This window comes from Delphinapterus leucas, chromosome 6, assembly GCF_059928025.1.
Source record: "Delphinapterus leucas isolate spDelLeu-1000000601 "Yukka" chromosome 6, BTC_Dleu_Yukka2, whole genome shotgun sequence".
In the NCBI taxonomy this organism is placed as follows: domain Eukaryota; kingdom Metazoa; phylum Chordata; class Mammalia; order Artiodactyla; family Monodontidae; genus Delphinapterus; species Delphinapterus leucas.
The window spans coordinates 99887198-99959286 of record NC_143134.1 but is presented as its reverse complement, the minus strand read 5'-3'; the positions used below and the strand labels follow the sequence as shown (position 1 = coordinate 99959286).

The following is a 72089-nucleotide window of genomic DNA, read 5'->3' as shown; positions in this document are numbered from 1 at the left end:
CAGCTGGGACAGGCTCGTTAGGCGTGGTGGCCTGGGGTTTTCCCCAGCTGGGCCCGGGGCCCTGTGGTCCTGTGTCAGCCGCAGGGCTGACCTTCACGTCTCCCACCTGCCTTTGGATCTGACTTCTCCCAGGAGCCCAGGTTTATAAACAAAAAACAAACAGAGCAAATAAAAACATTACCTCATTGGTGCTTGTGTCAGCGGCTCCAGATGTCTTGGGGGGAGGGGGAGGGGCAGGGGCAGCCGGAGCACAGCCCAGCCTGAAGTGGGGCTGCAGCTGGGTGCGCCGGGGGTGAGGACAATTCCTCAGGTTTGGGCGTCTGCAGCCAGTGGGGCTGCCTTCACTGGCATCCCTACCCCCGACCTTCCCCTACCAGCTGGCCGTGATGGACGTCTACCACCTCCTGGGCATCCAACTGGCACCTCTGAGTCCCCAGAGTAGGCACGGGGCAACTGCTCAGTTTGATAAACGGATCTGTTGGATTAGGTACCGTATATCCATCATCTCATTTAATCCCATAAATTGGGAGATCAGGGTTACCAGCCCCACTTCGTGGACGAGACGCCGAAGCCCAAAAAGTTAAGTAATGTGCTCAGAGTCAGGAGCAAAAAAGTGGAAGAAGCTGGACTTGTGCCCAGGTTATTTGACCCTAGCTTCTGAGCTTGTCCCACAGTCCACCCCATCGGGAAGGTGTGACGGCCTAAGAGCTGATAATGAACTTCTCAATCTCCCTTCTCTCTGCCAGGGACGTTTGTAAGGATACAAGGGGAGACAGTTAAGAAAGAAAGTCATCTTGTATTTTCCAAACCCATATTCCCTCTGTTGTTGAGCTACAGCAGAAAGAGCAATCACCTGAGAGTCAGGGAACCCGGGTTCAAGGCCCGGAATCCCTGGCTACTAATGTGTTCCACGTACTCAGCAAGGCACCTCCCCACTCTGGGCTGCAGCTCCTCCGATTAGGAGTGTGTTTGAGATGAGCCCTGACCCCAGGCAACCCAGGTGGCTGTAATTTCCTGTCCCATATTAGGTGTTCCACATTTTAGAGGAATCTTCAACACTTTTACCTCTTCTGAACTATCCACAGACATAAAACTTCCATCAACACCATGGGCACAGAAGAGAACAAAACCCAGAGCAAAGGGAGGTTTAGCTAAGCAGCCTCCTTGCCCTGCCCATCCACATGAATTTTTCTCCCCTCCCAACGATGTTGCAAAGACGCAGAAACTCCAACGAGAACTGTGCTCCATTCTCCTATTTTTCTCATGTGTTTCAGGATTTGGCTCTCTCTAACATTTCATTCTCCAGACGTGATTCAGAGCAGAAGTTTCATTACCTCTTGACTTTTTCCACCCAGTTTGAAAGTTCTGCATGTGGGCCTATCCTGAGGCTCTCTTGCTGTTTATTCAGTTACTAATTACTGCTGGTAGAGGAACAAGTGTAGCCTCAAGGTTGTTGCCAAGACCAATAGTATCCAATTCTACTGGAGGTAAAAGAGGAGGTGGGACAGAGGCCAATGTCTGGCTGAGGCCGACAGAACACGGCCATGTTGTGACAGGAAGGGAAGAGAAGGTGGTGCTACGTGGGTGGACGGGCCAGGGGCTGGGGGGAATGGGGTGCCTGCAGAGGACAAGTCGAGGCGGACCTAGAAGAGAATTTAGACGTAAAGTCATAAGAATCACTTCTCCTCCCCTCCCTCCTGTTTGCTGACATCACATGTCCTGGCTTAACCCCAAATTATAACATGTCTGAAATTGAGGCAGGGGAAGGGGGGCCACAGGTGCTGTCACTGCTGATCAGGCCAAATGAATGGAAGACCTCCATTACCACAAAAATCCAATTCAATAATTTGATTTGCATTCACAGAATAAACCCCTTCTCTGGCTAGGACAGCATTGAGAATGAAGACGTTAATGATTCATGGTCCCTGGTCTCACAGGACTGACCAGTCAGAGGAGAAGATGGGGAAACAGGCAGGGGCTGAGTGTGAGACGGAGGATGGCAAAGTGTTGTGTAAGCTCTAGGTGACATAGAGGGGAAGGGACCCACTTCTGGCTGGGAGTGTTGGGAAAGGCTTCCCAGTAGAGGCAGCATTTGAGATGGGGCTTGAAGGATGAGTGGGGACTGATGGAGAAGGGAAGGCACTGAAGGGCTTTCCAGACTCTGTGCTGCACATCACTGAGCCTGAGCACCTCCTAAACCACGTGTCCTAGAAGCCCCCCTTGCCTTGCCCTAGTCCCGGTGCTGTGCAAAAGCGTGGAAGCACAGCGCAGCTCAGCTGCACTGAGACGCAGCAAGCAGCTGCAGGTGAAGGATGAGTGACTAGGACACTCTAGGCTGGTGAGAAGGCAGTGCCCAGGTCCGGAAGGGTCTCATTGTCCGGCTAAGGACATGGGACTTCATACTCTAGACCCGCACTGTCTAATATGGTAGTTACCAGCTACATGAGCCTATGTAAATTAATTTAAATAAAATAAAAAATTCAGTCCCTCAGTGGCAAAAGCAATATTTCAAGTGTTCAATAGCCCAGTATGTCTAGGGGCTATTGTATTGGGCAGTGCAGATATAGACCATTTCCACTGTCAGATTCCTGCTCTGGACAATGAGAACCATTGAAGGTTTGTAACCTGAGAAGTAAAAGGGTCAGACTTGTGTTTCAAGCGACACCTGAGGGTCTGGCTGCAGGGGGAAGAGATCACAGACAAGTCATTTGGGAACGTTTTCTGTTAGCTCAGGTGAGCTTTGATGACGATGGAGGAGAGAAGGGGGTTGGCGAGGAGTGTCACACTTCTATTACTCCAGGTGAGTCTTGATGAATACGCAGAAGAGAAGGGGAATAAGTGCTGTCTTCAGATCAGGGACCAACTCTTTTCCAGGGCTGCTGCCTTCCGTGGCTGATGGGCTCAAGGTCTCCTCCCTCACTCATTAGGGCCCAGGGTCTTCCCCATGTGTCCAGTCCTCCTGGCCTACAGAATCCTGAAGCTCAGCCATGTCAGCAGAGACTCAGATCCAGACTGTCTGGAATCAAATTCTGCTGTGATACTTGTTAGCTGTATGGTTTTATGAAAGTTTTAAAACTTCTCTCTGCCTCTGTTTTTTCATGTGCAAAGTGGGGATGATAACGATACCTGTATTGTAGTATTATCGAGGATCAAATGAGATCATATTTGTAATGCATTTACGGTAGAACCTGGCACATAGTAAACCTCAAAATAGGTATAACTTCATGTCATGACCAAGAAGCAGTGGAGTCCTGGGGTTTAGAGCATGGACTCTGAATCATTTTTTGAGTATTTGAAACCCAGCTCAGTCACTTTGTAGCTGGAGGTCTTGGAAAATTTATTTCAAGTTCTCTGTGCTTCCATTCTCTCATCTCTGAAATGGGAGGAGTGCTAGTACCTGCTTCATGAGACTGTTGTGAGAATTCACTGAAATCGTGTATGTAACGGACTTCAAACCCGGCACATATGAAGTGTCCACAGTGTGACCTCTCTTAGGTGCTGTTAATGTTTTCTTGTCAGTACTGTTGTTACTATACTAAGAGAAGCAAAGAAATGCTCTGATTCTCTCTTAGTGGAATGTTCTACTATCCCTGCCCTCAAGTGTTGACCCCCTCAAAAGGCAGGGGCAGTAAGAACACTGACCAGGAGATCTTGCTTCTATTTGTTCTCCAAGAACCCCTGCAATGGATGCCTTTGTCCTTCCTCTTCGTGTTTCCAGCAGCCTATCCCACCTCATATTCCAAGTTGTTCAGAGTAACACACTAGAAGTCGTTCTTGACAAGTAAGGGAGCTTTGGGGATTTTGAAATCTTTTTTGTTCTCTTCTCAACAAGACTCTTGACTCACGATAGCCAAGTGGAAGATGCCAGAAGCTGGACGTGTTCTCTTTGCATTATTGCTCAAGAAATGTTTTGATTCTTTCCCAGAGAGAATTTAATTCTTTCCCAAAGACCAACACAGCAAGAAGGAAGCGTGCAGGCGGCCTGGGTCTTGCGCCCCACCACGGACCAGAAGTGCACATCCACTAGGCCCGTACCCCCGCCTCAGAGAGCACTCCCTGCTTATCTGTATAATGAATGCTTGACAGCCAGACCCCGTATGCATCCAGGGAACCTTAGGACAAAGCACACACTAATAGGTCTATCTCTCTATTCATCAAAGGAACCCATAATAGTAGGGCCCTATATGTGGGACCGGGTGAAAAGGAAGGGAAATGTTGATTTAGACCTACTATATGTAAGGCAGTGTGCTAGGCATTTTATTCTCTGGTTTCTCCTAGATATCTCTTGTTTTAATGACTTCTTTTTCCAAAATGATGTATGTTTCCATGATATAAACCAATATTTTGCGGACGCTCAGGGAAAAAGAGAGGGTTGCAGTCACCACGGTAATTAAGAGCATAGAACCTGGAGTCAAATCCGCACTCCATCACGAATGAGCTGTATGATCTTGAATAAATTACTTAACCTCTCTGAGCCTCAGTTTTCTCAGTACTAAAATGGAAGTAATATATATGCCCATGTCACAGGGCTGTGGTAAGGATGAAATGAGGTGATTTAGGTAAAAACATGCCATGTGGGGCCCAGCACACAGTAAGTTGGCTTTCCTTACCAGTATTACTTCCCCTGCGCCCCAGCATTGTCCTCTGAGAAACCTCAGTCCTGTCACTCCTCCCTTCACCCTCCACCCACTTCTCATCCCTGACTCCTGGGCCCTGGAGAGAGGATGGAAATGGGGAAGGTGAGCTGAGTCTGTCGTCACGTCTATAACCGGAAACCACACATTAGGAGAGCTCATTTCATTTGTTTTTAAACAGAAAGGAGTCTTGAAAAAGGGAGTTTGAGTGGCCTTCACTTACTGACTGATGGACTTTGCTTGTCATCCAGAAACACCCTCATTTTCCTCATATTCAGAATCTTCCCTTTAGTGAGCAGGGGGCACTTTCCAAGTGTAGCCCTCCCTGACTCAATGCCTGAGCCACCACTCCCTAGAGGGGAAGGAAAATGCCTCTTCCCTTGTCTAATCCTCCCTGTCCTTTGGCTTCTCACTTTGAAGTTAGATTATTGCTTAGAATTTTTTAAAAGTATTTGCATTTTTTGTATTATCTCTATCTGTCTCTATAGTCTTAAGATTTTTCTCTTCAATACCCAACTCTTTCGGTCATTGCCCCTCAAAACTTCTTTGTCACGGTGGTGTTGTCTTCCCACTGCATCCATTTGATCCATTATCAAAAGGGGTTCTCTACCCACTGAGCCCCACTGAGCTAGTTACCCTTTGTGTCCCTCCACCATTGTTATTTCTAAGGATTCCTTCTGCATAACCTTTGTATTCACACTTGAAAAGAACTTTGTTTGAGATTTATCACAGAAAGGAAAGTCCCAAGAAGGTAGACCAGTGATTGTTTCAACCCATCTCATCAATCGTCATTCATTCATTATTCATTTGTTCACTAACCAGCACTAGTCTGATGTCTACATAGTAGCAGGCTCTCTGCAGGGCAGTGCTAGGTTGATGGAAATGGATCAGACCAGCTCCTGCCCTCAGGGAGCTCATAGAATGGGAGAGAGCACCCCTGTAAGAGCAGCTGTAGTGCCAAGAGCTACCCAGAACAAGTAGGGAAGGGAGCACAGAGGGAGGAGAAACAGAGTCTGCCTGAGAGAGGCAGAGAAAACGTCAAAGAGGTATAAGGTTAAGACCTCCCCCACTCTGTCCCCATCTCAAAACTCCCCTCATCCCTTCTGGTAGCTTCACTTATACCTTATTCTTCTCTTCCTCCTCAGCCAGTTCCCCAGTGCGTCTTTGGCCTTCCCTAGAGCAACAAGATCTCCTAAGAATCCACCCACACTCCTTCACCTCCTCACTCCCCTTTTTATTTTTCAATTTGTGGAATTAGAATTTCTCATCCAGGGACTTCCCTGGTGGTCCAGTGGTTAAGAATCCGCCTTCCAATGCAGGGGACGTGGGTTCGATCCCTGGTCTGGGAACTAAGATCGCACGTGCTGCGGGGCAACTAAGCCTGCTCGCTGCAACTACTGAGCTTGTGCACCACAACTAGAGAGCCTGCGTGCCACAACTATAGAGCCCATGTTCTCTGGAGCCTGTGCGCCACCACTACTGAGCCCGCGTGCTCTGGAGTCGGCGCACCACAACTAGAGAGAATAGAGAGAAGCCCACACACTGCAACAAAGAGCCCGTGCACCGCAATGAAAGATCCCATGTGCCACAACTAAGACCCGATGCAGCCAAGAAAAAAAACAGAATATCTCATCCATCTCCTAAAACTACCTCTTTGGTTGTTACCTAATTAGAATATCTGTGCTATGTAGAATCAACACATGTGTTTTACAAACAGAAATAGGAAACAAAGATAATCACCATCAAATTGTCAAAAGATCATGGTTGAAGTCTTGAACCCAGCTTTAGCTCCATAGCCTTGGGCAAGAGATTTAACTTCTCTAAACTTTAATTTATTCCTCTGTAAAATAGGGGCAATCCTGTCAAGTTCACCAAAATGAACAATCATGTCAAGTTTACTGGAATATCAGGTTCACCTATATCATACCCATGGGATGATATAGGAGAGAAATTTCTCTGCAAGTGTTTGTCATTATGGAGGTTTTTTTTGTTTGTTTGTTTTGTTTTTTTTGCGGCACGCGGGCCTCTCACTGTTGTTGTGGCCTCTCCCATTGTGGAGCACAGGCTCCGGACGCGCAGGCTCAGCGGCCATGGCTCACGGGCCCAGCCGCTCCGCGGCATGTGGGATCCTCCCGGACTGGTGAACGAACCCGTGTCCCCTGCATCGGCAGGCGGACTCTCAACCACTGCGCCACCAGGGAATCCCCAATGGAGGTTATTATTTTACAACTATTTTAAAAGGAATCTACTCTGAATAGTTTTTGATATCCTAGACTTATCATAGTAGCCCTTGATGTTATAATCCCATAGAACCCTGTAAAAGGAAACATGTCCAATGCATGTTACCTGATTTCTGTTTGTGGTCTTATAGACCAGTGGGCTTACAATCCTCTCTCATATCCAAGCTCTGGAAATGGCCTCAGTGAGAAGCAGGATGTCTTCCTTTTTGGAAGGGAAGATAATAGATCTCGGATCATTGAATCTCCCCCTCTTTATTTAGTGCTTCCAAACTTTTTTTATACCCTGTTGTGGTTCCTTCACCTGTCAGTCCTGGCTAACCTAGAAGGCTAAGGATTTTACTCATGGAGGACAGATGAGGCTCACAGGAATTGAGTTATATGCCCCAACATGGCCCCCCCAAATAGCACCAGGGTGTTATGAAGACAGTGGCACACCAGTGTTGGGAAGCCCATTTCTCAGACCCTGCTCTTACCAGTGGAGCCTGCCAAGTGCAAACAATGATCAGCCATGACTTTGCTTCTTCTGGGAAGCACTTGCCTTAAATTAAAACAGTCCTGAGCCAAATTGAAGACATTGGTTCTAGTTCCAGCTCTGTCAGTATCTCCGTGTGTAGCCTTTGGCGAGTCACTTTCACTCTTTGGGCCTTCAAGTCACTTACTGAAGTTTGGGATGTTATATTGCGTTTCTTCCCTGTACCCTTGAAAATAATCCTAAAGCACTTTTTGCCCTCCCACTCCTCCCAGCTTTGAATGTGTTATATGGCTGAGCTAGACTGCCAAAGCTGGAGTCTGATTCCCCAAGCAAAGCTGATGTGAGTTTGTGACTCTTGTTCATGGTAATGGGGGAGCATAATGAAATTTATGTTGGTACACAGACTAGATCTGCATGTTAACTGGCTTTCAGAGACAGTGTAGATGGTAAATTATTGCTCAGCCAGTCTAGGAGGTTTCCATTTCACTCTCACCAGAGCAAGACCTGGGACACTTAGAAGGCCATGTAAAGAGTTTAGTGGATTAGTACTCTAGGGAAGCAGTATAAAAAGGGCATGGAGGTTAGACTTTGGAGTCAGATAAAACTGAATTTACCTTTGTTCTTATTAACTGTATGACCTTGGGAATATAGTTTAAACTCTCTCTCAGTTTCCCATGTAGAGTGTTGTGACAATTAATCAATGGTGGATGTGATTTAGGGCACCACTTATTAAATTAAAGCATAAGGATAGCTTAAAAATGAAATGTAGCTTCTGATAGTAATTTCCTTCCAGAGCACAGTACAGAAAGGGGGAAAAAGAATAACTTTACAGTGAAGCAACCTGACGGATACTACATCAGCAACGTGGTCAAGGTCAACATCAAAATCGATAAATAATGTTGATAGTATGTATACTTGATATGATGTGATAATATGATGTGGCACTTTACACCTGTGACATCTTCCTCTTAAAAACCCATGAGCCCAGTCTAATCATGAGAAAAACATTAAATTCCAATATGGAGGCATTCTGCAAAACACCTGACAGGTGCTCCTGAAAACCATCAAGGTCCTCAAAACCATCAAGGTCATCAAAAACAAAGAAAGCCTAGAACTGTCACAGCCAAGATGAGCCTAAGGAAGGGTAGGGGAATGAGTGAAAGGAGGGGGCAGATTAAGAGGGTAAAAACTCCCAGCTACAAAATAAATGAGTCGCAGGGATAAAACGTACAGAGTGGGGAATATAGACAATAATATTGTAACAACTTTGTGTGGCGACGGATAGTAACTAGACTTATTGTGGTGACCATTTTGTAATGTATGGAAGTATAGAATCACTATGTTGTACACCAGGAACTAACATAGTGTTGTAGGTCAATTATACTTCAATAAAAAAATAGGGACATGTAACCACAGTATACTAATAGGTTCTGCAGTGAACAATATTTGCATTGATATAATGAAGCAAACACTGGTTATTGATGTAATTAAAAGTATGATAAAATTTTGGGGAGAGGATGAAAGAGGAGAGGTAGAGGTATTAAACCTTTTATATTTTATAACATTTATAAATTTTTAAATTGCTTTTTCCTTTTTTTTATCATATCTATATGAGATGATAGATGTTAACTAAACCCACTGTGGTAATCATTTCATAATATATGTAAATCAAACCTTAATTCTGTACACCTTAAACTTATACAGTGATATATGTCATTTATTCCTCAGTAAAACTGTAAAAAAAAAATGTTTTAAAATGTCAAGTTGAAACTAAATCATTTAAAAGAAAAAAAAAAAAAAGAGGAGCCTAAGGAGACATGTTGACTAAATGCAATGTGTCCTGGATGGGGTCTTGGAACAATAACAACAGAAAAAATCAGGTAAAAAACAAGGAAATCTGAACAAAACATGGACTTTAGTTAATAAGAATAGGTCAGAATTGGTTCATTAATTGTAGCAAAAGTACCATACTGTTAATAGGAGGGAAAACTGGTGCAGCGTATATGGAAACTGTGTAATATCTTCTTAATTTTTCTGTAAATCTGAAAAATAAAATATATTTTTAAAACTGGATTATAATAGCCCTCTTCTGTGGATGCATTGATTTAACACACTTGTGTGAAGTGTATGTTCAGTGCTGGGCCTTGTGCTGGGTTACAGATATGAACAAGGCAAGGTTTTGGCCTCCCAAAGAGCATGAAGCCTGTGGGAAGTCAGTTAGGTACTCAGACATCCTGTTCCCTCTTTTACATGTTACAGCAGAGACGGGAACACTGGCCACGTGGAAGGAACTAGGCCGTGCCTCCACTGGAACACTCTGTACTTCGCCTTGGAGAACTAGTTGGAGTACACCAGGGAGAGAAGGGGCTGGCAGCCTTTTGGGCCACGGGAGCTGTGTGTGTGAAAGAACTGAGAAGTGGGAAGGCAGTGGGGAGAGGAGTGTGGTAGGAGTGGAGTATTGGGAGAGACATGAGGCCAGAAAACTCAGATCTTATTTCATAAGTATTTTTGAGCACATACTATATACCTAGTAATGTGCTAGGAGCTGCGTAAATGTGAGAAGGACAGGTGTGGGCGTGGTCCCTGCCCTCAAGAAGTGGGAATAAGGACAAAACTCAAGTCATCCCAGATGATGGTATACTTAAAAATGTATCACTGACATGAAAGTATCAAAATGGACTGAATAGTGAATACGTGTCCGTGTGTATATGCAGAGGGTGGCGGGGAGCTGCTTAAATTAGATGCTGTATTATGTCCTAGGGCTGCTGTAACAAAATAGCACAGAGTTGGCGACTTCAAAACAACAGAAATTTATTCTCTTACAGTTATGGAGGCCAGGCGCCTGAAATCCAGGCATCAGCAGGGCTGTGCTCCCTCTGAAGGCTCTAGGGGAGACTCCTTCCCTTGCCTTGTCCAGCTGGTGGCTGTCAGCATTGCTTGGCTTGGGCGGCCCACTCTAATCCCTGCATCCACCTGCCCATCACCCTCATCTTCCTGTGTGTCTCTATGCTTTTGCTCCTCTTATAAGGCCACCTGTCATTGGATTTAAGATTCACCCTAAATCCAGGATGATCTCATCTCAAGAGGTTGAACTTGATTATACCTGCAAAGACCCTTTTTTCCAAATAAGGTCACCTTCACAGTTTCCAGGTGTTGGGACGTGAACATATCTTTTTGGCGGGGGGGGGGGGGTCACTATTCAACCCATTTATGTGGCCAAGGAAGGACTTTCTGAGATGGGGACATTTATGTGGAAAAGTCTGACTTGCAAAGAACAGGGAAGAGTGTTCTAGGCCACGAGAACAACACGCCCAGAAACCTTGAAGCAGGAAAGAGCTGTGTGCATCTGAGGAGCTGAAAGGACACAGGTGGAGCTGGAAAACAGTAGGAAAGGGGGAGGGGAGCCAAGAGCACCGTGGAGGGCCTGGTAGGAGGGTCCTGGATCACAGATGGTCGGTCCCTCGCTGGAAAGGATCTCAGAATGACTTGGGCTGGCCTCCAATCTCATTCCCAACCCAGAGCTCCTCTTTTCACCCACCCACTGCTCTGGACGGCTTAGCTCAGTGCATTATAATAGCTCCTGGGCCTTGGTCAGGTGACATTCTACACTGCAGGAAGAAGCCCTTTGTTTGCGTCCATTTCAATGTCATTCAGCCAGAGTGGCGGCAGCTTTACAGTACCACAGCGAGCCTGGGTCTCACTGCCAACTTCCAGTTTCGATGCAACAAGCCCCATCAGGCCCCACTGTGATCTGCTAACTTCTTCTTTGAATAAGCCCTACCCAGTTTTGTTTCAAGCCACTCAGGCATCTGTTCTGTTGGGGCCTGAACTCTGGCCTGCAGTCTGGGAGCTGAGGTTGATTCCCATCTCAGACTCTCACGCAGCCTTGGGAAAGTCAGTTAGCCGCTCACAGCTCAGTTTCTTTTTTTTTTTTTTTTTTTTTGCGGTACGTGGGCCTCTCACTGTTGTGGCCTCTCCCGTTGCGGAGCACAGGCTCCGGACGCGCAGGCTCAGTGGCCATGGCTCACGGGCCCAGCCGCTCTGCGGCATGTGGGATCCTCCCGGACCGGGGCACGAACCCGTGTCCCCTGCATCGGCAGGCGGACTCTCAACCGCTGTGCCACCAGGGAAGCCCCACAGCTCAGTTTCTTCATCTGTAAAATGAAAATGAAAAACCCAGTTTCACAGCAAGATCGTGAGGCTCAAATAAAATGAGGTGTTCGAAACGTTTTGTGAATTCAAGTGTTTTACGTGCCCAAGGAGATGTGAGCCATAGCATCAAAGCCCTGGAGTCTCTCATCATCTTCTCGGAGTCGGGGGATGCTCAGGACCCACCTCATCCCATCATATACCCGTATACTCTGCACTGATGGCTGCATGTCACTCCCCGAGGGGTTAACATACATCATCTCCCATCGAGAGACCGTCATGGAGCAAGCTCCCCAAATGGAGAAACAAAACTCAAACTCATGTCCCTGTAAAAAGCAGCCTGCCTTTGAAACTTGACCTTGTTGAAAACCTACAGAACTGAACGCAGAGGAAGAGGAGAAGGGAGTCTAAAAAAAAGTGAATTAAGCAACATTTTGTCCAGCCCAGTTTGGTTTAAAGGACATTCATCAAGACCAACATACCTGCCCAGGCCACCCCTGGGAGCCCTGTGAGTGGCCACGTGGACTTGACCTCCTGGTCGTCTGCAGTCCACTCATTTGCAAAATGGTTTCAAAGAAGGTAACAGTTTGTGGTAATGGGAACCATATGGGCTGGTGGCTGCTGTGAGTAAAAATAGCTGGCATGGCCCGTGTGGCCAGACACAACGTCAAACTAAGAGCAGGAAGACAAAAGCTGTGTGAAGGAAGGCAAAAAGTTGTTTCAGAAGGCTAGAGACAGGAGCCCGCCTGACGGGGGAGGACGTTCAGGGACTGGGACGTGAAGCCAAGGGACTCGTCAAATGCAGAGACATTTGCATGAAACACCAGCCCTCCCCAGCCTGGTTGTCCACACTCTCATGCCCCAGTTGAGAGGGGACAGAGAATGTTCCGTCTGGGAACAGAGCCAAGGCTCAGCATGCGGACAGATCGCTGTAGGATGTGTACTGGGGCACGAATCCTCTCTTACCCAACCATCCCGATAGATGCCAGAGCCTGAAGGAACCATGCAAGGAGGTAAGGCCAGAAATTAAAAAAAAAAAAAGCATAAATTTTAGGATCTTTTTCACATGTATCCTGCTTTGTAGTGTAATAGAAAGAATATGGATTTGAAAATTGTGGGCCCGATTTAATCTGATCATAAACACACCCATTGTATAAACATAAGCAAATTATTTAATCTCTCAGAGCTTCAATTAAATAGTCTGTAAAACGGAGATAATGTAACCAATGATTGTTTTCAAGACTACATGTGCTGATGCTCCTTATTCTTAGTAGCATGCCCTGTTCATTCATTCATTCAACAAATATTTATTAAGTACCTGCTAGCGGCTAGGCATGTACAGAGGAATAAGGAATAAATCAGTGAATAAAACAATAAAAACTACCTGCTATCACAGAGTTTACATTCTAGCATGTTGCAAGGAAAAAAGTGCTATGCATGCAAACAAACTGGGGAAAGTGATCGGGAGGGCAGAGATCGAGGAGCAGTTTTTTTTTTTTTGCGGTACGCGGTCCTCTCACTGTTGTGGCCTCTCCCGCTGCGGAGCACAGGCTCCGGATGCACAGGCTCAGCGGCCATGGCTCACAGACCCGGCCGCTCCGCGGCATGTGGGATCTTCCCGGACCGGGGCACGAACCCGTGTCCCCTGCATCGGCAGGCGGACTCTCAACCACTGCGCCACCAGGGAAACCCAAGGAGCAGTTTTAATGGGACAGTCAGGGAAGGCCTTGCTGAGAAGGTGACATTTGAACAAAGATTGAAGGAGACAAGAGAGTGAGACATGGAGCTATTTGGGAGGCTGGTACTGAACGCAGAAGAAGCCACTGGAGTGAAAGTCTGGGCTGCTCTGCGGCAGCAGTGACTAGTGTTGCTAGAGTGAAAGCGGCCGGAAGTCAGAGAGCGATGGGGGCCTGGCTATACTGGTCCGGGGGGTCAGGGTAAGAAAGAACTTGGCTTGACTCTGTTGCAGTGGAATGTCCTAGAAAGGTTTTCAATAGAGGAATGACAGGATCAGATTTTTTTTTTTTTTTAATAGGATGTCACTGGCTGCTGTTTTGAGAAGAGTTTCTCTATGAGAAAGTACAGAAGCAGGGAGACTAGTCAGGAGGCTGTTTCAGGAATCCAGGTGAGAGCCAATGATTTCTTAGATTAAGATGATGACGTTGGAGGTGGTGAGAAGTGGTGAGTTCCTCCAGGATTTGCTGCTAGTTTGAATGTGGGGTTGAGAGAGAGCAGTCAAGAAGGGTTCCGAGGCTTTGAGCCTAACTGGAAGAAGCTGCAGTTCACAGAGACGGAGATGATTGTAGGTGGAGCAGGCTGGAGAGGGCAGACTGGGTGTTCAGTGCTGTACATGTTAAGTTTGAGATGCTTGTTAGACATTCAAGTGGAAGCACAGAGTATCCAGGTAGATGAGAGTCATAAACATATAGGTGATACTAAAGACCATGAAACACTAGATCATCGTGGGAGTGAGTGAAGATAGAGAAGAAAAGGCAGTGATGTTTCCCCATTGGGCATCAAAGAGTTACAGAGATTAAGTAGTCTTCTATGCAGCATCATCTTCCAAATGCGCGAGCTACAAGAGCAAATATACAGCGTACCTACGTGGGCATGAAACCTTCTACGATAGATAGTGCTATTATTACTTCATGTATAAGAAAAGTAAGAACCCAGAGAAGTAAATTGATTTGCTCAATGTCAAATAGTTAATGAAAAACAGAACAGGAATTCAAACCCAGGTGCCCTGACCCCAGTCCTAATGCTGTTTCCACTCCAGCCATCTGCCTAGTGCTGTGCTTACTTCTAAGGTAGACATGCATCCTTTGTCCTCAATATATTTGTCATGCTTCTCCAAGTTTGAAATCAAAACCAGGTCATTCTAACAGTTAAGTACTCTTGTTTTCCAAGCTAGAGGTCTTGCCAGCCTTAGAAAATAAAAACATTATGAGAAACTGCCTTTGGCAAAGACCGAAAAAAAAAAAAAAAAGGAACAAGAGGAAGAGAGAGAATGACAAAAAATCTTGCCTTCCATTTTTCCCATAGGTACTCAGTGTCTCCTGGACTCTAAATCATCTTCTCTATCTCTGGAGGAGGTAGATATAAGGCAGATACAAACTCCCCTGTCTTCTATATCAGGCACGAGGGAGGGATAGAAAAATAAAGTGATCTATGTGGGGTCACCGAGCAATTCGTGAATGTGACTTGGAAGAGGTCCTAGTTATTTTGCACCACTCCTTTTCCCTATAGCCTATCTAACACTACTTTATACCACGTATGCAGAAACTGGTGAAAATAAAATAATATCTGGTAATTTGTGAAGCACTTTTTATCCACTACTGATGCCACTGTTTGAGGTAGCTACTGTGTATGTATGTTAACATCCATTTTAAAGATGAATAAACATGGCTTGGAGAGATTAAATAATTAAAAGAAACGCTGTAATTTTATAAAACATGATTATTACTAGAAAACAAATATAAATTTATATGAAAAAGTGCACTAACTTGGCATCCACGGGACCTACAACGAACGAGTCCAGTTCTGTTTTGCATCACCAATTTCTGCAGTGTGATCCAGAGTCTTATCTGCATCTGCCTTCTCCCTTTCCTATTTGGCTAACTTCACACCTTTCTGAGAAGCACTCAATGTTGTTCCTCTCAAAGGAATGGCCTGGGTCTTCTTCATCCTAGTATCCCCAGTGCCTTTTCGGTTTCCTGTCACTGTGCAGGGAATGGCAAATATTGGCTGAGCTGCACTAAGCTGAAGTTGGTGAACTGAAGAAGACGAGAAACAAGGTTGGGGTTAAGACCACAGCGAGCCTTGAATGCCAAGCTAAGCTATGTGCACATCCATCTATTATTAGCAAGTAGCCAGGGCCACTGCCTTGTCTAGCCCCCAGGTTCTGCAGCTCCATGCTGGACTGTCTTACGAAAAGAAGGAGCTTGCCGAGTCAGTAAAATGGGAGTGGTCATGTCTTCCTCACTAATATCAGAAAAACCCATGCCAACAGTTTTCAGATTTGAAAACTTGACTTTATTTTTTCTTCCCACTCACACCTCAGGACTCGTCATGACTTCAGCCAAAGAAAACCAATTCAGACAGGGCCATTTCAGGCTTGTTCTGAGTCTAAAGTAGGGAGACAGCAAGTAGGAAGTGACATCTGATGTTCTGAGGTTTCCTGATCAAATTTAAGACCCGGTAATTTAGTGTGGATTATTTGAGTCAGATGAACTAGGGAGAAGCATTAAATTCCATTCAACTCATCTCATATTTATTAGCTGTGCTAGAACCAGAAGGATGAGGGAAAGACATTAGCTCCTGCTCTGATGCAGCCATCTGTCTGTCTAAAGGGAAAGGAAGTAAGAGAAATATACAGATAAGTGCACAATAAGGCAGAACATGATTCTAAGAAGTGGTGGTAACGTGCTATATGGTCTTATAGATTTTGGCGGGAGGAGATATATATATATTTCTCTAGACTTCCAAAGAAGTTCCCAGCACAGAGTTTAAGGATACAAGGGAGAGGAAGAGGAATAAGGTTCTAATGACAAGTTGGAGTACAATCACAAAGAGCCTTGAATGCCAAGCTAAATTGCATGTATTTCCATCTGTAGTTAACAGGCAGCCGGGTCACTGCCACATCTAGACATCAAATTATTCCAACCCTTGTTTCATCTTCCAAGTGTGATGCCAAGAGCTCTGGAGTCAGCGATTGTCCTTCTATATCTTCCATATTGTACCCAGCCTATTGCTAGACACAGAATTCAACATTAGACTCTGGAGAACTGAGACTCCCTCTCGAGCCACACTGGAGAGTTACCTCCTTACTTTAGAAATAAAATTCATAAATTCTTCCTAAATCTGTTTTCAGGCTTTTTTTTGTATTTCATAGACCAGGGACATTTTTAAAAGAGGGGAACAATCATAACGTTATTAACTTTTTACTCTTCTAAGTAATACAATTAAAAATAATTAAAAAACAAAAATAACAGTGTCCATCAATTTTCATAAACATTTCAAAAAAGGATGAGAGGGCTTTCCTGGTGGCGCAGTGGTTGGGAGTCCGCCTGCCGATGCAGGGGACACGAGTTCATGCCCCGGTCCGGGAAGATCCCACATGCCGCGGAGCAGCTAGGCCCGTGAGCCATGGCCGCTGAGCCTGCGCGTCCAGAGCCTGTGCTCCGCAACGGGAGAGGCCACAGCAGTGAGAGGCCCGCGTACCACACACACACAAAAAAGGATGAGAACTTTAACATTCACCCCCCTCAAAAAAAGAAAGATGTAATCTCATAAAAAACCATCTCTTCCAGGAAAAGACAGTTAACACTCTAACACTGTCGTTTTAAAGGAAGTTTCTGTAATCTTAGAATAAAAATAGAATATAAAATTATACTTTATTATTTATGCTGTAGACAGTATTTTTCTTGGTAGAAGTTGTCAATCAAGATAGTATAGATATGCAATATTGTTACAATACGAAGTGAACTTGAGTCTCCAAGTAGTTTTGTAATTTCATTATTAATACTGTCATCAAAAACAAAATTTTGAAGAGATTTATTGATGGAAATGGAAAGTATACACTCTTACTACCTCACTCAATTCACAGTATCCTGGGCACACTCAGAGAAGTGGGTGAGCAACTCAACTTCACCAAACCCCTAGCTTCTTCCTCCTTCTTCCCTCAGAGCAGGGAAAAACACTCATCAAGGTAGCCCAAGGGTCTGGCTGGTGAAGGTGGCAGGAAAAGACCTACCAGTGTTTTTTTCTGCATGGCTCCCTACGTCAAGGATCACTCCATCTCCCTGGTAGCCCACCATGGAGCAGTTGGGAATTTGTCTGAGTGGGATGTCATGGACTTGACTGCAACATGGTCCAGTACCTTTCCACGCACGTTCATTTATGAACCACTAATTTGGTCTAATCCTCTCATGTCTCAGATGAGGAAACAGACCCAGAGGCCTGAAGATCAACCTTTCCTGAAACAAAGTAGATTAAGGACACCCCAGCCCAGAATTATGGAAATCAGCCCCATGTGTCCCTGGCTGACAGTATAGTTTTTAACTTTTGACCCTAATTCAGATACTCTCTTGTACCTGAGGTCCCATGCCCATGGTGGGACACCATTTTGGTAAGTGAATTACCATCTCCCTCTCTCTCATCTGTTTAATGCCCCAGTGATTTGGGGTCTGAGTTCTTCCTCAGTCTTGAAATTTATCACACACACACACATACACACACATATAAAGGAAAGGCATAATTACAGAAAAAATCATCCTTTCCTGAAACCCACCTGAAGACTGAAGACCTGACCCTAAACCCAACTCCAAGGGACCTGGGATCCCACTGACTATTCATAGATGTCTCTGGATTTGCCTGGATACTAAGAGTAAGCATCATTTTTCAATAGTAATTTCAGGCTAAGCTCTGTATCCAACATTCTACACACATACTCTCATTCACTGCTCCCAAAACCCTACGAGGTTGAAGGAGTGGGCCCATTTTATGAGGACACTGAAGCCTAGCCAGCCTCCATGACTTTCCCAGAGTAACACAACTGGTAAGTGGGAGAATGCAAGGGCAAGGCCTTCTGCCAGGTCCCAGCACTTCCTAGGCTAATATTCTGTGTTATCTAGGACCTGGAATAGGGTAAGCTCACAGGGAGTGTTGTCCAGATGAAGCAATGCATAAGTAACTTCCTCTTCCACCTGAAGATGCTGTCCCCCACCACCAGGCCACCTCCCGAGGGATTCATAAAATGTCCCATTAAGTCATCTCTGAGGTAATTTATAAAATGTCCTATTAAATGTGAGCCACAACTATAATTATAATCTTCACACAGACCATGGATGTGCTAGTTTGTTACACTTTTAACTTAAATACTTGGTAAGTTAGATTGAGGCCTGAGGAAGTCCCTGGATCTCTCCCTCACAGCTGGGGGCCAGGCTGGGCTCCCCTCTCCTATTCTAGCACAGTTGACTGTTTGAAGGGAAATGCTGGCCCTCGCATGGACCCCTGCTGCACTTCATCTCACTGGATTTGGCTCATCGTTCCAGCCAACTGAGATCATTTAGAAGTTCGATTTTGTCATCAATCATTTCTTCTATCCCTCCCAGCTGTGTGTCAGCCACAGATGTGATAAGCGGACTTTATATGTCTTTGTCCAAATCACTGGTACCAAATATTAAACAGGGCTAAGGACAGTTCTCTGGGGCATAACTCTGCCCTGACTCCAGGGCATTTGCATGGGCCTGTACTCCTGCATTTGTCCCATGTTATTATCAATTTTTTAATGCCATGTATAAGCGCTTCAAGAGCCAAGCCTTGACATTATAGTGCTCTTAATCCTCATTGGGCACAATGCTGATTGCTAAAGAAAAACTCTAGCACCAACAAGGGCACTAGACAGAGCCACTGATTTGGTGTCAGAAGACTCAGATTCAAGTCACAGGTAACCCCCTTCCAATGGCTGTGTCTAGCTGTTTATCCTCCCAGGGCCTCAGTTTCTCTATCTGTAAGATAGAGAAAGATAAGATATCTGTAAGATAATTGTCCCTGCAGACTACCTCATTCAATTGTGGAGCTCCATAAAGTAATGCCTGGTTTTGCTTTTCACTCACTGCTAGTCATGCTTTTACACACACACGTCTTCAAACTGAAATTCATTTCCCCTCTCTTTCCTATCAATACCATCCTTACCCTGCTCTCCTCCTGCTACTTCTCTGGGAATCCTTCATGCCCCCTAAATAAGCATCACGTCCTCCTTTGAGCTCCCACAGCACTCTGCAGGTCTTTGCTGGGGCACTTAACTCCATGTGTCCCCAGCGGTCTGGTTACTTGCCCATGTTCCCCTCCAGACAATGGTCTTGGAGGTCAAGAGCTACCTCTCAAGTATCTGTCCCTGGCACCAGCCTAAGGACCTGGGGCTCAGAGGACACTAAATGACAGATTTATGGAACAAACGTGGATTGCAAGCTGCAGAGTCAGCCCCTTTCTTGACTTAGTGTTGGCCATAGGGAATGGTGTGGCTACATGGGTCTGTACTTGGGCCACTGGCAGGTGTCACCATGAGCACAGCAGTACTGGGGCTGGATGTCCTTGGTTTATCCTTGGGGAGAAACAAAGGTGGGTCTAATGGACAAAGCCAGCCCCAAAGCTCTGTGAGAACAGGTATCATGTCTGTTTTGTTTATCACTGTTGCAGGGTGGGTTCCCCAGCAAGGAGACTCTGAGAGGGAAGTTTGCATCCAAGAAGTTTACTGGGGAGGCCATTGGGATGGGAGAGTAGGGGAAACAGGATGGGGCAGACAGAAGTTGAACTGCAATGCAGTGGCCACAAAGGACTCAGCTGGCCCTGTGGAGAACTCTGGAGTTGGGGATGGACCCTCAGAGTTGTCCCAGATTGAGACAAGTGGGTTGGACCTCAATGGACACCCTCCCATTGACCTGTCTTGGATGAAGGCTGCCTTGAGGAAGGAGGTGAAACCTTGGGCTCGGTGGTTCACTTCAGCGGAGGGCATTCCCAAAGAGAGAGTCAGTTGAGAGCTGCCAACACTTGGAACTGCTGGAAACATGAACACCTCGATGCTGGAACAGGAGTGTCAACATCGCTGTGCCCAGTAGCATCTCGCTTGTTGAAGACCTTCAGTGAACACTTGTTGAGTGAATGAAGGAATCTATGACCAATCACAAATGGAATCCTGTAGGTTCTCTGTGGACTAAGGTCCATTTAGTCCATGCACCTTTGGATGTGCCACCTCTGGCCAAGGCTGTGCAGGTGCTTGGTTCAGGAATGAGTAAGACGTGTTCCCTTCTTTCGAGAAGGGAGGCAGACATGTAAGCAGACAGTCCTATCCCCAGGGGAGGACTATAGGTGGAGAAAGCTCAGAGGGCTGTTGTAGCAAAGAAAAGATGAACAGCTTCTTGAATAAGTTGACATTGAAACTGAGGCCTGAAGGACAAGAAACAGGCAAGTTCTAGGCAAACGTGAAGTGTAGACAAACGATGCAATGCTGGTGTGAGAGACCATGGCATGGACCCTGTGGTAGAGGCAGTCCGGGCCAGGTTCTCAGGGCCTTGCGTGCCAGACTACAGAGCCTGGACCAGATCCTAAAAGCAGTGAGGGAACAAGGACGGGTTTTCGAGAGAGGGCTAATAGCCCAAGTTTTCCTTCCCGAAAGAACATGGGCTTCAGTTCCTTATGTCATTTTCCATCTTAGCTTCGATGGGAACCACCACCTAAGCGCACACCATACCTGTGGCCTCCACGCAGAGCACGGCATGAACTGACCCTGATGCTGGGTCCTGCGACAGGTTGAGGGAGCCGCTGACCCTCAGGAGGGAGGGCGTGTTCTGGCCTTGACACGCAGGCCAGGACTCCTGAGGGTGTGACCCCAATGAAAGGAAGCCCCGTCAACGTGGTGGAGAAGTCAGGGCGACCCTTCCCATGCCAAGAGGCAGTATCAGACAGTGGGAAGAGCACTGCCGGAGGAGTCCATTCTCAGACGCTTACTGAATCCGTGGTACAGGCAAGTCAGTAACCCTTATCCATGAAATGAGAAAAAGAATTCAACCACACACCTGATAAGTATGCTCAGATTAACCCAATAATGAGATATCATTTTATGTGTATCAGACTGACAGAGATCTTTTAAAAGAATGATTAGCACTGACGAAGGTGGATAACATAGGCTGGCCAATTCACTGTAGGTAAGTGTAGTGAATTGGAATAAACAATTCCAGGGAGCAATCTGACAACTAACATCGTCTTTGAAATGCACATAACTTTTGACCCAGAGATTCCACTTTTAGGAATTTATCCTAAGGAAATAATTAGAAATAAAAGGGGGAAATGTACGTTAGAGGGTATTCAGCAAAACATGTTCCTGAGAGCAAAAATTCCCGTCCATGGAAATAACCTAAATGTCCATCAACACCTATCAGCTGACAGTTGTATTAATAAATTCCAGCACGCCCGAGTGCTAGAAAACTGTGCAGCAACGAAAACTTGGGCATGCGAATTTGATTTACCAACATAGAAAAATGTTTGTAATTTACTGCTAAGAAAAGAAAAAAAATTTTATTTATAGTTTAATCCCAATTTTGTAACCACAACAAAACCTAAAAAGAAATCTCTTGTTGTTGTTATTGTTATAAAGTTGGAATTGAAATACATTTTTTGTATTTTTTTTTCACTTAACATTGTATTATAAGCAACTGGTTTACCAACATGTTAACTAATTATCAATCTGGGTACTAGGACAATTCCAATTTTCTACTTCTTTTTTTAAGTAGTTTAGGCATTCTATGATTATTAGTTCTATAATATTTTGATAATCCGAAAAACAGAAACATAATTTTAAATACTAATAATGTGTGCTTCTCAGGACTCCTGTGATACAAATAAGATAATGCACATGAAGGAGCCCTGTAAACAGTAAACCCTGTGTGTATGTAAGAATCTATTCCTTTCTGAAACTCTGCATTTCTCTTTACCAGAGCATCTCAGAGTAAGGGGAGTAGCCATACTGAGGTCCTGGTACCCTGGCAAGGTCTTTGGTAGGCAATAAGTGACTTCTCTGTAGGATAACATCACAGCAGTCTGTGAAGGATGCCTCTTAGCTATCTCCCCAATCCTTCCTGTCTCTGCAGTCCCGTTGTTCTGTCCTGGTTCAGACCCTCGTCACCTCCTGCTTACATCACCACATCAGCCCCATTTCTCGTCTTTTTGTCTCCTGAATCCCCATCTCCTTCACCTGCCATGCTGTCGCCATGGCAATCGTTCCACAGAGCACTTCTGACCATGTCTCTCCCATGCTGCTGCCACAGGGGACAGTCTGAGCTTCTTGGTGTGGTGTATGAGGCCATTTGTAATCTCGCCTCCATATAATTCCCCAGGGACTTCTACTTCTCTACCAGGTCCAAAAACAAGCTTGGTCCTCACAAACTGTATTATGTTAATTCCCCAAACATTCCATTGTTTTTTAATGCCTCCATCTCTCTGGAATGTTCTTTTCCCCCTTGTTCGTCCTGCAAACTCCTGTTCAACCTTTCTAGGCTATCTCTGTGAAGTTGCTTTCTCTCCACTTCCCATCCTATGTCCAAAGATGTGTATTGTGACACAGGAAGTATATCTAATATAGATAATTCTTTACATGCCTGTCTTCTCCATGGGACTACAAGCTCCTCAGAAGGCATCTTGTTCACCTTTGAAACATTGCCACCTAGCATGTACCCAATGCAGTCCGGGTATTTGTTAACATGATCTTGAATGAATTTTGTCAGGATTGCACCCCATGGTAAAAAGCAAATCATACCTACATGTTCCCTGGCTGCTCTGTAATGCTGACTTCACCAAGTCCCCAGCCACCCACGCGATCTCTCACAGTTGTCATCTGGAGGGCAGGGAAGCTTTAGGGGAAAAGCAGAGCCCCTCAATTACCAGTTCTGACAATCCTCATTTTAGTTCAGGTCTCCCCATGAAAACAGACAGTCAACATGTGATCGGAGAAGAAATAGAAGTATGTTTCTATTAAAACCATGTTCCTTAGGTTGTCACTCTGAATTTATATCCCTCTGGCCCTTGCCAAGTTGGCTCTTGGCTATACTCTGTCCTGAAATGAGAGCATTCTTCTTATAGCCCCAGGAGATGCCTACAATGCCTGAAGATTGAAAACAGACCTTGCAACATGGATTTGGGAATTTGTAGAGTCCAAAGCACCACTATCCTATATAACCTGCTCCAGATAACCTAGCTTCCCTTCGCACCTCTGATTAGAGCTATGTTGGGTGAAAGAGTTCACTGCCTGAGTGGTGCTTCTGTTACCCAAGAGGATGGGCAAGGAATCTAGTTAGAGTGGAGAGAGTAATCAGCTCTGGGTACAGGAAAATCCCACCCATGGACTGTGGGTTTTGGCTTTTAGGCAAAAACAATCATGGTGTATATGCGCATCGAAGTGTTTAAATCAATAAAAACAAGCAATTATTGGGTACCAACTATTTCCACCCCCCTTCTGGGTCTGGTGAGGGATGAAGTGTTGAGCAAGAGGGTAATTGCCTTTAAACTGCTCATTTCTACTGGAGAGTAAAGGTTTGGCTCTAAATACCCATGACTTACAGTAGAATAGGATAAAAATAGAATGGAATAGAATAGAATAGAGTAGAGTGGAATAGAATAGAATAGAGTAGAGTGGAATAGAATAGAATAGAATAGAATAGAATAGAATAGAATAGAAAGTGCTATGTGTGTGCCGACAGGTAATGTAGAATGATGGAGAGAGCACAGGTTTAGCAGACAGTCAGATTCAGGCTCAAATGCAAGTTTAGCCAATTACCTTAGACAAAGTACCGCACTTCAGAGAGCCTCAGTTTTTTCAACTATAAGATGGGCTTCAACAGCCACTTCACAGAAAAGGAGTTAAATGGAGATTAAATGAGACGGAGCACATGAGCTCTTGACCTATGGTAGCCCTAGCCTCTCTCCGTTTCACAGCCAGTAAGAGCTGAGACCCAGTGACCCCACGACTAACTGTGAGCAAGCACTTGTAGGTCCCGAGAGCGAGCGTCAGGAAGAGAGGCCGGAGGCTGCTGCGGTGGAAGCCTTTGCCCCATTCTTTCAGTTTTCAGAAGAATGTCTTCCTGTTCTGTGACCTTGAGTCTGCATGTCTTTGGACTTAGCAAATGCTCTGTCAGATAAGTTCAATGTTTTCAGTTCATTTAGATTACAATTTCTGTCAGCCTGAGAAACTGAGCTGGGCTTACTCGGACCAGGAACTGGGGAGGCTTGCCACTGTGGTGGCTTCACTGTTGAGGTACCCAGCTCCTTGCCAGACCACAGAACACATGAGAAGAGGAAAATAAACAACAATCAGAGAAGATGTGGCCTTATCCACGTAGGGGCTGCTTCCCTGGCCTGTGGTCTTGAACGATGCAATCAAGCTCGGGGAGTCTCGCTTGGTTTACGATGTCTGATTGTTGGAATGCTAGACTTCTGACAGAGTGCATGGGACACTGGGTTCATGTCTCTGAGCCTTGTTCATTTTATATACGAAGGAAAGAAAACATCAAAATCTATCTATAAATAGGGAGGATGACCCACTTTTCTACTTGTGGTTCTTCTTACCCAAAATCCAACTAAGTGGAAATACTATTTTCCTCATTATAGTCAGGCTTGGAGAATTTAAATGCAGCATAACCAATGAAAACACTGGATTAGTTAATAGAAGACTGGGCGTCACTGTTGCCTTAGCTACCCATGGTCTGGAGGACTTTGAAACCACTATTTAGATCTCTCATGATTCAATATTTTTGTCTTTCAAATGGGCACAATAATATCTATTCCACTTGGTTGGTTTCTGGATTAACTAAGTTAGTATGCAAAGAATCTGACACATTATTAAATGTGAGTTTGTTTCATAACACCTAACCCATGAGATATTGAGATTATTGAGATATTAACCCATGAGATATTGAGATAAAAAGAGATTAAAATCTTTTAATCAGTGTTAGAATTTCTCTTTTGCAAAACTAAGCCCATCTACCTCACCCTTTCTGCCTCTCAGAGCTGATTTGAGAGGTTAAGGTGATGGTAGAATGAATGTGCTTTGTAACTGGAAAGGATTAGGCAAAATAGTCTATCAGGATGGCTCTTTCAACCATGCGGGAATCACTCAGAAGAGAGTGTGTTCTTTTAAAGGCCCACCTTTTCAGTCACCTCTTACATCTGAGGGACACTTTAGAATAGACCAGACTGATTGATCAGTTATCAAAGAGCTAGAAAAAAGGTTCAGGCTCCAGTTGCTGTTGAAGTGAAACCACGTTAGCTATAGGGCCAGTGCCCAAACCCTTTGAATGCCATATAGCCTCAAAAAAATGAAGGCTGACTAAGCTTGACGCCACCTACATGATTAACTGAACAAAACCTACACAGTCTAAGCAGTGAGATCAAAGAGAACACTCTTTCCAACAAAGTAAACCCTCTTAGAGAATTGGGACATGATTCATCCTAACAAACTACTTAGAAGTCAGGTAAGCAGACTGTCCCTTGCCTGAGGAATTAGATGCAGGCCTGTCCCAGATAGGAAAGAGATAGGGTCATCCTTAAGGACCTTCATATCCAGAAGCAAGATGCCCATAACCTGAGGCTGACCTCCTGAGAAAGTCTCCCCTGGATCTACAGAATGAGATCGTTGGGGCAGGGGTGCAGGAAATTCAGCTGACATCCCACATGGATTGTGTCCTCACATAGATTGGGTCCTCAGGAACGTAGTTTTCCATGCTTGTGTCAGAAAATGTCTTCACTATTTTTTTTTATTTAATTTTATTTATTTATTTATTTTATACAACAGGTTCTTATTAGTTATCTATTTTATACATATTAGTGTATACATGTCAATCCCAATCTCCCAATTCATCCCACCACCACCCCACCACCCCAACCCCCGCTTTCCCCTGTTGGTGTCCAAACGTTTGTTCTCTACATCTGTGTCTCTATTTCTGCCTTGTAAACCAGTTCATCTGTACCATTTTTCTAGATTCCACATATATGCATTAATATATGATATTTGTTTTTCTCTTTCTGATTTACTTCACTCTGTATGACAGTCTCTAGATCCATCCACATCTCTACAAATGACCCAATTTTGTTCCTTATTATGGCTGAGTAATATTCCATTGTATATATGTACCACATCTTCTTTATCCATTCATCTGTCGATGGACGTTTAGATTGCTTCCATGTCCTGGCTATTGTAAATAGCGCTGCAATGAACATTGGGGTGCATGTGTCTTTTTTGAATTATGGTTTTCTCTGGGTGGATGCCCAGTAGTGAGATTGCTGGGTCATATGGTACTTCTATTTTTAGTTTTTTAAGGAACCTCCATTCTGTTCTCCATAGTGGCTATATCAATTTACATTCCCACCCACAGTGCAAGAGGGTTCCCTTTTCTCCACACCCTCTCCAGCATTTGTTGTTTGTAGATTTTCTGATGATGCCCTCTCTGACTGGTGTGAGGTGACACCTCATTGTAGTTTTGATTTGCATTTCTCTAATAATTAGTGATGTTGAGCAGCTTTTCATGTGCCTCTTGGCCATCTGTATGTCTTCTTTGAAGAAATGTCTATTTAGGTCTTCTGCCCATTTTTGGATTGGGTTGCTTGTTTTTTTGATATCAAGCTGCATGAGCTGTTTATATATTTTGGAGATTAATCCTTTGTCCGTTGATTAGTTAGCAAATATTTTCTCCCATTCTGTGGGTTGTCTTTTCATCTTGTTTATCATTTCCTTTGCTATGCAAAAGCTTTTAAGTTTCATTAGATCCCATTTGTTTATTTTTCTTTTTATTTCCATTACTCTATGAGGTGGGTCAAAAAAGATCTTGCTATGATTTATGTCAAAGAATGTTCTTCCTATGTTTTCCTCTAAGAGTGTTATAGTGTCCAGTCTTACATTTAGGTCTTTAATCCATTTGAGTTTATTTTTGTGTATGGTGTTAGGGAGTGTTCTAATTTCATTCTTTTACATGTAGCTCTCCAGTTTTCCCAGCATCACTTATTGAAGAGACTGTCTTTTCTCCATTGTATATCCTTGCCTCCTTTGTCATAGATTAGTTGACCATAGGTGCGTGGGTTTATCTCTGAGCTTTTTTTCCTGTTCCATTGATCTATATTTCTGTTTTTGTGCCAGTACCATATTGTCTTGATTACTGTAGCTCTGTAGTGTAGTCTGAAGTCAAGGAGGCTGATTCCTCCAGCTCCATTTTTTTTCCCCTTAAGGTTGCTTTGGCTCTTCAGGGTCTTTTGTGTCTCCATACAAATTTTAAGATTTTTTGTTCTAGTTTTGTAAAAAATACCATTGGTAATTTGATAGGGATTGCATTGAATCTGTAGATTGCTTTGGGTAGTATAGTCATTTTCACAATATTGATTCTTCCAATCCAAGAACATGGTATATCTCTCCATCTGTTTGTGTCATCTTTGATTTCTTTCATCAGTGTCTTATAGTTTGCTGAGTACAAGTCTTTTACCTCCTTAGGTAGGTTTATTCCTAGGTATTTTATTCTTTTTGTTGCAATGGTGGATGGGATTGTGTCCTTAATTTCTCTTTCTGATCTTTCATTGTTAGTGTATAGGAATGCAAGAGATTTCTGTGCATTAATTTTGTATCCTGTAACTTTACCAAATTCATTGATTAGCTCTAGTAGTTTTCTGGTGGCATCTTTAGGATTCTCTATATATAGTATCATGTCATCTGCAAACAGTGACAGTTTTACTTCTTCTTTTCCAATTTGTATTCCTTTTATTTCTTTTTCTTCTCTGATTGCCATCACTAGAACTTCCAAAACTATGTTGAATAATAGTGGTGAGAGTGGACATCCTTGTCTTGCTCCTGATCTAAGAGGAAATGCTTTCCGTTTTTCACCATTGAGAATGATGTTTGCTGTCGGTTTTTCATATATGGCTTTATTATGTTGAGGTAGTTCCCTCATGCCCACTTTCGGGAGAGTTTTTATCATAAATGGATGTTGAATTTTGTTAAAACCTTTTTCTGCATCTGAGATGATCATATGGTTTTTATTCTTCAATTTGTCAATATGGTGTATCACATTGTTTGATTTGTGTATATTGAAGAATCCTTGCATCCCTGGGATAAATTCCACTTAATCATGGTCTATGATCCTTTTAATGTGTTGTTGGATTCTGTTTGCTGGTTTTTGTTAAGGAGTTTTGCATCTATATTCATCAGTGATATTGGTCTGTAATTTTCTTTTTTTGTAGTAACTTTGTCTGGTTTTGGTATCAGGGTGATGGTGGCCTCATAGCATGAGTTTGGGAGTGTTCCTTCCTCTGCCATTTTCTGGAAGAGTTTGTGAAGGAGGGGTGTTAGCTCTTCTCTAAATGTTTGATAGAATTCACCTCTGAAGCCATCTGGTCCTGGACTTTTGTTTGTTGGAAGATTTTTAATCACAGTTTCAATTTCATTCCTTGTGATTGGTTTGTTCATATTTTCTATTTCTTCCTGATTCAGTCTTGGAAGGTTATACCTTTCTAAGCATTTGTCCCTTTCTTCCAGGTTGTCCATTTTATTGGCATAGAGTTGCTTATAGTAGTCTCTTAGGATGCTTTGTATTTCTGTAGTGTCCATTGTAACTTCTCCTTTTTCATTTCTAATTTTATTGATTTGAGTCCCCTGCCTCTTTTTCTTGATCAGTCTGGCTAAAGGTTTATCAATTTTGTTTATCTTCTCAAAGAACCAGCTTTTAGTTTTATTGATTTTTGCTATTGTTTTCTTTGTTTCTATTTCATTTATTTCTGCTCTGATCTTTATGATTTCTTTCCTTCTGCTAACTTTGCGTTTTGTTTGTTCTTCTTTCTCTAGTTTCTTTAGGTGTAAGTTTAGATTGTTTATTTGAGATTTTTCTTGTTTCTTGAGGTAGGATTGTATTGCTATAAACTTCTCTCTTAGAACTTTTTTTGCTGCATCCTATACGTTTTGGATTGTCGTGTTTTCATTGTCATTTGTCTCTAGGTATTTTGTCATTTCCTCTTTGATTTCTTCATTGATCTCTTGGTTATTTAGTATCGTGTTGTTTAGCCTCCATGTGTTTGTGTTTGTTACTTTTTTTCCCCCTGTAATTGATTTCTAATCTCATAGCGTTGTGGTCAGAAAAGATGCTTGATATGATTTCAATTTTCTTAAATTTACTGAGGCTTGATTTGTGACCCAAGATGTGATCTATCCTGGAGAATGTTCCTTGTGCACTTGAGAAGAAAGTTAAATCAGTTAAATCTATCTGGTCTATTGTGTCATTTAAAGGTTGTGTTTCCTTATTTATTTTCTGTCTGGATGATCTGTCCATTGGTGTAAGTGAGGTGTCAAAGTCCCCCACTATTATGATGTTACTGTTGGTTTCCTCCTTTATAGCTGTTAGCATTTGCCTTATGTATTGACGTGCTCCTATGTTGGGTACATATATATTTATAACTGTTGTATGTTCTTGGATTGACCCCTTGATCATTATGTAGTGTCCTTCCTTGTCTCTTGTAACATTATTTTAAAGTCTATTTTATCTGATATGAGTATTGCTACTCCAGCTTTCTTTTGATTTCCATTTGCATGGAATATCTTTTTCCATTTCTTCACTTTCAGTCTGTATGTGTCCCTAGGTCCAAAGTGGGTCTCTTGTAGACAGCATAATCTGCGTCTTGTTTTTATATCCATTCTGCGAGTCTATGTCTTTTGGTTAGAGCATTTAATCCATTCACATTTAAGGTAATTATCGATATGTATGTTCTTATTACCATTTTCTTAATTGTTTTGGGTTTGTTTTTTGTAGATCCTTTTCTTCTCTTGTGTTTCCCACTTAGAGATGTTCCTTTAGCATTTGTTATAGAGCTCGTTTGGTGGTGCTGAATTCTCTTACCTTTTGCTTGTCTGTAAAGCTTTTGATTTCTCCATCAAATCTGAATGAGATCCTTGCTGGGTAGAGTAATCTTGGTTGTAGGTTCTTCCCTTTCATCACTTTAGATATATCATGCCACTCCCTTCTGGCTAGTAGAGTTTCTGCTGAGAAATCAGCTGTTAACCTTATGGGAGTTCCTTTGTATGTTGTTTGTCATTTTTCCCTTGTTGCTTTTAATAATTTTCCTTTGTCTTTAATTTTTGTCAATTTGATTACTCTGTGTCTCGATGTGTTTCTCCTTGAGTTTATCCTGCCTGGGACTCTCTACACTTCATGGACCTGAGTGGCTATTTCCTTTCCCATGTTAGGGAAGTTTTCGACTATAACCTCTTCAAATATTTTCTTGGGTCCTTTCTCTCTCTTTTCTCCTTCTGGGACCCCTGTAATGTGAATGTTGGTGCATTTAATGTTGTCCCAGAGTTCTCTTAGGCTGTCTTCATTTCTTTTCATTCTTTTCTCTTTATTCTGTTCTGCTGCAGTGAATTCCACCATTCTGTCTTCCAGGTCACTTATCCGTTCTTCTGCCTCAGTTATTCTGCTAATGATTCCTTCTAGTGTATTTTTCATTTCAGTTATTGTATTGTTCATCTCTGTTTGTTTGTTCTTTAATTCTTCTATGTGTTTGTTCTTTAATTCTTTAGGTCTTTGTTAAACATTTCTTGCATTTTCTCGATCTTTTCCCTCATTCTTTTTGTGAGGTCCTGGATCATCTTCACTATCATTATTCTGAATTCTTTTTCTGGAAGGTTGCCTACCTCCACTTCATTTAGTTGTTTTTCTGGGGTTTTATCTTCATCCTTCATCTGGTACATAGCCCTCTGCCTTTTCATCTTGTCTATCTTTCTGTGAATGTGGTTTTCATTCCACAGGCTGCAGGATTGTAGTTCTTGCTTCTGCTGTCTGCCCTCTGGTGGATGAGGCTATCTCAAAGTCTTCACTATTAACTCACAGTTTAGCCCAAACTTTCCAACTGAGGCTCCTTTTCCACCACCTCCCCCCATGGATGGAAGGATAGAGAAATGAATGTAAACAAATGTGCTTGCAAGCCTCCTCCTGTAATCATCAAAGAGGCTCAAATCAATTGGCACAAGGAGATGGCTGGAATATATGGCACCATTAGTCATATCTTTTCAGTGGAGAGGTGTTATGGACTGACTGTATCCCCCCGAATTCATATGTTGAAGCCCTAACCCCAGTGTGATGGCGTTTGGAGATGTACCCTGTGGAAAGTAGTTAGGGTCACATGAGATCATGAGGGTGGGGCCCTGGTCTGATGGGATTAGTGCCATATAAGGAAACATACCAGAGAGCTTGTTCTCACTGTCTCTCTCTCTATAAGCACTCACTGAGGAAAGGCCACATAATGAGAAGGTGGCCATCTACAAACAAGGAAGAGCTCTCATCAGAAACCAACCATGCTGCCACCTTGACCTTGAACTTCCAGCTTCCAAAACCGAGAAAATAAATTTCAGTTGCTTAAGCCACTCAGTCCAAGGTATTTTGATATGGCAGCCCAAGCTGACTAAGACAGGAGGAAAAAGAACTCTACTCTAGCAGTTGACACCATCATCTACCCACTTGTCCCAGCCAGAAACCTGGGAGTCATTCTTGACTTTTCCTACTCCTTTCTCTTTCTCACCTAATCAATCACAATGTCTTTAAAACAAAATTCTCCACTTTCCTTTTTCTGTACCATTGTTTCACCAGAGGACTCACTAGATTCTCTCCAAACCTTGGACTTGTGCACTAGTTCTGACCCCTAATATTTCTCTCTAGGACTGCTGTAGCAGCTCTTTGATCGTCTCCCTGCCTTTGGTCTTTCCCCTCCAATCCAGCCTCCATGTGACCATCAGGGCCACTTTACAAAACTTGAGCTGGTGCTCCCCTGTGGAAATGCCCTTCATTGGCTCCTGTTCACCTAGCCTTGGCCTGTTAGCTGGACACGCCCAAGCCTCTGGATAACCTACCCCTGACTGTCTCACAGCCTCATCTCTCACCACCACGCATGCCCCTATCCCCTGATAAAGTCTCTTACTTTTGCACCTTCACATTCCCTAGTCTGGTTTTCTGCATTACACTCTCCCACTTCCCCCAGCAAACTCCTTGTTCTTGAAAACACAGCTTGTGTTTCTTCCCCAGTGGAGCCATCTCTGCCAGCTTCCCAACCCCTCCTCCAGGGTTGGGGACCTCTCCTGGGCCCTTATAGCAACCCCATCTCATGATCATCCTGATGTTTATTACAGGATATTTTAGTTGACTAATTCCTTACTTGTCTCCCTTTTAGAACCAGTGTATGAGTTTTCTCAGGCTGCCATAACACAGTACCATAAACTGTGTGGTTTAAACACAGAAATTTATTTTCTCACAGTTCTGGAGGCTGGAAGCCTGAAATCAAAGAGGTGTCAGGGTTGATTTCTTCTGAAGCCTCCTCCTTGGCTTGTAGATAGCCATCTTCTTCTCCCTGTGTCTTCACATGTTCTTCCTTCTGTGTGTATCCATGACCTAATCTCCTGTTCTAAAAAGACACCAGTCATATTGGATTAGGGCCCACCCTAATGACCTCATTTTAACTTAATTTTTTTCTTTAAAGTCTCTATCTCCAAACACAGTCACATTCTGAAGCACTGGGGATTAAGACTTCAACATATGAATTTGAGGGGGGTGCAATTCAGCCCATAACAAGCAGCCATGAACTCCTCAAGAGCAGGTGCTGTGTCTCATTCACACTGCATCATCAGGCTTAGCCCAGCTTGTGGGTCACGGCAGATGTCTCAGGAATTATCTGTGGAATGAAGATACTCCATGAAATTCCAAGCCCAGCAGAGAGGCCTACTCTCTCTGCTCTGTGGAGACCAACTCTGGGGAGCCCACCTCAAGCCTCATTTATAGTTTAAAGCAGAAAAGCCGACCAGATGCCTAAAGGTCGCTGAGACAACGAGAGAGAACATAAAGTAATGGGAAGATTGTTGTGCTAGACAACTAGCTTGGACTCCTATTCAGGCTCCATATTAGCTGATTGCCCTCCAGCAACTCAGTTAACCTCTCTGAGCTTTGACCTTTTCAAATGAAAAGTGAACAACGGGAAAAGAAACAGTGGTTTTCATTTCTGGCTGTCCATTAGAAACTTCCACAGGAAGGCCTTGGCACTGATACTTTTTAAAGTTCTCCAGATGATTTAATAGACAGAGTTTAGTGCTGCTAAAACAGAGGCAGAAAGGGTAACCTGTAGGTATCAGCTGGCGTGAGGAACACCCAGTCTTACTAATATTCAGTCAGCTAGTGTGAGGGGCAATATTTGTACCTGTTTAGGCAACAATCAGAAACATTTTAGAAGTTCCTCACCTCTGAGCAGTTTCAAGTACTTAGCAGATGAGTAGAAAGGAAGAAGCAAAAAAAAAGATAGATGTATTAACTCATTCACTGTACCAGGCACTGCCTTAGGTGTGTGATCTCATGGCATCACCACAACAATCCTGTAAGTGTTCTCCCTATGTTACAAGGGAGGAGATGTGGACTCAGAGAAGGGAAATGACTTGCCTGGCCTTGCAGGCTGGTAAGAAGAGGAACTAGAGTGAAGGCTGCGTTCTGACTGCAGATTCCACACTTGCAGCATTATAAAGTGCAGAGTAATGACCGTCTGGGACTGGGCCCAGGACAATGGCACATAGCAGGTGCTCAGCAAAGAGTTGCTGAAGGAAAGACATGAAGCAACACTTATTGAGCGCCCATCTGTGCTGGGTGCTATGTTCTTTGTACATTCTCACCTCAACTGTGTTTGAGAGAATTACCTGATTGTACAGAGTTGAAGAAGTTAATTAACTAGTCTTTTTGAATATATATATGCATCTGGAAAGAAAAAAAAGGAGAAAAAGCTCATTCTTTTGAATGATTAGTAGAAGGTAGACAGCTCATGGATGACAGATCTGGGATTCCAAACCCAGATTTCTCTGACTCCAAACCTGATGCTCCCCTCCCTACATCCCACCTCTTGACATTCATTTAGGACTTTGCCAGGCATCTTCCTGGAGGGCACTGTACCCAAGCTAATCGAAACTTCTTTTTTCATGTGGCTGGGACTCTGTTGGAAAGAGCTGCAGCTGATCTTCGTGCACTGTGCCCACCCTCGGCTGCCTGGAATCCGGGAATCCTGTGTCCAGAGCAGGGGCTTAGGAGAGAAGAGGTGCACGGTTGGGTGTAACCTGCACCCTGCAGAGGCTGCCCTCCTAATGATTCTGTAACCACAAACCACGAATTGGGAGCTTGAGAAGTCACCCCTGGCTCAGTATAATTTGCAAGGCCAGGCAAGACCCAGAGGGGAGAATTCCCTCTACAAGCCAGCTTAATTGAATGTGTTTGAACACAGCAGGTAGCAGTGATGGTGGCGGTTGGGCTCAGGCTTTAGAACTCCAGAGATCAGGAACTTTCCCTCAGGGAAGCCAGCTAAGAGGACAGCCGTCCTCTGTGCTCCCCTTCCGCCAGCCAGAGGCTTGCAGGATGACCAGGGCTTGAAGCGAAGCTGCTGGCACCAGAGGGGTTTCCCCTAGGAAGCCAGAAAAACCAAGGCTTGCAAAGTTAAAAATAAAAGAGCCCAGATGCGGAAGGCACAACTCAACCCTCCATTCATAGCATGGAGGTAAGGTTGGCTCTGCCCTTTCATTTTCAGCTGCCTTCCAGCAGTTCTTGAGGAGATCTGGCTTTTCCGAATTGAAAGCAGGAGAAACGTATCTAAATTATCTTATCCTGTTGTCCCGTGGTACTTCCTTCAACCCCTACCATAAGACAGAGATCTATTTTATAAGTGGCAACCCCCCTTTGCTCACAGAAGGAGCTGCTTTTTATTTCTAATCATGACACTTGTGTTCACTGGGAAGCACGTGAATGTCGTAGGCACACAGCCACTTTGGAGTTCATGTTTTCTGAGTTCAACCCTGTCTCCCTGCACATCACAGCAGTGCAATATCGGGCAAGCTCCTTTACCTCTTAAAGCCTCAGCTTCTTCGCCTGAAGAATGGGGATGATAACAACAGAAGCAAAAATGTATTGAGCGCTCTGACGTCACAAGTCACTTGGAAGGGATTTTAGTTGAGTCATGAGGCCTCATTGCCACACTATCCCTCACACAGTTCTAGTGTGTCAAGGCCGGTACTGACGGCTTAGATGGCTTAGCATTGCTGTATCTGAGATCTCATTTGATTTTCATTAATTAGCCAGTGAGACAGACCCAGTAGGGATGATGCTCCCATTTTAAAGTGAAGAAATGATGCTCAGAGGATTTGAGTGGCTTTTCCAAGGTCATCCAGCCTGCAAGGGGAAGAGATGGGTCTGAACCCAGGTCATAACCGCAATGCTGTGTGCAAACAGGTGCCTTACAAGTTTCTCATTTAATACGCAGAGCAGTGGTTCTCAACACGGGGTAATTTTGCTTCCTAGGGGACACTTGGTAATGTCTGGAGATGTGGGGGATTATTGCTTCTAGTACGTAGCAGCTAGAAAACTGTTAAACATCCTACAGTGCACAGGAGAGTCCCCACATAAGGAATTATCTGCCCCCAAATGTCACTAGTGCCAACGCTGAGATACCCTGACTCAGACTAAAGCCGTAAAGCAAGATGCTTCCACTGACAGTGGTTTACTAGCTGGCTGAAGGGTGTGTGCTCTAAGAATGCCTGCATGTCTTACAAATTAGAGCTTCATCATTATTTTGAAACTTGGACATAAGTTCAGTTGGATTTGAAATCCATTTGCATTATTATAAACAATCCATTATTACCAATAAAAGAGGAAGAGTTGTTAGGTTCTTTAAATACAATTTCAACTGTAGAAAAGTTTTAATTGTTATGCAAATGTCTTATAATTTGAACCACATCTATGTGAAAAGTTTCTGGTCAAGAATTTGAAGAGACAATTACTAAAATATCATGGTCAGGGATTGTGCAGTCATTTCAAGCATAAGGACTGAGATTTTTTAAAGTTATGCTAATGAACACAAGCTGAATTACTCACTGAAAAATTTAAAAACATTTATTTGGGAGTTTTATATAAATTTAATATATTCTTTAAAACTTTGTTTCATCATAATTTATCATATAAAGAAAAAATTAGTGACTTTTTAAAAATCGAGCTCCATTTACACACCTCCAGTCCCCTTCAACCTTATTATATTCTTATTTCCTCTGTGTGATATGACATTAAAGAGTTTGGGAAGCACTGCTCTAGAGCACAGACTGGGCCTGTGCCTTCATTTGCCAGCCACGTTCATGTGCTACCACAGCTAGATTATAAACTTATTCCCCTGGGGTGGGAAGTTGTTATTTGGGCTTATGATGTCTTATGATGCCTCACACAGGGCTTGAACGGAGTGCTTTAAATGCTTGTTTCAGACATTTCTTCTCATACGTAGACCCATGATTTGAACTTGTAATAACTACAATGGTAACCACCATTTACTGAGTACCTGTTATATCCAGCACCACATCAAGCACCTCATAAACATTATTTATTTTCTCTTAAATAAAACATTTGATGTAGACAAAAGCATATATGTAACGCATCAGTAGTTTTCAAAGCTGATAATAATATAAATAGTCATTTATTGTAAATGAAAAATAATCATTATTTGTAATCCTCACCACAAACCCATTGAAAGATGAATATTATTGTCCCTTCTTTACAGATGAAGAAGGTGAGGCATGGAGAGAATAAGTTACCATCTAAGACCAAACAACAAATGATACCGTTTTCGGCTATTAATACATGAGTGAACGGCTTAATGAGCAAGTCTCAAAATCTATTGATATAAAACCAGTGTGCGATCAAAGACCTGAAGAACATCTCCTACTAATAAAAGAGGAAATGCTCATACAGAACTGATAGATATCAGGAAAAACTATATTTAAAATCTGGGAAATAGTCCCCCCCCCATAACTTTTTTTTAGAAGAAGAAAGGGATAGGAGGGAGGAAGAAGAGAGCACATAGAGACCCGAGATGAACTCAGTGATATAAACTGAAATTCTACCCATCATATTCTCATATAGTCATGATTCAACAAAGTCAGATGAAAGTAATAAAGCTAAAGATATCTGATCACATGGGAATTTTTAAAATCTGAAATTATGCGTGTATCGGTGAAGCAATCCAAGAACAAGAGCAGGAATTTTAATGACAAAAGACACAGACCACGATGGCCCCGCTTCCTTTTGTCTGACAGCACCCTGACCCGCTTTGTGGTCCTCAAAGACACACAACTGGCCATTATTTGGGGTGGGGCCTTCACTAGGAAGGAAGAAGAAGATAAAATTTCTCCTCCAAATCCTATTACTTCCCTTTCCTCAGGTCCTATAGAAAGTAAGCCAGGACTGGGTGTACTGGGAGGCCCTCAAGGAAAGATAAGGAAGGGTCTAGAAGAAGTAATTCTGGATTGAAACTTTGTGTTAAGGAAGGGCCAAAGAGATGTCAGAAAGTTTCACATGTTGATTTGATCAGTTCACTATGGTGGGAAGGAAGAAGGATTCTAGGTGTCAGACAAAGCTGGGTGTACTCAATTCAAATACTGGCGTTTACATCGAAACTTCTAGGGAAATTTTAGCATGACCTTGGTGTCACAGAGGTTGGAGTGTGCCTAGCAGTGAGCCAGTAGGTCTAAATACATGACCAATAAGTATAGTATGCTGAAATTAATCGGGCGGTAAGAAGTAATGTCTCTAAATGTCACTAACAACCTAGCTCAGAGTGCAACGTGTAGTGTGTCTGCAAAAAAGTGACTTCCACCTTCCTCTCTCATGGATGAGAAAAATTACCTGAAATAGATTTAATAACAAGCAAAACAAAGAAAATGTGATTTAAATATATTCTTCAGCAATACAGAAAAGAAACAATAAACTAGAGAGCATCTGGAATGAAAGAAGAAGCAAAATAAATAAGAAATCATTTGTATCAATAAAGTACATGAAAAATGGCACATCAGTCTGGGTTCTCCAGAGAAACAGAACCAACAGGATATCTATATACACATATATACACATATATATATATACACAAATATACACATACACACAGAGAGAGGGAGGGAGGGAGGGAGAGAGAGATTCATTTGAAGGAATTGGCTCATGTGATAATGGAGTCTAACTAAGTCCAAGATCTGCAGAGTAAGCCATCAGGTTGGAAACCTAGGGAAGAGTTGTAGTTCAAATTCAAAGGCCATCTGCTGGCAGGCTTCATTCTTGCTCAGGGTGGGTTCAGTCTTTGTTCAACTAAGGCCTTCAACTGACTGGATGAGGACCACCTATATTATGGGGGGCAATCTGCTTTACTCAAAGTCCAGCAATTTAAATGTTAATATCATCTAAAAAAACACCTTTACAGAAACATCCAGAATAACGTTTGACCCAATATCAGGACACCATGACCCAGCCAGATTAACACATAAAAGGAACCATCACAACTAGTTTATGGAGCTAATCTGCTTAGTGCTTTGTAGCTTTCAGTGCACATTTATAGCCATCATTTTCTTTAATCCACTCAGTAGTTTTTTTTATGGTAGCAAACTGAGGCTGAAATGCTGAGTGATTCTCCAAGCACACACAACCAGGAAGCATCTGGACCAGGTCCCCTGACTCTCTCCACTGTGCCATGCTCACAGTGGTGCCAACCCAGCCCCTGACTCAGAGCTGTGCCCCTTCCCTGGGGTCAGGCTCCTCCTCGAAAATAATAATTCAAAAATAATAATCCAATGTGAACCTAACAGCAGAAAGAATTTACCATTACGGGTGCTGAGGAGGAGGAAGAATGTGAAGAATATCTTTCATATTCTTCTTTTGTAATATTACCTATGAGCAATGGTCTTGCTGCTGCCCTTACTTTCCTTATTAGAGAAGATCTTATCTGGCCCTGAAACTCTTTTCCTTATAATATATGTTCTTTTAAAAATCAGATTCATACTTGGCTCTTTTATACAATTTATTTCAGTGAATATTTGTTCAGTGCCACTCACGTGTCAAAAAAAGAAGGTGAATTCCCAGTAGAAAAGCATTGGAAACCAGACACAAAAGTGTACATGCTGTACAATTTCATTTATATGAAGTTCAAGAACAGGTAAAATTAAGGTCAGAATAGTGATGGCTTTTGGTGGGGAAATACTGACAGGCAAGTGGCACACAGGAGGCTCCCAGGAGCTGGAAACGGTCTATGTCTTGATCAGAGTGGCTGTTACACAGGTATATATATATATATATGCAAAAAATCACTGGGCTGTGCATCTGGGATTGGTGAGCTTTATTGCAGGTATATTACATCTCAGGTTTTTCTAAGTTATAGTTGAAGGAAAAGGGAGGGGGGAAACATTCGGAAGTGTTTGTTTCCAGCATGGGACTGCTATGTGGAAGCATGAGCATAAAAAGAATATTCCTTGTGGGCGTTTGTTGTAGAGAAGAGAATAGTCAAGAAACATGGGAGGCAAGACCATAGGATGAGGGCCTTCTTCTGTTCAGTAAAAGTTTGCCAAGCAAAGCCCAACTCCAGGATGGGATGGAGGGAAGAAAGGAAATTTTCCTTAACATAAGGAAACCACAAATATACAATTTCCTAAACATCCTGGGGAGGGGGAGGATGCCAAGCCCCCATATTTTCTTGGGAGAGTTACAAGTCAAAGAAAGAAGTGAAACATGACCTAATGTACTTACAAGTTTTAGAAAAGTTAAACCGCTTTTTACCCTAAAGCATGATTTCCAGAATCTGGAGCATTTTGTGTGGATGAGGAGATGGGGTCTCCTGCAGGATCCTTGAGGAAATGTTACTGGGTCCAATGGGTGGGCCAAAGCCGTTACCTAACTTTTTTTTTTTTTTAACATCTTTATTAGAGTATAGTTGCTTTACAATGGTGTATCAGTTTCTGCTTTATAACAAAGTGAACCAGATATACATATACATATGTGCCCATATCTCTTCCCTCTTGCGTCTCCCTCCCTCCCACCCTCCCTATCCCATCCCTCTAGGTGGTCACAAAGCACCGAGCTGATCTCCCTGTGCTATGCAACTGCTTCCCACTAGCTATCTATTTTACGTTTGGTAGTGTATATATGTCCATGCCGTTACCTAACTTTTTGATAGAAAGTTTGGATATGGTGAAACCTCCTGTGTAAACACCCCATGTCCTTGACCTCGGAGCCCTTCCCAGAGTAGCATAGGTTTCTATTCACATCCAGGAATCAAAGAACAAAAGGAAGACAGTACTCTCTTCCTGGGCACCCCCAGAGATGGTTCTGAGACAAAGGAAATGTTGCTGCAAGTGTGGATCTCTGGGTGGTTTTTAAGAATTGTTTGGGATTTGGTGGAAAGAGAATTGTCCCAAATAGAATCGTCTTGGAATTTATAATCCCATGCTCTAATTGCAGCAGAGACCCAGGGCTCTAACCACTCTGCAGGCTGCATGCTAGGCTTGACTCCATGGAAGCAGAGAGAGCTGGCCAAGGACAGCATGGCCCACGGCCCAGCAACTGCCCTGGATTGGTTTCTGCTGCTAGACCAAGTGTGGAGGGGCCTGGCCGTGACTCCAGAGGACTCTGAGGGGGAACAACTCTGACTAAGAATGACACACTCACTTTCTGGAGAAGCACACTCTGGGCCAATGGGGCCACCAGCTTGCAGGGCTAACAGGGACCTCACCGCACTTCTTATGAGAAACGCTTATGGGGCTGGGTCTGTCCTGGTCGCAGATTTCTGGATGCTAAGTTTTTTCCTGGTTTAGGTAAGAAATGTGCCAACCTCCAACCATCCTCCAGCCATCCCCACTCTAGCGACAATGAGCATATCTCCAAAATCCAAGACACATGAGTGTAGGAGGAGTATAGTGACTCGTGCTAGGGTAACCTAGCAATCGTCTTCCAGAATGTTCTCTGTCCCTTCCCATTTTAGTCGCTCCTCTCCTCCTATCTCTCTCTCTCTGTCTTCCTTCTTCGTCTAACACTTATTTCCCTTCCCCTCTAAACTAATTAAATCTGGACATTTTAGCCGAGGTCTTCCTTTTAAACATGGAAATTAACTTCAAGGAAAAATCCTTGAGACTGTAAAATATTGGAACAGGGGAAACGAACACCCAAGCTTATGTGACGAACTGTGCATCATAACATCATTTCACTTCAGCAGTATCTCCTGCCTCTCTGCCAGGCACTGTGTAGGATGCTCCAGAGGAGCAAGGAGGAAGGGAGAGAAATGACAATGGGTGAAGCACTGATAATAGCCAACATTTATTGAGCATTCTCTTTGTGTCAAGTTAGCTGGAAAGTTTTTTCATATGTATTAGCTCATTTAATCCTCTCAAAACCTTATGAGGAGGGTCCTGTTGACCCTATATTACAGAAGAGAAAACTGAGGCTTAGCGGGTTAGGTAGCTTGACAGAACTGATGAGCTGGTTAGCGGGAGAGGCTGTCTAATCCCACAGCACTCACTTGTACTGCCAAACCCTGTGTTTATGTGATCTTACTGCATCAACACAACTAACTTGCAAAGTAGGTGGTGTCATCCCTGTTTCAGAGATGATAAAGCCAATTCAGAAACTTTGAGTGACTTATCTAATGTCACACAGCTAATCAACAACAACCAAATAATCAACCCAAGGTTGTCTGCCTCCAGAGTGTATCTTCTTTCCACCAAACCGTGTGGTCACAGTCTTCAAATTTAAGGAGTTCTTAATTTACTAAGAGTGTTAAGACACACAATGGTAAGTGTCTTCAGAGAAACAAGGTGTGGAGGAAGAAAGGCCACCTCTGGTTGAGGAGCAGGGAGTCCTCCAGGGGAAGGAAGTGTTGAGCAGGGTTGAGATGGATTGACAATCACGGCCCCCCGATGGCTCCACATCTTGGGGTGACCATAGCCCTAATCTCCGTTAGCGTGACTGCTATGTAGCCGTCTTAGATTTAGTTTTGCTTGGTTCAGCTCTTTCTTCTGGTAGAAATCTTTGGCAGAAGGATATCCAAATAGAAAAAGTAGAAGGAATGAATATGAAACAGGAATTGTTTTCTAAGAATATTAAAATAGTGGTTTTCATACCATAAAAAAGCAAAAAAAATTTTTTTTTTGATTAGTAACATAATAAGATAATAATGACTACTTTGAACTGTGATGGCATTTTTCATCCAAACACATAGCGCTACATAGAGTCAACCTTATAATCAACAATGAGATTGCCTCCTCTGTCCTAATTACCATCTTAGAATGGGGAAATGGCTTCCAGGGCAGCCAACATGGGTTTCCGCAAGTAGGTCAGTCTAATAGAGAAGATAAGGGAAGGACTCCCAGGATCCTCTCCCCTTTGAGCTTCTTTTCTTGTCCCCCAGAAATAGCAAATCTGTATTAAGTTCCTGCTTTGGACCAGGAGCTGTGCTGGGGCTGGGAGGTTTGATGCCTCAGTAGAAATGAGGCAGATGTGCTCTTATAATAGAAATAACCTCCAAATCTGCGCTCACAGTGAGGTCCTCCTGCCCATTGCACAATGTGTAGGTTACATAACTCACATTTGAGCAACCTAGAATCTTGCTTCCAATCAAAGGTTTCACAACTGCATAGTTGATTTCCAGCCTCTCACATTGCACTTGGTCTAATTGTCAGAGACTGGAGAAGAAACCAGGTCAACTCCAAGAATTTGAGAAAACAATAATCACTTCCTGAGAACTCACTAAATGGGCCTGGTCCTGGGACGTGAAGCCAGGCCTGTTGGTGAGGTGGAGAGAGAGTGGGAATCAGGAACGTCTTCACAGAAGGATGCTTGAGCTAGGTTTTAAAAGATGAATAGGGAATGTACAGGCAAGCAGAGGAGGAATTGTTCCCCCAAGCAGAGTAAAACATGTGCAAAGGTACTGGGGTATGAAACTGTATGATGAATTCATGAAACTAAGGTAGTTGGCATAACTAAGCCCTAGTGAGTCCTTTCATATTGTCCTAACACAGAGGAATTCCTGCAAGCCTACCTTTAAAACTCTGGAACATCTGAGATACTCTCCAAGAGCCTATTTGCATATTTACATGGCCTCTTACAAGACATGGTGAAACCAATTCTTCAGACTGACTCGGGCATCCAGGACTATCAGGACTAAAATGCTACTTTGTGAACATTATGAAGGTTCCCCAAGTGCTTCAGTGGTGGTTCCTCAGGTGAGCCTGGAACTCTTCTTGGGTCGTGAGAAGTAAAAGAAACTGGCCTCAGATTAGAATTCTGGTTGACTACCGGTGAGGGGTGTTTCTAAGATTGATGTACAATTGTGGTGCTTAAATGCTCTCCACCCAATCCCTGATGTGGAGAGGAATCAAGTCAACTGAGGAAGAGACCAAGTAGGAGCCACAGGTTGCTCTTGAGAACTTGGGAAAGGCTGTACCCAGGCCTTCTCTCTGTGCCAGGGTCTCTGCTGCGATTATTTGGAAGAAAGTCACAGCCCTTGGATCTGCTCCTAATGAGGTCGGGACTTATTTACAAATCTTTCCAGTAATTGGATGTCATCCTGGAGCCTATGAAACGTGTTAACGTTGCTGCTGCAATACATCAGCCCCAAACACACCACATGGGGGCTGTTGTCATAGCTGGAGTTTAATCATTAATAACAATGAACATAATAATAACTAACATGTGGATATCACTTTGCCATAAAACCAGCCCTTCTCACATATAATATTTCCTTTATCACCTATAACATCAACCTTAGGTAGGTATCGCTAACAATAGCTCCAGTTTACAGATGAGGAAATTTAACCTCAAAGAGATTATAGAATCTCTTTGCACAATATCATATAGGTAGTGAAGGACAAAGCAGAGATTTCAGGGCCAGCTCTTTATGACTCCAAAGCACATTGGATTTTCAATGTATTTACTATTAAAGCATTCTGACGCTCCATAAACTAACACCCTTCAGTCCCAGGCCTCGTGCTGCTAAATGTCCCTTAGTTCGACTGTACCTTTTACTCAAGTTCAACTGCTCATCTTGGGGTGGGAGAAAAGCACAGTAATATTGTGTACTCAGTGAACAGGCTCCAAGCCACAAGTAACCCAAGTATCCTGAATCCCTGAATACTTAACAGCAACCTCCCAGAAATGCACTTGTCTCTGAGTGAGGCCATTGTGTTTTCTTGTTCATGACTGTATCCCCAGAACAGTACCTGCCACTTGGAAGACATTTGATGTGTATTAATTGAATTGAGATGAGCATCTCTATCCCCATTTCTTAAAGAAGGAACCTGAGGCTCAGAGGAGCTAGGCAACATGCTTGGGATTACAGAGCCCGTGAGAGACAGAGCAGGAGCTCAGACACAGGCTGCCTGTGGCCACAGATCCCGCTCTTTGCCTTTTGCCAGGAGCCAAAGCTGCGGCATCTCCAGCTACCAACTTTTTCTTTCTCTGACCTAAAGAAAGCTGATGAAATTGCCCTTGCATCGCTCAGCTTGGAAGTCAAAGGTGTGTGCGCATGTGTGTACGTGTTCCCTTACACATGCTTGCGTGTCTGGGGTGGGGTAGAAAGATTCTAAAGGATATAGCAGTCTTTTCTAAACTTCATTTCCTTACAGTCAGGAGAGTTTACATTTCTGGGAATTTATTGCTAGGAACATTTCTAGGAGCCTTGTCATTTTGCACACATCTAGATAATTCTACTCATCTTTTCATGCTCATTGGGATACTTATCTTAGAGTTAACTAAGACTATCCCCCCTTAACTTTCCAAGAAATATCCTTTCCCTACAAAGTAGACAATAAGCAAAGTTAATATCTTAGTGTATGTAAGACCCAGCTCGCTAGGATTGTCGTGTGAAAAACAAGGATTTTACCACAGTGACGAGTCTTTCATCCTTGGAGGTAAGAGTTGGGGGGTGTACCTTCTCCATCCCAGAGGCTGCAGACAACTATGATTAACTACACAAAAGTGCCAGTTTGATGATAAAAACTGTACTTAGCATAGACTCTTCTGCTGTAGCAAGAGTCTGGGGGGTGCAGCTCTTGAGGATTTTTTTTTTTTTAATGGAAGCTTTTGTTAACATCAGATATCTAATTAACTTAGGTTTTAAAACTACTGAGGTGCTGTGTCCTCAAGAAAGATGGTTATCAAAGTAGTTTCAACTAAGATAATTACCCTGAACGTGCAATGGAAGAAAGAATTAAAATTTTCCTTTTTTTTTTTTTAAAGAAAAACCAATGTATTCAATAACGTGGAAGCATTTTGTTGTGGGATCCCTGTCTATGCAGTTGAGGCTAGATCAACTTACTCACCAATATAATGATCATATCCAGAGTTTATCTCGGGAAACTGCCTTCCGGAATAAGGAAAACACAGCATCTGTGCCCACAAGGCTGCTTTGGCTCCCCCTGAGGATGAAAGCTCCAGCTGCTCTGTAGTTATAACCAAACTGGCTCTCCCCCGGCCTCCTCCGGCTCATCCATCACACAGTAATAACAGACTCGCTGGCTACTGATCTCCAGAATGGTGTTTAGAATATCAAATGCTTCAACTCTCACCTGTGTGCGTGATGACTCCCAAGTGTGTGTCTTCAACCCAGGTCTTCCTCTTCCACTCCCCTAGACTCCAAGTCAAGCTCTTCAGCTGCCTCTTGGGCACCTGGGCTTCCCGCCAGACTCTCCAAGGCAATAGCTCCAAAACCAAACTCACCGTCTTCCCCTCTTTACCTCCCACCATAAATAGACTCCTTTGCTCAGATTCCTTGCCTTCCTAGACTCATTATCCCGACAATCACTCACAACCTTTATTTTAAGGGTTAACATTATTATTTTATATTTTAGAACAGTTTTAGATTTACAAAAAAAAAAAAATGAGACGATAGTACAGAGAGTTCCCTTATACCCCATAGTCAGTTTCCATTATTAACATCTTTTATTAGTATGGTATATTTGTTACAACTAATAAACTAATATTGGCACATAATTATTAACTAAAGTCCATGTTTTATTCAAATTTCCTTAGGTTTTATATAATATCCTTCTTCTGCCCCAGGACCCCAACCGAGATACCACATCACCTTTAGTCGTTATGTCTCCTTAGTTCCTCTTGACTGTGACAATCCCACAGGCTTTCCTTGTTTTTGATGACCCTGATAATTTAGAGGAGTGCTGCTCAAGTATATTCTAGAATATCCTTCTTTTGGAATTTACTGATGTCTTCTCATGACTAAACTGGGAGTATAAGTTATTAGGAGGAAGACTGCAGAAGTTAAATGCTGATATTAAGAAATTTAAGGCATTGTTTGGACATCGGAGAGGGTTGGTCACCACCTTCATCTGATAGAGGAAAGGCTTATACTAGTTCAGATACCACACTTATTAAACTGAATCATAATTATTCATCTTCCTCTTTTCTCCTAGTCTCTAAACTCTTTGAGAGTAGAGGCTGTGCGTGATTGATACCTGCATCCCCAGAATCTAGCGCTGGGCATGAAACTGAGTCAGGGCTTGATGATATTTGAATCTTTGATTTGTTTCCTCATCTGTAAAGTAGGATAAGAGAACTTATTTCATAGGAATTTGATGATTAAATTAAAATATTAAGATACTGGGCACAGGGCCTTGCACAGAGAGTTTTAAGTACTGAAATATGCACACATATGTTATCACACATATGTGTACTCACATATGTTAGCTACCATTTTGTCACCATTATTAGGACGTACATGTTGTACAATATACACTGGGGACCCAAAGAACTGACTGATCTACTCTATATCTAAAGTAGTAAACTTAGTGGTTAGATGGAAACAAGAAGGACCAAGCTCAGCTTTATACTTCAGAGAATTCTCTTCTGTAAAATTCATGTTGCACTGAGTTCACTTTGACAAGATTCCCTAAAAATGGTCCAGATCCAAAGAAGCATAAGGCATGGCTCCTACTCTCAGGACCTTATAAATTGATCGTCAGGTAGTAATACAGGGTAGCATTCAGCAAGGAGCCAAGCAGAAACCATGTGGGTATGGGAAGTTCTGAGTGGGGGCTCTGTCTATATGGGCTGTATGGTTGCTAAGGTCTAGGATGTGGGCATTAAATGATGGGTCAGGTTTGGATATTCAAAGAGAAAGGTGGCCAAGTCATGAGCAAGGATCTGGAACGAATGACTATACAGAAATTCAGTGCCTGAGAGGAGTCCAACCTGCCAGACACTTGGATTTATGCACACAAGAGTAGGAGAGGGCATTGGACAGCACATCAGATAGAGCAAGATAACAGGGTGGGGATGGCTTCAAATCTGGCTTAAAGGATAATGGAGAGCCACTTATATTTTTGAGCAAGGGAGTAACGAGATAAAGATGGAATTTTCAGGAGGCAGTATGCTTGCAGTGGGCCTGACTAGCCAGAAACAGAAAGACTAGTGGTGGAAAGGCTAACATGCTAGTTTATTCAGTAATTTGTCAATTCACTGGTCATATGTGCACTCAAAAAATATTTATGGAATTCCTATCAGACTTGGTATATGAAAGATATAATCCTTGGCCCCTGCCCTCTATGGGCTCACGGACTAGAGGGAGAGAGATTAAAGAAGCTTTTGCTATAATCCAGACTACATCATAGTAAAATCAGAGAGAAAAGAATGGAATAATATGTGGGAGATGTCAGATAGATAGATAGATAGATAGATAGATAGATAGATAAAGATATACATCTATTACAAAAACAAATGAAAGAAGTCCTGGATCAAGAAGTAGGAGGAGAACCTAATACAAGCAAGGTCTAAAAAGTCAGTAATCAATAATGTCAAACACTGCTGGTACATGGCAGAAAACTTGCCCAGGAACAACAACTAACAACAATAGCAACAACAGCAATACCACTTTTAAATGGTTACTATGTCCCAGACCTTGATACAATTCTAAGGTATTAATATATTTTTTCTCATTTTTCTTTGTGCCTAACATAGCATAAGGCAAGAGTAGTTCTCAATAAATGACTCATGTTATAGGCCAAACGAGTGCTCTTAGGACTCTGGCTGTTTGGCTAGTATAGCTGGCGCTGGAATGTTAGAAATGGGGCTTACAGGTTGATAGAATAGTAGTTTCTTTCCTCAGGTCACCCTCTCTGGGTTAAATCGTTAGTTTACTCCTAGTCAGTAAAATCCTGTATGATAAGATGCCTTCCCTTTGTCCTATATGAGACTGCGTTTCTTACTCATGTGGGGTTGGGTGGAGCCCAGAATGTTCTTCAATCCAACCTCTCTGGCAAATAGAACCTCTGGACCTTTGGGAGATTGGTCATTCCTTTCCTAAAACACTCATGTTCTAAAGTACATTACAGAGGAGAGGGCGTTTTCTGAGCGTGGGCTGGATTCAGACAGGGAAATTTGGGGGTGGGGAGGAGATAGAAGTGGACTGTACTTCCAAGAAAAGTTGTCAGTGGAAATGAACTTGTTCTTACTTCTCTCTATGGCATCTCAGAACTGCTTTATATTCATCCAGAGACTGACCACAATTTAGAAAAACAGGAGATTTCTGCTGAGTGACTTTCAGTTTGGGGAACCAAGTCTCTCTCATACGCCAGGGGAAACATCATATTAGGAAAGATCGTTACCACTGGTGCACCTTCAGTTAACTTGCTCTGTAAACTGTATGCAATGGCTTTCCACATATGTGTGAGTGTGTGAGTTGCCCACCCAACAAATGTCTCTAGAAAGAGTTTTCAGATGTACAATGGGGTATGTTCTAAAGTTTCAGAATACAACGGAGAAAAACTAACAAACACATTTATTTAAACACAAATTTTTTTTAAAGGGAGAGCAGGAATTCTGATGCTAAAATAAACCTTAGCAAACAACTCCTTTAAGCCAGCAAGCCTACCTCCTGCTCATAGCATCTCCTCTAATAAAAAGACAGGCCTCCAGCCCCCTCTGAGTCACAGACTCAGTTCTAAACTCTTCTCTCTGCCCTAATGGTCATTCCACATCTGGAAAGCATGGAGCATAACACAGGTATTTATTAAAGTGGAAGATTTCATCCATAGTCACTCACGTAAGGGATCCAGGATTCAAACGTGGTTCTTTCTGCTCTCAATTTCTTCCAATCCATCTGGTGGCCTTCTATAATCCAACATTGACCCCGTGATCAATCAAAGGTCACAGGCAAAATCAGGTTCCTTCAGAAAGCGTGAACCGGTCTGGAAGAAAGCAGTGGAACGGTGATTGCGGGAATAAAGGAGTAAGTGATGAGAATCAACGTTAGTGGGTAGCTTGTTTGGGATAACGGTAAAAGATAAGTTACTTAGGATTGTTCTCCTTGTCCTTTCAAAGGCCCTTTTGCTCACCACTCTGAGTTCCCTATAAGCACATCCCCTCGTTCATGGCATTTTAAAATCATATGTCTACCAAGTGTATGGCTTAAGTTTTGCTTTTCAAATATGTATCAGGACATGAGTTTATACAGGAAAGCTGGTCAGGGGCCACGTGTGTGGGGATAGTAAGAGCAAGCTTGGAGGGATGTTCTGCTCCAGGTCTTGGAATATTCCACTCTCACAAGCAATAAAAGATTTCAATGCTGACAGGGAAGGGGGCGGGGGGAATGTATGGGTGGGCTGCTGTGGAAGAGATGGCATAGGGAAGGGAATGAAACCCTACGTGGTCAAGAAGAAGCCGGACAGCCCTCAAGCAGCTGCCTTCAGGGCACAGGGGCCCCCTGGAATTTAGCCACCTGGCTCCAGGGAGGATGCCTTGGGGTGAGATAATGTGCCTTGTTCAGCCTGGGGCTGACTTAATTTACTTTTAATTACATAGCTTCACAAAAATATTGGGTGAATGAAATGGAGTCCCAGCAGCAGCAGGTCCTTAACAATGAGAATCCCACATCCTTTTAACCTGCTTGGTAGTAACTTGCGGATTGCTATAACTCCTCATATCACACACACACATTTTCCTGAACCTCACTCCTCTCTCTATCCTTTATCGTTCCTAAAATCTTAGCAGATTCCTCAGCAATTGACTTGGGATCGATGGGAAGGAAAATAAGGCCACAACACAGTAATTCAATTTGACAAAATTCAGTGTTTATTCAATTGAACTCAAATGTTTATTTAGTACCCCACTGGGCCCTGGGTTAGTGAACCTGACAGAGTTTCTTCCCTCAAAGAATCGCAGCCAAATGGACAACTTTCCAGGCTTAGATTCACCCTTGGGAGCTTATGAAAATACAGATTCCTCAGCTTCATCCTGGCTTTCTGAATTAGAATATCTAGGGTGGTGGGACCCAGGAATCTATATTTTAAAAAGCCATCACAGGTGAAGGTGACTTTTATGTACTATAAACTTCGAGACCATCTGCCTTAGGCTCTTAACTTACCATTTTGATTTCAGACCTCAAGCACAGAGAACACTCTGGTGGCCCACCTGGTGATGGTGAGGGACAGATTTCCTGAGCCTCTAACATGCAGGAAAATGCAGCTGACTTCACCTGGGACACCAGAACAAAAAGACACTCAGCCCAAAGTTCCCCTTGGCCCACATGTCACAGGAACAACCTACAAAGAAAAAGACACAACTGTGACTTGAGGAGCAAGATGGAGCGTGGTGCCCAGGGTCCAAGTTCAGATGTGCCCATTGTAGACTGACGCTACTGCTTCTAACCCCTACCTCAGAACTACCTTTTGAAGTGGGTATTTTAACCGTCTGTATTTAACAGAATGAGGATGCCAGCTCAGCAATATTGAGTGGCCTGCCCATGCTACAGGAATTTTAATTCACTTTCCCTAAATCCAATCCGAGGTTGTTAGATGCTTCCAACTTTGGAAGACCTTTTCTATGAGGTTCATATCCCAGAGTACAATGTTTCAACAGGAACTTGGGCAGAAGTAAATGAAGCCCAGCCACTGGGAACCAGCTACGATGTTTTAGGACATTGATCTAAGCCTTAGATTATAGGCCTGGCTCTGCTGTTTACTAACTAGTGGCCTCAGACATGTTACCACAGTCCATGCAGTTCCCTAAGCCAGACCCCTCCCTCTCACTCACCCTCCACATGTAATCCATTCTTACTGGTTCTGCCTTCTAAGTATCTTCAAATTTGTATACCTATTTCCATCTTCACTGCTATCACTTTAGACCTGAACTATTGCAAGAACTCTTAAATGATCACTCCCCTTCCATTCATCCTCTCCCAATCCATTTTCTCCACAGCAACCTAAGTCATAGCACATCAATCCTTGACTTAAAACCCTTCAACAGCTTCCATTTATCTTCGGATAAAACTACATCTCCTATCATGGTCTAGGCCTCTGCAGACTCCTGACTCGCTTTCTGCCTTGCTTTCTAGGCTCCAGGCACGCTGGTGTTTCTGTCTTTCAAACGCTCCACGCTCCCCTCCTCGCAGAAGCCTCCATATACTTTGGTCCTTCCCAGGGGTGTGCTTTTCACATCCTCATTCACCCACTTAACTCATTCTTCAGATCCCAGTTCATTATCATTGCACTCAGGAGCCTTCCTCATTCCTCCTCCCCCCACTAAATCAGTCCCTCCTGTTATATGTTCTCATGGCTCCCCCTGCACTCACCACAGTTTGCAATTATACACCCTTTGGTGATTTTCTGTCTCACCCACTAGAGTGTGAGCTACATTAGGGTGGAGACTATGTCTGTTTCTCCACCATCATCTTATTGCCAGCACCTCAGTTCAGAGCCTGGAATGTAGTAAAAACAATAATAATGTTGCTGGTGCTGGTGGCTATATTACTGATGCCTAGATGTGTCTTGCTCCTAAGTATCAATACTTTACTCGAGTTAGTTCTCTTAAGCCTTGAAAACCCTATGAATTTATAGGCACTCCACTGAGATCTTTTTTTTTTTTTTTTGGCTCAACCTTTTAACAGAAAAAATTCACTGATGTACAAAAATGCGAAAGTGTGACAATGACAACATATGGAATTCTGTGATTGAAAGTCCCCTCGAGTGCACGCTGTCGTGCACATGCACCCGCCCACACGTACTCTGGCGTGGAAACATAAACTTAATGCAAACCAGGGCTACCAAGAAGCGCCAACATGTGTTCTCCATTCCACCAACCACAGATCGATATCTACTCCAAACATTCAGGAACAAAAAGTACAGCGTCTTCCAGGAACAGCAAGGCAGATTTCTTACTCACAATGGACCAGCACAAATAAACCCAGCAAGAAGAGTACTGCACACTACTCATGAGGATGGTCACAACCCCAGTGTAAGGAACAAACCCCCTCGCTGTCCTCACAACATCGTTCTTCTCTAGCCAATGTTGTCCTTGTTTATACAGGCCTCGGGCATCAACCACACTGTTACCTCCTTTGGTCAGAAACTTCACAGGTCCATTTTGCTTTTCATGAATCTTCAAGACTCGGTGAACTATAGGAACCTCTCTTCCTTCTATCCTAAAAACAACAGTTTCTTCCACTCCTACGGGATGATCTTCAGCTCGACTTGCTAGAAAGAGAAAATCTCCTCTATGAAATGCACGTTCCGTGCTGCCGCCGAGCACCACGGCAACTGGACTTTCCCTTCCAGTTATAACCGTTAACCCCTTGCAGGGCACTGGTGCCGAGGAGACAGTCTTTCCAAAATTTAGGACTTGATAATAGAGCTGCCGCTTGTTCATCCGCTGCACATCATCATCAAAACATCGAGAAATACCATGGCGGGGCCGGCGAGGGGACACGGCCAGAAGATCGGGCGAGATGTGACCCGCGGGAGGAACGGCTGGCACCCGGGCCAGGCTCACACTAGACAGGACCCTCCTCCACTGAGATCTTGATGAATGAATACACTCATTTCTCTGCGCCTCATTTTTCTTATTGACAAAACGGAGAAAGCAGTATGTGAGTGAATCACAACCAAAGCGGCAATACTTTATATTTTCTCTAATTATTTACAAATGAAAGAATTGAGCCTTTAAAAAATTTTCCATGGGTTTTATTTTTTTTCCCATGGGTTTTAAAAACATATGTGTGTGTGTAGGCCCATCATGCTTATACCCCTCACCTTATACAGTGTTTCTAATACGTCTAATACAATGCTTCTCAACCTTTAAATAAAATTATTGCCACCACCCCATCCCCCCGCAAAGAGAAAACATAAATTAAAATGTAAATTATCCCTAACGAGAGAAATTAATAAGATTTCTTTGGGTAGGGTGGAGCTTTGGAGGGCCACACACCATTGTAATAGCTAAAGGTTTTTTTTCATATTCAAAGAATTAATTTTTATCCCCTTGGTAGTAATATCACTGCTCCTTTCTTTGAGAATGAATGTTCTAAAAGAAAGAAAGGAAGGAAGGGAGAGAAGGAAGAAGAGGGGGGAGAAGAGGAGTGAATTGGGGCAGCTGCAGGGACCTCATGATGGAAGATGGAAGTTCAAAAATCAGATGTAGCTGAGCCGTCAGCTTTCGGCACTGTGATCAGACCCCCTGTGCTCCTGCACGCTCCCCTCTGCCCCTCCTTGTGTGAATGCCCACTTCCTTCCGCGTTCCTCCCAATTCTCCCTTCTTAATGGCCACTCTGAAATGTGCCAGCCGAGGCTCGAGGCTCGGTGTCGTGGGGATCTGAGTGTAAGCATCCAGGTGCAGCTGCTGTCCTCAAGGGAATACAACTTGGTGATGACGGCAGCCCATAGAGAGAAGAGTTGGGAAGAGTTAATGCCATTTGGGGGAATCAGGAAAGGCTTTAGAAAGTGAGATAGCCTTTGAGGTCGGGCTGGAGGGAGGGGCAGGGTTTTGATAGACAGTGATAGGAGGGGTGAGGGTGAGGAAGAGAACAATAAAGGCTTCAAGGGTAGAGGATACCGCCTGGGAGAAGACCAGGTGTAAGAAGTATGGTATGATGGTGTGGCATGAAGGGAGGGAGTGGGAACTAAAACTAGAACTATTTTGGAGAATCTTGAATGACAGGCTTAGAAGTTTGCTAGGAACCATTGAAGGTGTCAGCAGTGGAATGACAGCAGAAGATATATGCTTTAGAAACCTTAAGGTGGCAGCTGCACGGACGATGAAGCAGAAGCAGAGAGGAGGAACCCGGTGAACAAGATTTTCCCATGGACCAGGCCAGGGTTTCTCAACCACAACACTTTTGACTTCGGGGGCTCAGTGTTGTAGGGGGCCGTCCTATACATTACAGGGTGTTTAGCAGCATCCCTGGCCTCTACTCACTAGATGCCAGTTGTGACAAACAAATGTCTCTGGACATTGCCAACTGTTCCCTGGGGGGCGGGGGGTGGTTGTGGCAAAATTGCCCATCTGAGAACCACTGATCTAAGCAAGGACCAGTAAGGGACTGGGGCAGCCACAAAGGAAAAGGAGGGTGACAGCTGGGTAGCTGATGTTTCCAACTCTACAAACGTCATGATGAGGGCAAACGTGGAGTCCACGGGGATTTTCATGTTTCAAGCATGAATGATTGGAAAAAGAGCAGTAAAATTTTTTGAGAAGGAACATTTTAGAAGGGGTGAATAAGGAATTTCCTTTTTACGTGTTTTGTTAGATGTTTCTAGTCACACATGGAGGTAGAGATACCCTGTAGGTTATTAATAGGTGCACAGTCAAGTTCTCATGAACTAATGAATAAGCAAATCAATGGTATGTGTCAAAAGAGAGGTTGGAAGCTACAGACAGGACCATGTGAATGGAGGAAACCACTATAATAAAATTTAGAAAAATATTAGACAAGAACTGAGTTTAGAACTTTACATAATGTTTTCTGCAAGGGGCAGTAGCAAGGTATAAGCAAAGTTTCTTTTCCATGGTGTAACCCTAATGGTATACAGAACCATATAGAACAAACTGATATTCTTAGGAGTCTAGGAACTTGACTCAAAGCTCCCTCAAAAAACCCAAGATTTCATTGCAGTTTCAGTTCCATCTTTAAAAATTCTTTTGAAAATATGTATTCCAGCCCATATTATGAGCTAGTTTGTTTTACCATGAGAATATTTTAAAATATTTACTTCCTCCCCATAATGTTTAGGTAGTGTATAGTGTGGATGGTCTAGCAGATTCCCCATGACTGCTAACAGTTTTACATGTGCTCTCATCCAGGAGTACCCATACCAAATTTGAGATACAGGAGGACAGAAAGTGATACAAAATTGGGAGTGTGACAAATCCAAATGCAATTTCTTATCCTGCCACTTACTAGCTGTGTGACCTTAAGCAGGTATCTTGACCTCTCTGAGCCTTAGTTTCTCAACAGTAAAATGGGGCTACTGCTCCCAATCTCCATTGTAAAGGTCAAATGAGATAAAATATATAAAGTGCATTGTAGATTTTTAATAGATAGCAGCTCGTTTATTATTTGGATGAGGAAGAAAGAAAGGGGGACGTATAGAGGCAGAGAAGTAGTGGTTGAGATACTAGGAATACAACTTTGGTATTTTAATATCCTGAAACCTTAAGTTGGCATTCCCAGAGTGAAATGATTTTGAAACAATTATCAACTGGCTCAAAAAAGGTAAAAGCATGTGAGAAAAATCTTTGCAATTGGCATTTGAATTTCTTAATTATGGCCTGAGAAAGTGGTGTGAGGGGGACCTGCTGATGGTGTAGTCCAAGTAACTAGCAAGTGGAAAGCGAACAAGAGGTAGAATAAAACCTAGAACATTCTTCCCACACACATGATATGTGGTATGGGAGATCCGAGACTGGAAAAAGTCATGAAAGTGAACTTACCACCGACCACCCAAAGCTTGGAAAGATCTCTAAGAAAAGAGCTAATGTCAGTAGAACCTGAATGGAAAATCCACACCTAGGACAGAATATTGGTTGTGCTCATGTGCCTTGCATTTTTTAGAAACATTAGAAAATCATTCATTACAAATTCCTTCACAAACATACACACACACACACACACACACACACACACCCCATGGTCTCTATAAGCATAAGCAAATGCTATGTTTAAACAAAATTGGACAAAACACAGTTTCTTTGTTATATTATGAATCTCCAAGACAAAAAAATACCCACCACATCCCAAAGTTAGTACATAATGGAATTTTTTCTCCTTAAAATGACTCCTATAACTTGTGTTTCAAACACACTTTTTAAAAGTTCTGCCCTAAACAATCCTCACCACAATCCTCTTAACATATTTAATCTATGTGACAGTCCTTCAATGTACTGGAATCCTCCAACATCATAGCTCACATCCTTTCCTAACGTGGCAAAATCAGTGGAGTCCCCAGGCTGGTAGAATATCTCTAAGTCTAAAAACATTTGCAGCTGTCTACAAGCGTGTTTTATGTAGATAAAGGTCACAATATACTGAAGCACAAAAACAACCAAGTCAATGACAGAGAGATTTTGCTATGATCACTGTATCAGTAGCAGCTATGATATTTTTAGACATTGTGATCAAGAGTTGAAATAGAGCTAATATCCAGTCTTCCAGGTGCTTAGCAGAAAAAATATATAATTTCTTTAAAACCAGCAAGGGATACTGGGAGCAAATCACCTTCAGCCATTTTTCCTCTAAACTCTCCGATGTTGTCCTCAGATGTTTTACCGTGAGGGCAATGGGGATGTAGATAAGGGTCTGTGAAATCCTCAGGTGAGGAGAGGTAAGGGAAGTTTATGAAAAGACAACTGATGAGATATCAGTTGATACTGATATTTGCTTCTCGGATCATTTCCACGCATCAGCTGTAGAGAGAGATAATGGTAATTCCCATGCTTGCTTGTCTAAATACCAAAGGAACTCATCCCCTCTAACCAATTACAGGAATGACAGAATGATAATAATCCACCAAACACGTTAACACATTCTCCTGTGACCTCAGCATGTTTTTCAAACCTGTTGTGAAAGAACAGTGACAGGCAGGCAGGAGAAAAATGCATTGACCTCACTGTGTGCCTCAGGCACTACCAAGAAGACAGCAGCCTTTTCCTAACAAGGCCTGAAGCCACAGCAGTGTCTAAGAGGCTCTGTCCCCAGAGCCTTTGCAACATCTGGCTGGAGTCAGAGGGTGGGGCAGCTGAGCCTTTGCTAACCTCCCTGGTTGCTGGAGAAATGGCCCCAGACACGCCTTAGGCAAACATGCTTAGCTTGCCCCAAGTAGCCGCTCTTCCTCTCCTTCCACGTGGAGCATCAGACACACCTTGCTTGCCTGCAGGAGACAGGGGCCACGATGCCCTGCAGTCCCTCTGCATCTCCTGTCTGCACCACTGCAAGTACTTCCTACATAGTGTCTCTACTAATTTTTCCCCTTCTCCTGTCCACCCTTTGCGTGAAGGATGTGGCATTTGTGAAGCAAGTTTAGAATGTGTAATTCACTGGTTTAAAAGTCTCCACTTGCTCTCAATGGGTGGAAAACTCATTCTCCTTAACCCTCAATAGAAGAAACCTTGCATCCTGGTCCCCGCATCTCTCTCCAGTTTTACCTCCCATCCCTTCCCTGCTACTCACAAGGTGCCAGCCACACTGAATTTCACAGTTTCTGAGACAAAGAGGCCCTTTCACAACTCAGTGGCTTTGCACGAGCTGTTCTCTTTACCTTTCATGCTCCCACAGCTTCTCCCTTGGGGGAATCCCCCTCTTCCTAAGATCCAAGCTCATATGTCATTTCCACAGTAAAGCCTTCACTGAATTTCCCTTCCTCCACCAAGGATGGAGGGAATAATTCCCTATGTTCCTGTCACTTTCCACACAGCTCTATGAGGGAGGCAGTATAGCATAGTGACTAACAGGATGCACTCCAGAGTAGATTAACAGGCTCTACACATGCTCATTCTCTGACCTTGGACAAATTACCTAATCTATGCCTCAATTTCTTCAGCTGCAAAACAAAGGGAATAATAGTAAATACTACATAGGATTGCTATGAAGAGTAAACGTGTTAAGCTCTTAAAACGTTCAGAAGAGTACCCCATTCACAATAAGTGCTCAGTGAGTATTAGCTAGTATTATTGTGTCCACTAAAATTTTAATACTGTCGTCATCTGTTTAGGTGTCTCTCTCTCCCTGTCTAGAGAACAGGGTGGGGACTATTTCTTATTCATGCTTTTATTCTTCGTGCCTAACAGTTCTAGGTACTAGCCTCTCAATAAATGTTTATTGAATAAGTTGATTCTTTTCTAGGCGGTAAAATACCCTCATGACTCCAGAGATTATAACTCAAGGAAGTTTCTTTCTTTCTTTCTTTCACCCTATGGAAAGAAAACATTATGTAAATCCATAAAACAATACCCTGAACAGAGATGCTTGAAGTTAATCTTATGAGTCCCTCTGTGAAGTAGGGGTCTAGAAGCCTGATGAGAGTCTTTTTTCTACTAGGGCTGTGTGTCTTTGGACAAGTCACCTTCATTCATTTACTCAGTATATTCTTGCTGAATATCAGTCGGGTGCCAGGCACTATTCTAGGGGCTGGGGAGAAAGCACTGCACAAGATAGGCAAGGTTTCTATTCTCATAGACCTTGATTAGAGGGAGAAAGTGCATTCAACAATGAATAAGAGAAAGAAAAAAGAAGAGTCGGAGAGTTGTAAGTTCTATGATTGAAATGAAACAAGAAAACATGTTAGAAAGTGTCTGGGAAGGCTACAATTGAAAAGTAAGTCAAGGAGGGCTTCTCCGAAGGTCAACAATAACGTTTAGACTTGAGCTTGAGACTTAGGGGAAGGACATTCCAGGTATAAGGGGCAGCTACTGTGAGGGTTCAATGTGAAACTGAGCTTGGAGTGCTCCAGGTATCAGAGGAAAGCCTTCGTGCCTGGAACTTGGGAAGTGAGGATAAGAGTTGTACCATCTGAGGTCATTGAGGAAAGCAGGGACCCTATAGGCCAGAGGAAAGAATGAGGATTTTATACTAAGTGCAGCAGGTGGTTATTGACATGTATTGAGCAGGAGAGGAATATGGTTTGATTTACACTTTTAGAAAATTCTATTGTAGAGATAATGGATTATGAAGGAAGGAGAGGCATGAGAAGAGGCAATGAGACTAGTTAAGAGGCTGTTTCGTTAGTGTAGGTGAGAAACGAATAGCACAAGTTCAGATGGCATCTGTGGAGAAGGATTTGATGAACGAGAGTCCTGATACTGATCAACTGAATGTAGGAGCAAGAGACAGAGAAGAATCCAGGATGGCTACTAAGTTTTTGTCCAGAGTATTTGAGGCAATTCTGTTGGCCACACATTCCACAGCCAGGAATACTACTCTAGTCCATATACAAGGTGACATGGAAGGCTGCAGTTACTGGATAGGACAGATGGACAAGGTATACACTGGAGGTGAGAGGTTCAAGAGGTCTTCAAAATGTTAAGTTTGAGATGCCCAGCAGATGTCCAAGTGCAAAAGACAAAAAATTGGGTGTACAATGCTTGAGTCCAGTGGGAGAGGTCTGGACTGCAGATATGCAAGTAGGCATCAGTGGCACTCAGACAGCATTTAAAGCGATGGGAGTAGGTGTGATCACCCAGGAAGCACATGCAGTTGAAGAAGAGATATAGTCCCCGAGCAGAGCCCTGGAAAGAACAGCATTTGGAACCGAAGTATTGGAGGCCCACAAAAGAGACCAAGAGGTAGAAGCCAGTATCAAAAGGCAAATTCTAGAAGAGTATGTTGTCATGGAAGCCAAGAGAAGAAAGCGTTTCAAAATGGAGGGAGTGGTAAATTGGGTCAAATGCTGCCAAGAGGTCAGCTAGGAGGAGGATCGGATTTGGCAACACAGAAGTCTTTGGTGACCTTGAAGCGATCAGTTTCACTGTTCATCTCTTGGACCTAGTTTGTCTATGTCAAAAAAAAAATGAAATTGTATTCAAGCATTTTTTAAGCAGAACTACTCCTTTTCTTAAAATAAATCATTAAAAGGATCCCAAGATATGAAAGAGAACAAAATCAGAACTGTTGTAGGTGAAGCAGGGACTTCAAGAATTTATGTAGTCCCATCTCTGCCCTTGCAGTTGACACAAAGGCAGCTTTGGGGAACTTTAGGGCTCCTTGGAAAGAAGACCCAAAATTATTAGGCTGGAAGTTCTGTAAAGGGCTCTTTGGCCAAGAGACTCCAAGAGCAAAGGTATGAGTAGCTCTCAGTCTGGTGAGCAACAGGCTATCCACTGGTTAGGAACCGCCTTACATGGTCATGAAGAATATAACATCCCTGGATTATAGGTAGGAATGCTTAGGATCTTCCATAATCACAGTTTGAACCCAATTCCTTCCAGGGTAGGCCATTGGCTGCTTAGGGGCACACCCATTTGACTGGTTTGCCCAGATCCTGCCACTCGGCCACACCTCCAGAAAGCATCTAAAGCCCTTCCTTTGTTGCAAAATGATTCAGTGTCATTTCCATAAAATGTGGGGACCTGAGCATATGTTCACACACGCACTTTCTGTATTCTGGGAGTTTTAAAGGGAGACGTCCTTTAAGGGAACAGGCCTGCCAGAATAAATTCTTGGTTGTCTTAAAGGAACCACCAAGCATAACATAGTCTGCACAGTCCATGTTCTCTCAAAAGTGAGCTATAGTGTTGCTCTGTTGGAAAGAATCGCAAAAAGGATGTTTAAGCATGGTTAGTGGGAGTAGAGGAATATAAGATGATGTGAAGGATCTCTACAAAGTATCCTAAACAAACTGACAGAATGAGATAAATTCTTAATTCACAGGGTGCCCACTTTGTGTCAGGTACTCTACTAGGCCTGGGAAAAGGGTGGGATAGATGCACAAAGAGAATTTCTTGGGGATATACCTTTTGCTTATCTGAACTGAGTCATCTTCCTTCAATTAGTTCCAAGACAGCTTACGATCAGGCTGTCCATTAGAGTTTCAGGGTTTTCGCACGCAGTGCATTCACTCAGATTGCCGAAATATGAGACCCAAAGAGCCTACGTCACCATGGTTAAACAACATCTACCCCGACATCTACCTGCACAGACAGACACTCAACAGTTTACAAAACTTTCTTATACATTATGAGGTAGAATATTCCTTTAACCTTTGGTTTGCATAGCCCTTATGTTTTCCTCTCGTTTTCTCATGAAACTGTGTTGGCTGCTACCCTATTAGCCGTTTTAGGGTTGTTCTGTTGTGGTGGTTTGTTTCTCAGCTTGCCTCAAAAACAAAGGCCAGACGTAAGAAAACATCATCGTGGGGTAGGTATAAGGGTGACCATTCCGGAAGTCTTTGCAAAATCGCTGATGCCCACCAACGACTGGCTGAGGTTTAGCCTAAAGGAAAGCCAGGGCAGTCAGGGAAGCTTTTAATGGGGAAGCGATAGAGGTGAACAAATACTTTGATCTAAATAGCAAATGTCAAGGAATCTACATTGGGAAAGACCCTTGGAGTGTTAACTATCTGACCTTCTCACAACATCACCCACCCCGAGGAGCCCGAAACCTAAGCCCGGCCATTTCCTCCAGGCTAGCCCATCAGCATGGTCACATCCTCAGAGCAAGTGGAGCTGGGTGATCGAATCTGGGGAGGAGGAAACCCTATTGAACCGTCCTGAGAGCCTGAAGAGTGGGCAGAGGTGACAGGCTTATAAGTGTGATGCATTTGCTCCCTTTATCTTTGCTCTGAGCACACAGACAGCTCCCATCTGTGAGACACCTTCCTTACAATTTATACTTAATGGTTATAGAAATACTGTTATCTCACAACCACCCTACAGAGGGTGTATCTATTAATATTCTTGTTTTACAGAGGTGGCACGGAGAAGTCAAGTTATGTGAGCCAGGTCAGAGAGCACGTAACAGAACCTGGGTATTCACCTGTTTCTAAATCCTGTGGTCCTGACTGCCCCACCATCTGGGCATACATGAAGCAGGAGGAGGGCTAAGACCCGAACCCAGGTCTCTTTTCCTGAAGGACTGAAGCAATCACCTGACATCCTTTTGCCGTGTGTTTAGATCTTGGGTTCATGCCTGGAGTTTTCATGTTTGAGTACCTCCCCCCTTTTCTTTCGTCTTTTACAGATTTTGTTGTGGAGATGTTCCTCTTGGAAAGTATCTTGTTTGGCAAGTTCCCATGGCCACTGGGGTTTCAACTTGAAGGGAGGCACTAGGAAAATATTTTTTGATGACTCTGGAATAGAAGGGAAAGTATACCATTCTGGCTGGATTCCACCCAGAAAACCCTCCCCAGGTTTTGTGGGAGCCAGGGCAAGGGGGCAGAAGTGGTGCATAGAGTCCCCTCCCTGGGGTGGAAGGTGAAATGCCATGTGTTCATTTGAGGTTACCTCTGCTCACTTGTAGCCTGAGATGAATGGACCACAGATCCTAATGCAGTGGTGATTGCGATCACACCCCGATTTGCATCTTAATCCTTGGAGTTGAGCAAACATCCAAAGGCTCAGCAGGTTGGTTCAGATCATTACGATAATGATTAATTGCAGGCTTGTTTATGGAGCTTCCATCTCCAGAGCTTGTCATTGCCTTTACGCAGGAGACACTGTTGCACGAGGATAAAAACAACATTGAGAACTGAATGAGTCTCCCCCAATAAGTCAATCTCTCCCTAAGCTTTCATTCCAGCTGTCCTCCTGAACACCTCTGCAATGTAATCTCCTCTTTACTCCACTGATTCAAAAGCCATTTTGTCCATGTAAATGGACATAATGGGAACATTTCATAGACTAATGGATTGTCTAAATTTCAAATCCATATTATGTCAATGCTAACTGTATCTGCCTCTCCCTCTAGATCCAGAAAGCTCAGGAGATAAGACCATTTATGACTCATCATTTTATTTGTGACACTTAACCCAGTGTCCCAAACATAGTATTGATGCTCAAGTAAACGTTGGCTATATTGTTAAACTTATGATGTCATAGCTATGAGAGTTTTTCTATCAGGCACAGCTCCTTTCCTTTACAGAGTAGGGAACTGAAGTCCAGAGAGTAGACATGAATTATCCAGGGTCACTGAGTTAGTAACTGGAGCAGACCTGAATCTAGAAACATTGTCACTTGACTAACCTCCCACTTCTCTTTCCATACTATATATATTAAAGCCCGGAAATGACAGGCCAATCTGAGATCGCAGCCTCTCAGAAAATCTGCTTTCAGAAAGGTCTGAACGATGTGACCCAGCGTAACCTTGTTGTCAAATCTCTAAGCCTCTCTGATAACCTCCCAAGGAAAAGCTCGACAGTACTGGAACATTCCTAGGATGGGATTATACTAGTCAGGTTTTTAAACTTGAATCAGAAGGAGCAAGAACTTATTCTCCTCATATTCCAACTCACTTTGAATTGAAATAGAGAAAAATCAAATGAAAGTTCATAGTTTTTTTTAACATCGCCTAGGAATAGAAGTGGTTCTAAATAAGGACAGATATTAGCATTGCTTATGATGTTAGAAAGTAATGAAAGCACCAGTAATTATTGCCTTTGTTCACTTGGTAACGAAAGGAAAGTCTCAAGCGGAAAAAAAAAAAGATTTCTGGGCAATTATTTACTCATTCAAAGAGCTTAAAGAAATGAACTCTTGTCCTTCCAATCTGATCAAACCAAACACATCTCCAATTGTTCCTAATATCAAAGATGCAAAAGACTACCAAGTTTTACTTTGGAAGTCTCAAGCCTTGAAAACTAGTCAGATGGTCCACATCTCTGTCTCAAATCATTAGGCCTGTGCTGGGGGCTAATATCTTGGTCATTGACCTCAAGTTCAGAATGATTATTCATGTAGATGGATGGCTTTGTGCACAACAGTATACTTTCTCTCCAGCCTCTCTCTTGCAATCTAGCAAAGGAACAACATGGTGAGGCTAACTGGATGAAGAGAAGATCAGGCTCATCATGTATTTGGCCTTCTTAGCCACAGAACCTCCTCAGCCAAGGATCCACAGCAGGTCTTTCGAAACGTCACTGTGTATCAGTTAAGTCTTTAAAAAAAAACCAGGGCTTCCCTGGTGGCGCAGTGGTTGAGAGTCCACCTGCCGATGCAGGGGACACGGGCTCGTGCCCCGGTTCAGGAAGATCCCACATGCCGTGGAGCGGCTGGGCCCGTGAGCCATGGCCGCTGAACCTGCGTGTCCGGAGCCTGTGCTCCGCAACAGGAGAGGCCACAGCAGTGAGAGGCCCGCGTACTGCAAAAAAAAAAACAAAAAACAAAAAACAAAAACACAGAAGCCCTAAACTAAATGGGTTCAAATGTGTGCTGTCTTTGTTTTTAGAATCTTTTTTTTTTTTATTTTAGTGTCTTAGCCAAATTGAAGGATGATTCAAATGTTAATGAAAACAGGTGATTAAAAGCAGCACGGCACATTTATCAGCTAGTATGATTGATCACTCCACTTATTGTATGGGAAAACTTCCCTTGCTGCTAATGAACCCCAGATCAGACTTGGTTGTGAGATGAGGGTGTATCCCTGAGGGTACAAGGGTCATTTTCTGTATGTGTAAAAGGGTACACTTCATTTGGTTGCTGCCACACCCGGCAGGAGGACCTGTGTGCTTTGCAGGGCAAGGTGATTGTGTCTACGTGTGTGATGTGTGTCGGGGTTTGGGTTTGTGGAGTCTGCTTGATTGCCACCATATGTTTGTGTAGATTCCTCAAAATATAGCACTTGGTTCCTGACCCTCTTTCTGGGGGGAGGGGGTTGGATGGTACTAATATGACAGATGTCCTATTACTAGCTTCCGTCTCCTGGGCCTCATCACAGCCTCTGTCCAAGCACTTGTGTTATATGTACATGTATGTGTACATATTATTTTTAAAAATCACAGTGAAGTATTTAAAATTTCTGAAATACCGTATGTAGTGCTCTTTCACTCGGTCACACCTTGGCTGTGCTATTCCCTCTGCTTGGGACACTGGACAGTCTCTCACACTCACTCATTTTTAGAATCAGCTGGGGTGGTACCTCCTCTTGAAGCCTTATCTGACTTCTTCAAGTTAGGTGGAGGCATTCCTTTTTCTATTCTTCTTGAAAATTTTTTTAATTATTGCACTTTTACATTGTAGGTTAATCACCTGTTTATGAGCCTAACTTCCCAAACAAATGGTCAGCTCCTTGAAGACCCAGAGCATGTCTTATTTGTTTATCTCAGGATCCACAGTGCCCAGCACAGGACCTGGCATACTGTGAATCTCAACGTATATTGAATGAATGAGTGAATAGATGGTTTTGGGTGCAGGGCCGGGTCTAAGTGTGGCTACAGCCCCAAAAGGGGCTGTAAGGCAGCGTGGGATCTTGTTCAGCAACCCCTAAAGTATTAGGACTTCAGAGAGGAAACAGCTCCCTGAGGCAGGTGCGCTGGCTTGTATAATGTGTGATAGTTGAGTGGCTAATAGACCAAGTAATTTGTCCACTTTCCTGGGGTGAAGTTTTCAGCTTGGGCTCACCGCAGTTCAGAAAGCTGAGTGCATGATGCTGCACGCCTCCTTCAGTGGAGTTAAATTAAGCTTAATATCTTATGACTCAAGAGTTTGCACACCAAGGCTTGGTACTTAATATTGTAATTACACCTTTTGATTAGAACTACCTTTCATAAGCAAATCGATGCAATGATTTGACAAGCTTGAGGAGTTGTGTTTGGAGCTCGCCCTACGAGTTCCACAGGGAACTATAATCATAGTAATTACTATTGAAGCAAGATTCCAGTTCTCGATTTACCAGGAGGTACGTGAGTAAGAATCACGCGCTGCATCCTTTCCTGTCTCAGGATAGGCTGTTGGGCTGAAAACAAGGGAAGTAAACACAGTATGATCACCAGTTGGCCCACAGGCTGTGGTGTTTCTCCTTTGACAGGGCTCAGCCTATGCGGATTCAGTACATTGACAAGGATGCTTTAGCTGCTCTGTGTGTGTGTGTCTGTGTGCATGTGTGTCTGTATCTGTGTGTCTGTGTGCGTGTGTGTGTGTGTGCGTCTGTGTGTGTCTGTGTGTATGCATGTATGTGTGTGTCTGTGTGTATGCATGTGTGTGTCTGTGTGTATGTGTATGTGCGTGTGTGTCTGTGTGCCTGTGTCTGTGTGTCCGTGTGTATGTGTATGTCTGTGTGTGTGTGTCTGTGTGCATGTGTGTCTGTGTGTGTGTGTGTCTGTGTGCATGCGTGTCTGTGTCTGGTGTCTGTGTGTCCGTGTGTATGTGTATGTCTGTGTGCGTGTGTGTCTGTGTGCATGTGTGTCTGTGTGTGTCTGTGTCTGTGTGTGTGTCCGTGTGTATGTGTATGTGTGTGTGCGTGTGTGTCTGTGTGTGTGTGTCCGTGTGTATGTGTATGTGTGTGTGCATGTATGTCTGTGTGCGTGTGTGTCTGTATGTGTCTGTGTGTCCGTGTGTATGTGTATGTCTGTGTGCGTGTGTGTCTGTGTGTGTTTCTGTGTCTGGTGTATGTGTGTCTGTGTGTATGTGTATGTCTGTGTGCGTGTGTGTCTGTGTGTCCATGTGTATGTGTATGTGTGTGTGCGTGTGTGTCTGTGTGCGTGTGTGTCTGTGTCTGTGTGTCTGTCTGTGTGTCCGTGTGTATGTGTATGTCTGTGTGTGTGTGTGTCTGTGTGCATGTGTGTCTGTGTGTGTGTCTGTGTCTGTGTGTCCGTGTGTATGTGTATGTCTGTGTGCGTGTGTCTGTGTCTGTGTGTCTGTGTGTCCGTGTGTATGTGTGTGTGTGTATGTATGTCTGTGTGCGTGTGTGTCTGTATGTGTCTGTGTGTCCGTGTGTATGTGTATGTCTGTGTGCGTGTGTGTCTGTGTGTGTGTCTGTGTCTGGTGTCTGTGTGTCTGTGTGTATGTGTATGTCTGTGTGCGTGTGTGTCTGTGTGTATGTGTGTGTGTGTCTGTGTGTCCATGTGTATGTGTGTGTGTGTGTGTCTGTGTGCGTGTGTGTCTGTGTGTCTGTCTGTGTGTCCGTGTGTATGTGTATGTGTGTATGTGTGTGTGCGTGTGTGTCTGTGTCTGTGTGTCTGTCTGTGTGTCCGTGTGTATGTGTGTGTGCGTGTGTGTCTGTGTGCGTGTGTGTCTGTGTGTGTTTCCCAGCTCAACACATACTTGGTGGCACTTACTCTTCTGGTCCGTGCTAGTAACTTTTATGAATACATAGATAAGGCAGACATGAATCTACACACTCTGTCCTTTGTGGAGCTCCCAAAGTAATATTAGGGTGAATGTGGAAAATGATACCAGTTAGAAGTAGGGTCTGCAATGACCCAAAAGGCTTGGCTCAGATTCATTGGAGTTCCAGTCAATTTAAAGATAAAACTTTCCCTGAAGGAAGAGTTCTGAGCTTCACTGGAGGTGTTCAAAGTGTTCTGGGCTAGTTTTTGAAGGACAAATGACCCGCCAAGGACAGGAGCCTTATTCCAAACCACAAGAGAGCCTTGCAGCCACAAAAGCATTCAGCTCGCAAATGAGCGATGCTGCCCTTCTGTTCCGTGGTCCCGGTGCTGGCTTCCCTAGGAGGGTGCAGCAAGTTCCAGATGCTGAAGAGGACCATTTCCCTACGGGACTCACAATGGGGGCTCCGAGAAATGGTTATTTCTTTTCTTTTCCTTGTAGAAATTGTTTATGTTAGGGGCCCTTACTCTCTGGAAACACGATCTCTTATGCATACACGCCACAATTATGGCTCCAGTGTCCATACTTCATTGGTCCCCTCCCCACACCCTCTGCTCTTCCCTCCATCATCCACAGCCTGAAAATTCATTTAAAAATTAACAGCACAAGAAGGAAAATGCCACAAGACCCAGATTGCTAGCAGATGCTCAGTGGGTGCTGGCAGGGGGAAAGGCAAGTGGAATAAGGCTACACAAACCAGATGGGGCAGAGCACACCTCCATTCACTTACTCACTCATTCGTTCAACAGAAGTCCTTTGAGTAATAACAGAGTGTGCCAAGCCCACTGCTGGGTTCTGGAGCCACAGTGGTGATAATAATGAACATTTATTGAGTGCTTACTACGTGCAAGGCACTATTCTAAATATTTTATGTTTAATAACATGTTAACTCAGTTGTTTTATAACAGCCATATTTTTAATCTTCCAATGAGGAAACAGAGGCACAAAGAGGCTAAGAATTTTTCCCAGTGTCACATAAGCAGTAGGAAGTGGGGTCAGGATTGGATCCCAGGCAGTCTGATTCCACAGCCTAAGCCAGGAGTCGACAAACGTTTTCTGTAAAGGGCTAGATAGTAAATATTTTCGCTTCACGGGCCATCTGGTCTCTGTCGCAACGACTCAGCTCTGCTGTTGTAGCCTAAAAGCAGCCATAGACAGTACGAAAACCAATGAGCATGGCTGTGTTCCAATAAAACTATCTTTATGGACCCTGAAATTTGAATTTTATAGAATGTTTATGTGCATAAAATATTTTGTTGGGTTTTTTTCAACCATTTAAAAAAATGTAAAACCACTCCTACCTCACAAACCGTACAAAAACAGGTGTTGGGCCATAGTTTGTTGACCCCTGGCCTAAGCTGTGCTGTCTCTCCATTAGTGAATAAGGAAGAATTGTTATCCTGTTGGGGGAGACATACAGACTTAAAAACCTTTCCAGAATCCTTCATCTACACATGTGTTGCCGGCTTTGTCTAATTCACTCTACTTCTCATCCTCTGTCCGTCTGGCTAAATCCTATATGCCTTTCAGACTCCAGCTTAGTCTCCACCTCTTTCAGAGAGCTTTCCTTGACACTCAGCTTATGCCCAGCCCCTCTGTTTTTCCCCACATTCTGTCCTCTCCTCTGTCACAGCACTCTTACAGACACCTGGTTACACACCTGCTCCGGGAGGGCGGCGGGTCGCACTCATCCCTGCTCCCCTGGATTCTGACACACAACGCATGTTGCAGAATTAACTTATAAGTGGAGGAATCTCTAGAAAGGTCAACAAAGAAGGGAACTTTTGAACTTCGGGTTGAGTTAAAGAGTTCTCCAAGCCAATAAGATGAGGAAGTTTGCTCTGAGGAAAAGAATGAGCTGTACGTGAGAAGACAAGAGGCAGGGCTGAGGGAAACATGCAAACATGCGTGTTCAAAGAATCACCAGGGATTGGCAGAAATGCCAAAGGCAAGCGATGAGGCAGGCATCCCTATTGCCAAAGCTCTGATCCCTGCAGGCAATGGGAGGACAACTGAAGGGCACTGAGCATGGAAGTGACATGCTCAGGCTTGTGCTTCAAAACAGGGGTCAGAAAATTAGAGCCCATCAACCAATTCCAGCCCAACATTCCACAGTGAAAAGGTGAGGGAGCTGGAGAAGGAACTCAGGGGTGTGTGAGATCCAGTGTGTGTTCTTTCCCTCCAACACACTGCTCTTCCCTGTCTGGGGATCTAGACTTGGGCTAGGACTGGCTAAATGTCTTTGGGGACCCTGCCAGCCTAGACCCAATCCCAGCTCCCACTGATGGAGTTGAGAAAGGACTGAGGGACAGGTGGTGTGGCCTCTCCAATCTCGCTCCTGAGTGCGTGGGCTGTGTGTAACTCAAGGCTCGTGGCCTCTGATCCTGCCATGACCTCTGGGCATGCACCTATTTCGCCTTGAGCCTTTTGTCCTGATCTAAGCATGGGCTATGTGTTCTTGAAGGGCCCTTATCATGATAAGATTCTAAACATTAGAAGGATTCCACTTGCCATATTAAAATACCTGTGGCTCAAGGATTAATAAGGGAAGAAAGTTGGAGAAAGCAGAGAAGACATCACTCTCACCCTCAAGATACAGAGGTGAGCAACTATCCAGGGCTTTAGGAGGGAAAGGAGGAGCCACAGCAGATTAGCTCTGAGGGGAGGGAGCTTGTTAAGGGGATTTAAAGTCTACCTGTCTTAATAACCCTTTGTAGTTCTTTGGCGCCTGGCTTTTCTTGAAGCTCAAAGTATTTTGCAAACATTAGCTCATTAATACCGACAGCAGCCCTGTGAAGTGGGTAGTGTGAATGTCTTATCCCCCCTTGGGAACCTTGAATTTGAAGGGAAAAGGGGCTCTGGCTGGTGACTAGTGCAGGGTTGAGGAGAGGCCCCAGGGGCTGGACTAAATTGAATAGTCATTTTTGTTTCTTATTCTACCAGAGGAACAGTGGATGGTGGGAGAAGCATGAGCTCTGGAACCAGCCAAATCTGGATAGCAGATCTAGCTAGGCTTCTACAGTGTTGTGAATTTGGGCAAGTCCCTCAGCTTTTGTGAAATTCAGTTTTCCCTTGGGAAGGGGGCTGATGCTAAGAAATGTAAATGTCATGTGCATGTCAAAGTCATTTGATTATTGGAAGTTTCAATAACTAGATCTAAGAGATTTTTGTTAAAACTCACCAGACATTTGACACAATATGGGTTGTGTGTTCTGATGAGTGAGGCTCAGGTATGGACGGCTGGGGATGGCTCTCTGAGGTGGGCTGGCAGGAGCAGGAAGGAGGTCCTGGAGACTGCACTGTCTTGGGCTTGTGCAGAGAAACCAACCAACCAGCCTGAGCAGAGTTGTCTTGAGCGAAAACCGAAGAAGGGGCTACGAGGGAAAGGCGTGCAATAGATGATTAGAAGTTCATTTCACCTCGGAAGGGAGCCTCGGAAGGTTTGAAGAGGGAACCACCCTAGACAGATGTGCAGTGTGAAGATTGCTCTGGCACCAGCATAGGGAGCCAATGAGAGCAACGGGCTTGGCAGCTGATGGGCAAGATTATCCACTGTGTCATGGGAAGAAAATGTTTATAACATCTCCTTGCTATTTTCCAAATCTCATCCTTGTAAAAAGTATTTTTGTGTATCTGTTTTAAAGGCCAATATATTTTTAAAGTATTATATTTATGTTCTCTCTCTCTGTCTCATATAGAGAGAGAGACAGAGCAAGAGAGACAGAAAGATATCAAAATTTTTACTGATTAGGGGACATGATCTAAAGTTTGGAGTCCACTCACTGCATTAGAAAGAGAGGAACTAGATGCAGAATCCCATTTGAAAGTTCTTTTAAGGCATCGGGGTGAGCTAATGGAAGCCTGGCTATAACAGTGGTTTAAAGGGGAACAAAAAGGAAAGAATATAAGGAACCTATGACACAGGAAGAAAAGGCAGGACTTGGTAATTTGGGGACATAAAGAGCAAGTTACTAGAGAAAAAGGAAGAGGCAAGGCTGACTGTGAGATTTCAATCCTTGGCCAAGAGAATGCTGGTACCACCAAAGAAAAGGAAGAGGGCAGAAAGGAAACTGTATGGAGGGAAAGGTGAAGAGTTCTGCCTTGGCCAAGTGGGATTTGAAGTAAGGCAAGAGAGACCGAGGAGCTGGAGATATGAAGCTGGGGCTTGGAAGAGGGCCCTGGCTAAAGGTAGAGGAGCTAGGTGTGGAGATGAGTGGGGACTGGGATCTCCTAGGGAAGAAGGTGGGCAGCAAGGAGTCAGCACAAAGGGAGGAGAAGTTCTTGTCCTAGCCAAGTTCAGTCTTAAGAGAGCCTGCTCTCAGAGGCCAGCTACCATTTCATGTGGTCTCGAGTTTATAGACTTATAGAACACCAGAGCTTGAATGGCCCTTAGAGACTCTATAGTTTATGGTTGGCTTGGTCTAAGTAACTTTTAAATCACAATCTTAATAGACCCCAAATGTGTCAGTGAGTGTTCCTAGTTGCAAACAACAGAATCCACTCTGGCTAATTTAAGCAGAAAATGGATTTATTAAAAGATATTTCAAAGGATGTCAAAGGATCCTTAGAAAAGCTAGAGAAACAGATTCGTGGCTGTACTTCCAGGAACAGTGTTCAAAACCACAATACGATGGATTATTGTTTGGCAGCGAAAAGAAATGAAGTACTGATCCTGGCTACAACATCAGCGAACCTTGAAAACTTTATGCCAAGTGAAAGAAGCCAGTCACAAAGGACCACATATTGTATGATTCCATTTATATGAAATGTCCAGAGTAGGCAAATAGAAAGTTGATTCGTAGTTGTTTAGGGCTGGGGAGATGGGAAAGTGGGAGGTGACAGCTGAGAGGTGTGAAGTTTTGGGGGGGTGCTAATAAAAATGTTCTAAAACTTATAATGATGGATATATAACTCTATGAATATACTAAAAAATACACATGGCATTGTACATTTTAAATGAGTGAATTGTATGGTATGTGAATAGAGCTCAGTAAAGCTGTAACACACACACACACACACACACACACACACACTCTCGCTCTCCATAGAAAGGCTGATGGGTGGATGATCTTTACTGTCACCACTGCCAATGCCAAAGAGGAAACGCCAAGACCTTAGCTTTATCGCAACCTCCACTCTCAGTGTTCCTGATGCCGACTCAGCCGAGCAATCACTGGCTCCCCTG

The 72089-nt window shown here is 43.5% G+C and overlaps 1 pseudogene; it reads right to left on the bottom strand.

Annotated features, from left to right (window-relative positions):
* Positions 1-51458: 51458 nt before the first annotated feature.
* LOC149749020 (signal peptidase complex catalytic subunit SEC11A pseudogene) lies at positions 51459-54300 on the bottom strand (annotated as a pseudogene).
* Positions 54301-72089: the final 17789 nt, after the last annotated feature.